This window comes from Lactuca saligna, chromosome 8 (assembly GCF_052625555.1).
Source record: "Lactuca saligna cultivar CGN05327 chromosome 8, ASM5262555v1, whole genome shotgun sequence".
Taxonomy (NCBI): domain Eukaryota; kingdom Viridiplantae; phylum Streptophyta; class Magnoliopsida; order Asterales; family Asteraceae; genus Lactuca; species Lactuca saligna.
The window spans coordinates 72,474,945-72,547,033 of NC_136424.1; the positions used below are offsets into that span (position 1 = coordinate 72,474,945).

The 72,089-nt window shown below is 36.9% G+C and overlaps 1 protein-coding gene, 1 long non-coding RNA gene and 1 other non-coding gene across 3 annotated transcripts; all 3 read left to right on the forward strand.

The window, feature by feature from the left end:
* Nucleotides 1-2,020: 2,020 nt before the first annotated feature.
* LOC145011142 (RmlC-like cupins superfamily protein) lies at nt 2,021-2,672 on the forward strand. Its single transcript, XM_078969781.1, has 2 exons — nt 2,021-2,208; nt 2,329-2,672. The coding sequence occupies exons 1-2, from the start codon at nt 2,114-2,116 to the stop codon at nt 2,549-2,551; spliced, it is 318 nt and encodes a 105-aa protein (XP_078825907.1). The 5' UTR covers nt 2,021-2,113; the 3' UTR covers nt 2,552-2,672.
* Nucleotides 2,673-17,495: 14,823 nt separating this feature from the next.
* Nucleotides 17,496-19,540, forward strand: LOC145011143 (uncharacterized). The gene is made up of 3 exons (XR_013664029.1): nt 17,496-17,867; nt 18,754-18,819; nt 19,296-19,540. It is a non-coding gene; the product is annotated as an uncharacterized LOC145011143 (long non-coding RNA).
* Nucleotides 19,541-20,325: 785 nt separating this feature from the next.
* On the forward strand, nt 20,326-20,432 carry LOC145013498 (small nucleolar RNA R71). The gene has a single exon (XR_013665053.1). It is a non-coding gene; the product is annotated as a small nucleolar RNA R71 (small nucleolar RNA).
* The last annotated feature ends 51,657 nt before the right edge of the window (nt 20,433-72,089 follow it).

The window sequence follows — 72,089 nt, forward strand, 5'->3', positions numbered from 1 at the left end:
CGTTTTATTTAAACTAAATGCTAGAGGCTTTTAGTGTCAAATGATGCTTTTTGTTCAAAATGGAATTTTTTATCAAATGCTAGAAGCTAAAAGCTCTCAAACGCTTCGTACCGAACACGCCCTTAGGCTTAGCGGGTGTTTGACTGAGCTTATGACTTTTCGTGAGCACTTTTCAACTTATAGTTTATAACTTATAAGCTGATAAGTTGGGAAGGACTTACTTATAGATTTTGACTTATTTCCGGTATGACTTCTTGATAAGTTATTCCTATCCAAACACTCTTTTTAGCATATAGTATACTCGTGTGGTGTGGTACCAGTAATAAGGTAAAACTGAGCTTTAATAAGCTTAGTCGAACACCCTCTTGGTTGCCAAGTCTATATTTTTTTAGAAAGATGAAGGGAAATTGATAATAACAAAAAAAAAAGGTGAAAACAAAAACTTGTGTTTCTAATATTTTTTAATAGGAAAAAAAAGAATTTGATGGATAATTTTCTTCCTAACTTTCTTTACGGTTTTAAAAGATTTGAAAAGAAAGGATGTAATTTTTAAAACGAGCATTGAACGTAAATTTCTCTTTTCTTATAGATAATTTTCTTCATAAATTTATTTCTAACTTTACAACAATACAAAAAGGAAGAATTTTATATATGTCCTTCTTAAACTTCGTAATATTATATTTGTTCATCTTAATTTATCAATATCATATTTATCATTCATAAACCTTCAAAATATCATATTTGCCCAAATCCTTAAAAATCAAAATATCATATATACCCAACTTAATTTGTAAATATCATATTTACCCTTCATAAAATTTCAAAATATCATATATGTCATTTTTAAATATCAAAATATTATATATGCCATTCTTAAATATCAAAATATCGTATATGCCTTTCTTAAATATCAAAATATTGTATATACACTTTTTAAACATCAAAATATCAATGTTAATATCTTAAATATCCTCCATCTACAACATAATAATAATCAACAACAACAAAAACTAAAAAAATCAAAATATACATTCCATAGATAGGGTTGAAGATGAATATTTTTCTCCGTTAAGAGACCGAGATTCCAACAATTTAGAAGTTCATATTCCATTATCATAAATGTAAGGATAATATGGATAAATTTCTTAATTATTATAATAATTATAAGGTATAAAAAATGATTATAAAATATTAAAAACATTATAAAAAAGGATTTTGGCAAATATGATATATTGAAAGTTTATGAAGGGTAAATATGATATTGAAAAATTAAGCTGGACAAATATGATATTTTTAAGTTTAAGAATGACATATATGAAATTCTCCCTATAATGTTTTTAATATTTTATAATCAATTTTTATACCTTATAATTATTATAATAATTAAGAAATTTAACTGTATTATCCTTACGTCTATGATAATAGAATGTGAACTTCTAAATTCTTGAAATGCCGACCTTTTGATAAACAAAAGATTCATCTTCAACCCTAGATGGATGATATTTTAGATATTATCATTGATAGTTTTGATGGTTAAAAAGTACATATATAATATTTCGATGTTTAAAAATTATATATGATATTCTAAAATTTTATGAAAGGTAAATATGATATTTAAAATTTTTATGAAGGTTAAATATGATATTTAAAAATTTTATGAAAGCTAAATATGATATTTACAAATTAAATTGGATAAATATGATATTTTAATTTTTAAGAATGACAAAAATCTCTATAAAAAACACTACAATCTTATTTCTATTTCATTTATTTTCATTTTCTTTCTTTTATTAAAGCTCAGGACAAAAAAACAATTAAATAAAAAGGAAATGAGTCTAGAAACTAAAATGAATAAATGGCAAAAGCTTCACCACTGTCTAGAAAATGACATTAACTCCGTATGTTTAATGCTTATACCTCTCTCTTTCTCTCTCTCTCTCTCTCTCTCTCTCTCTATATATATATATATATATATATATATATATATATATATATATATATATATATATATATATATACACACACGTTGTAGTGTGCAAACTCAGATCGATCAAGAAACTGTCTTTTCTGAGTGTGTGTATGTTTTATAGAGAGAGAATCTTAAATTTGTTAAATGGCAGGAGAGTCTTCATCAAATCTAAGCATAATTGTTCACAAAAATCCTTCTGAATCTCATCTTTCTGAACTGGGTATCAAGTCATGGCCCAAGTAATCGCTCTCCCTCTCTTTTCAGCAAGCTGTACCTTGTGCATGTTGATTTGCACTTACCATACAAACAAGAACTAGTAATTAGGGTTTCATATTTATTTATATGATTTATTTTTGAAGGTGGGGATGCTCGCCAGGGAAGTACCAGCTGAAGTTCGACGCACAAGAGACATGCTATCTATTAAGAGGAAAAGTCAAAGTCTACCGGAAAAATTCGTCGGAGATGATATCGGAGTTTGGTGCCGGCGACCTAGTTATCTTACCAGAGGGTCTGAGTTGCACTTGGGATGTCTCCGTTGCCGTCGACAAACACTACAAGTTTGAATCTTCTTCTTCTTCATGATAATAATAGAAATAATTATATGTTTTCTAATTATTTCCGTTTTTAATTATCTTATGTTCATAATAATTTAATCGTTAGATGTAATTATTCCAGATTAAGGCTCTCCCTCTTTCTCTCTAAACTCATGAGTTTATCTCATTTTTTTTTATTAAATTAAACATGGTTAATCTATATTTAAAGGTATTATATCGATATTTTATTTCAATTTTTGTTTTCGGCTTAGAACATCTTATTTGACTTTATTTTAATACCTTATAACTATAATTTATGTATTATATTATACTAATAAAATATAATTCTTATTTTTTTTAACTTAGTGATTATTTTGTATGATTTAGTTTCCATCATTATAAAAAATTCTAATGATCAATATAAATAATCAACATACACATCCTCATAACATATATACTTACTTTGATATATATTTTTATATACGTTGTCATAAAATAATTTCTTACTTATTTAGGAGTTTAGAAACCACCTCTATATTCTAATCTTATGGTATTTTAATAATCATCTTTAAATGTTTTAAAATGGAAAAGTGATTTATGTTTTTAACCTTGTGCAGTAAGTAAGCAGTCAAATAAGTTAGTCAAACAATTTGGTCAATGCACGTCCCATTCAAACTAATCTTCTTTAAAGTGTGCCTTTTTAATGTTCTTTGACTGGTCAACACTCCTTCATGTGTGTATTTTATAGATGTTACATTTTCATCCCTAGAACATTACATAGCGTATGATATGCCCTTGTGTTATGATTAGTTGCATTGAGCCCCTTTGCATTTTATAAGAAATGTGGTTTGCTTGATTTTAAGTAATCACTAATTCACTATTTAATTCGAATTTTGATTTTGAATATTAAATGATGGTGCCCAAGTTATAATCACTCCGAGTATTTTTTAAATGCGGTGATATATATATATATATATATATAAAAGTTCAATTGAGAAAATAGAAAAAATTGAGAATGGGGGAATCATTTCTCAGCGACTCATTTATTTTTGCCGCAAAAACCTCCGTCGTACGAGCGGAAATGGGAAATGAATACATATGTGTTTTCGTACAAAACATATTTCCTTAAATTATTCTAATCATTACCTTGATATATAAAAAACATAATTTTTTTCTTTTTTTTTTTTAATTTTTAAGATGCTATTTTTATCGAAAAATGATTTTAAATATACCAAAATTCATTATTTTTTATTATCTACAAATAGACATCTATATTGATATAGTTTTAAGATAATATATATATATATATATATATATATATATATATATATATATATATATATATATATATATATATATTTTATATTTTCAGCTATCGTTATGCATACGTGAATAAAAATACATCAGATTTTACTACAGTAAATTAGTTATTCATTTATAAATAAAAATATATGATTAATTTTTTAACAGTTTAATTATCATTTATATTACTTATTCATATATGAATAATAACTTAACTGTAAAAAAAATCTGATAAATATTTTATTCATATATAAATATAATATATGACAACTAATACACGTTTTATTCATATGTAAACAGAATATATGACGAAAGATTATGTAAAAAGTCTATTTTAAGTAAGAAAACTTTATTGCGTATCATATTCATATATGAACGATACTTAAACCATAAAAAAAAAGTTAAGCACACGTTTTATTCGTAAGTGAATAACGAATGTACTATAATAAAAATCAAATAGACAAAAATCTGATGGATTTTTATTCATTTATGAATAACAAGAGCTGAAACTCTAAAAATATAAACTTTTTATTTTATCTTAAAATTATATCAATATTGTTGTCTATTTATAGAGAATAAAAAATTATGAATTTTGATATATTTAAAATAAATTTTCGATAAAAATAGTTTTCTAAAAATCAAAAAAACAAAAAAAAAAAAAAGTTTTTGTATATATTAAGGTAATCATTAGCATAGTTTAAGGAAACATGTTTGGTTGGAAACACATGTGTATTCGTTACCAATTTCTACCTGTTTGTAACTGGGATACCGAGGATCACAAAAAAGGTGTGAATAACCATGCAAATTAACTTGGTACTTTTGATGCCAATTATCAACTAATCGATGTTCAGGTTAACACACACACTCCACCAATCTATGATAAAATTAAACTACCCTTTGCCATCATTACTAGTCTAGGTTAATGTGTCGGTTAACTAAACACGCTCCATTAACGACTTGGCAAACTGCAATGTGCAATTTCATGGGTTAGCATCAATTTCATATTTTCCTAAAGTAACTAATATTGTGAATTTAATAAACATTTAGTTACTTTATAATTATCATTATACTTTTAATGAAAATTAGTGTCATATCCTACCCATTCGGCTAACAACCCTCCACCAGTCAAAGAAGCGATGTGTGAGTGTGGACACTCATTAAACCACTATTTTATAGGCAGTAACCTTATACCCCCTTATAGATCGGCTTCGTTAGTGAGGCATACTAACGTTAAGACTGACTTGTCTTATATATATATATATATATATATATATATATATATATATATATATATATATATATATATATATATTAAACTTGTATTATTATAATAGTATAACGGTTGAATTTTAAACTTTTAAAATTCTAGGGTTTGGAATTAAAGTATTCAAAAGTGTGACTTTACAAATTCCAAAACTTGAAGGTAAGTTTTGAAACTATTTAAAACCTTTCATTTCCATAACTTATGAGTTTAATGACTTGTTAAAGAAAAGACTTTTGGTTTTCCATAACTTAAGGACAAGTTATGGTGTCGATTCAAACAAATTTAGATCAACAATTAAACTAATAAGAAGTGTCAAATAATATCTATGATCTAGTTAAACTTATAAGCAAAGATAGTTCACATCAATAATTTTCAAGAAATTAGCTAATCATATAAACTAATACAAATCTTGAAACTTTGACAATTACCTTTAATCCGACAAGCATGATTATTACCTAATGAAAAAACATATTTCATTGTTTAAAAAACAGTTCGGGGTAATGAGCCTAATCCAATTTCTGGCTAAAACTCAAAATTCTATACACTGGAGCACCAACTCGGCAAGTACATGAACTGGACTCGGTGAATCACCAAGTGGACTTAGCATGTTCATTGGTTAGAAGGCAGAAACTCGATTTTTTCAACTTTGAAAACCAATAAACATCAAGTATAACAGAAAATAGTCCTAGGCTCTGATACCACAGATGGGTTGATGTGTGTAAAAACAACTGTAACACCGTGAAATTTCAAACAATTTTTCATTTTAATTTAATAAAAATATTCCAATCACAATTCTCAAAAACATGTATCAATTGTTTTTACATAACATAAGTGTAAATCAAAATCCCTAGAATCTCAAAACATCTCCACCATAAGTGTGTACTGATCATGCCGTCGCCTTCCCATAACACATCATCACTGGTACCTGAAACACATAACACGCAAACTGTAAGCAATAAAGTTTAGTGAGTTTCCCAAACTACCACGTACAACACATACGCCTTTCCATGCCATAGCTCTATGGGATCTTACAATCCAAGTGTCTCAGGGGATTTCCATCCCATAATTTCGTTGATGTTACGGTCCATACTCTGTTAACCTTCCGGTCCATATCATCATACTCATATCAAAACATATTACATATAAAACATACCTCACATTTTCATCATACACATAACACCTTCCGGTCACACATAATCACCCCATCGGGTAAGGCATAGTGAGAAGACTCACCTCAATGAAGTCGGATAAACTCTCGTGCTCAACGTCCCGACCTAGCCTCCTCCTATTATTCAAATAACACTCCCGGTCAATACTCCCCCATGATCTCATCTATACAGACTGGGTAGAAGGCCATTCTACCCTTCTCCTGTATCAGTCTTAACCAGAACCCTAAAGTCAACGAACATCAACGGTCAACTTTGACCTGACTCATCAAGTGCACAAAGGTGACTTGGCAAGTCCACGCAGGTCCCCTGAATCCTTTCAGACTCTCTTGGATCGTCGAGTCTTTCTTCCACTCGACAAGTTACACCTGACACGAATCGAGGGGCAACCCCGGCTCGACTCGTCGAGTCCGCTCATGGACTCGGTGAGTTCGTTCCATACCCACACTCAAATAACCTTCTGAGGTCAGATCTATTCCTCTAATCCATAGATCTAATCTTCCTAAGCTCAATAATCAAGTAAAGGTTCGAACTTGATGCTCATGCAACGTCCAAATGACACTACTTGATGATTTAGCCCCAAATACAACATCCTAAGTCCATTTCTTCCATAACTCCTCATAAAGCAAGATCGAATAGGTTCTCTGGACCACTATGGATCCAGATCTAATGTCTCAACATGATAAGGGACCATATTCCCAAAAAATCAACTCAATAAAGGGTATAGAAAACCCTAGATCCATGGATTCCTTAACAAAACAGAAAAAGGATCGATATGCTACCTCAAGAATGATGTCCTTTGCTTGCAATCCACAAATAAGCAACCTCCTTGGACTCCTCTAAGCTGGAATCAACTTCTTCTTGCAAAAAAAACCCACAAAGGTCCAATAATGGCTTCTTCTCTCTCACAAACGCTCAGGCACTATAAGGGTTTCTCTCAATGGTCTGGTAGCCGCAAATGGTGGTTATAAGGGTGCTTAAATAGGCCCCAAACCCGAGAAATTAGGGTTTCATTAAACAACGTGGACTCGCCAAGTCCACGTATGGACTCGCCGAGTCCTCCATTAAATCAGACCAACACATGCGCGATCCCACTCGGCGAGTCTAAGCGACTACTCGCCGAGTCCCTCTCCAATATTCAATATAAATGCTTAAAATGAGATACCTAGGAATCCAGATGTTACAACAACTAGTTTTAATCCTACTTTTTAAATATAAATTTGACACACAGTGGTAGTGAACCTATCGATTGTGGTGTAGCTAAATAAGTAGGGTATCGAACTCAGGGAACAACAAATTAAATTAATTACTAGAATTATCTAAAAAAACAAATAATAAAAGGAATGGTTTTTCTCTAGCTTTACAAGACTAAAAACTTAAATAAACTAACTAACACACAATTTAACTAACAGCTAAAGCAAGTAAATGCCACTAAATTCAATAGTTAAGAGGACTTCTGTTTAGGTTCGAATCATTTGTTCCCATGGATGATTTTATGGTAAATGTATCAAATTAATGTGATTAGATTCACATTCGCTATAGCTAATTCTTAGAAAACATATTAATTCAAGCAATGATCAGTTGTCTAAATTAATGAATTTCCTAGTTTATTGATTCGGGTTAAGTAAGACTTGTAATTAGCTAATCAAATTGGTGATTCAATTAACCTCTTGTTGATGGTGTATCACACAAGCTCACACATTAACTTACATATCTTTTAGTTAATTCTAGTTTAACATTTGTTATTCCTAGACATATAACTATGTGATCACATAAATCATATGAAATTCATAACTAAGAGATGTTCATACGACTTAATTACTAATTTATTAACAAAGAATAGTTGTTGTTAACATATGAGGTTCTTAAACAAGCTTAACAAAAGAATATCACCAATTAAAATTAACCATAACCATAAAAATCAATCCATGTTTACAAAATCATCTACCCTAAATAGAAGTTATGAGTTTTTAGCTCATGATTACAGTTAAAGCAGATGCAAAAACGAATTCAAATAGTTCCAACATGATTCAATCAAAAGGTTTAATAAGAATAAACTAGAATTTGCCTTAATTCTCTTCGAAATTGAACTTAGGGTTTATTCCTCAGCTTCTCCCGGTCTAGCAGCACCTTCAATCGCAATTTCAGCTTCCTAGGGTCCCACAGAAGTCGTCATCTCAATCTCTAAGTCCCTATTTATAATTTTCTGGAAACAGAGGTGACTCGTCGAGTCAAGGTCCCAACTCGCCGAGTCTTTCATTAAAAATCCGTGTACGACATAGACTTCTAGAGCTTCACGAATCTTCGATCTGACTCGTCGAGTCAGGAGTTGACTCGTTGAGTCCTTCTTGTTTTTGGCATTGTTTCTTCTTTGTTTCAACTCCCAAACTTCCAACTACTTCCCCTGCTTCCTTTTGCTTTTGAGCTTCTCTTTTGGACTGAAAATACAATTCAAACACTATTAAGTACCTTTTGTTCATAATAAGCAAATATTTAGTTAAGAAATAATAAAACTCTACACTAAATATATAGCTAAATATGCACATATCAAAATACCCCACACTTTAACTTTGCTTGCGCCCAAGCAAAACTGGATTTTAGCACACTACTATTACATAAGACAATCACAATCAAACCCAACCATTATGTCAAGATCGCAACGCATTCATTTGTGTCTAAAATTTTCCTAAGGAACACCCTAATACTAAATACTCACATTCCTCAGAAACACTCGCCCACTTCTTTCGAACAATACTCATTTTATGCATCACTCTGAATCCATCTGTAGAAGACTTTCTTAATCTCAAGGTATTTTTGGTCAAGCAACACAAGCATACATAATCTAGAAAATTACAATTTTTTCCGATACCACTATAGTCTATTTGGAATTCTTCACTTCTTTGTTATTTGACTATTCATTTCTTTGAATTCACCAACTTTTTGTTTGACCTTTTGGTATCTTCAACTTTTTGAATCTTCAAAATTTTGATCTTTTAATCTTCATACTATGATTGCTCCAAAATTCTTACATCTTTTTCTTATAATCCTCTTTTTTTTTCACATGTAACTCACTTTTTTTTTCACTCAAAACCTACATGCTTAAGCAAGGGTGCTCAACTTCAACCTTTATTGGTTAAAGATAATTTTCCTGGATACATTTCAAGTACACGATGCTAAACTTATTGCATCCCTCAAACTAAGCGAGGTTGTGTTTTTGTCCCATGATTTCACTAGAACAAAGGGAGTCCACAAATGCATTATAACGTGTATAGTCTCAACTAAACATTTGGGTCTTCACGCAATCATGAAACATAACACTAGCATGATTCCTAATTGCTTTTTACCAAATTTTCTAAATTAAGTACTAGCAATTTTATGAAAAAAATTTAAAATTGAACTAGTGTAACCAACCCCTACCTCACACCTAAATTATGCAATGTCCCCATTGCATATTATGCATGATAAAGAAAAGTAAAGAGGAATTGGAACAAACTCCCCTGGGGTAGTAGTGGCGAGGTCGATATTTTTTCTGAAAAGCTCTATCTTCAATTGACTTTAGGCATGGGAACAGCTCATCCATGCCTTGGATGTGAAAATGTCGTGTGGTTAGCTCAAATATGCAGGAAAATCCCTCGGAAAAGTTCAGGAATTGATCTTTAAAAGTGAAGCCAATTGCCATGCGAAATAATCATCGAATCATAAGCTTGAGAGGTAAAATACGTATCAACTCGTCGAGTGTGGTAGGTGACTCGCCGAGTTGTAGTGCGAAAAGGCAGAATTTTTGAAATTACACTGGGACTCATCCAGTCAGTAAGTGCACTCTGCGAGTCCATCGTTGGGTGATAAAAATATATTCTGCTCCAGAGTTAATTCTGATGTGTTAGGAAACTAATCATTTGAAAATCTCCTATTTTTTCCTTTCAATAATTAGACAGTTTCCAACTCTTCTCTTGACCGGACTCTAAACTCGGACCCCATTCTCTCTCGCCTAGAATCGACACTTCTATCACTCTCGAGATCCTTTGCATGCAAACCTTTTGTCTGGATTCTGAAATGACTAAAACAAACTTGTAATAAAAAGGAAAAACACACCATAAGCAAATCCTAAACTACTTCTCCAAACCAAACAAAATCAAACAAACACAACCAAAATCAAACAATAAAAATTGTTTTAACACAACCAAAATAAAAAGGATAAAACTTCAATCTTCATCTTCTTCCTCCTCATCCTTTTCATCATCATCACGTGCTTCCCTCCCACTTGCTCTGCTTCTTCTTATGTTCATCCTCTCCTCCCAAGTAGGCACAGAGGGAAATTGGCCCCCGTCCACATGTTGGATGTTGAAGTGATCAAACATTTGGATAAAGGACTAGTTAGCAAAATCCAAGCCCCTTCCCAAATCATCTTGATATCCTCTTCCCTCCTCATTTAACCACTCCGGGGGTATATCATCTTTGACCGGGATCACCGGTGGATCGTGATGTGCTTGCTCGCGTCTCGGCCTTACCCTCCTTCCCGGCTCCTCGGGTCCTATCATCGCATTATCATGAGGAATAGTATAGTGCCCCCTCCATAATCTTCAATAATTCTGGCTCTTCTAAAAAGAATGATATTAAAAGGAGGGGTCGGGACCATCATCATCAAGTTCCACGTTCCTCTTTCCATTAACCCATAAGATTTGGCTAGGCGGGTCACAAACATCCCACCATTGATCTTTGAAGTTTTGCGATCCTTGACCGCCCCTCCAGCTAAATAAGATGCAATGCAGTACGGAAGATTGCAGAAAGTGTTTGGAGTAATAATACTCCATAAGTAGAAGAAATCAAGGCTAGGAACCTTGTGATCATCTTTCCGCATGTTTATTGTATTCGCAATAAGACGGTGAATCAATCTATGGGTGGATGATCGAATACTCCTCTCTTGAGCGGACCAAGTAGAACCCACAAACCCCTCCGGGAATTCCTTGTGAGAATGCTCAAGAAAGGTGCCAAAACCCTTAGTGGTGACCAATTGTTGGTCATAAATACTCAACCTACAAGCTAGTTCCACCATACTACATTGGCGGAATTCACCCCCAAGGCAAAAAGTAACAATCCCCGGGTTGTAATAATCGTTCCCTTCATGTAAGTTGATGGTTGAGAAAAACTCCCAACACAACTCCTTAAACACCGGTTCTTGAATGCGGAATACCCGGTTCCATCCATCACAAGTGATGGATACACCACCATTTATAAACACTTTGACAAGATACGGGGCCAACTCCTCTTCATAATGAATTCTTCCTAACCAATCCCAATCTATTGCATTTGGCACATAGATTTCTTTCTTTTTAACGTCCACAAACTTCTTCTTCCATCTTCTCATCGTAGAATCTGAATCAATTCTTGGAAAATTTAACCAAGGATGGTCTTCTTGGTTACCCGTAGAACTTTGTCCACCTCTGAAAAAAATTTCTACAAAATAACAAAACCATACAAACCAGAAAACACATAAACATTAAAACTAAAAAACTAGGATTGTCTTCAGGGATCGACTTGTCGAGTCCACGAATAGACTCGACGAGTCACAAGAACTGTTCGAGATGCATGTCTGAGGTTCATCAATTCATCCAACAAAACCCAAAAGTGGTCCCAGGGGTTTGATTCGGGATGCATACTAAGTATAAATTCACTATCAATTGCATCTATAACAAGAATGTAAAAACCCTAGAACCCTAATCAAGTCAAAGGAAATGGGTTGCAACAAAATAGGACCATTATTCTGCAAAAATTAAAGTTTTAGGAAGATAATAAACAAAAATTGTTACTATGTTAGAAGGAAGTGGAAGAAATTAAAGAAAAATGGAATGGTTGCTTGAGAGAACCTTGGCTTGTCGAGCATAGGTATGTTGGCCGTATGAAGTGAAAATGTTTTACAATTAGGTTAAAAACCCTAATTTTATAGAAATGTAAAAATTATTTTTTTCAGTAAATTAAACTGACTCGTCGATTCAGGATATGGACTCGCCGAGTCTGGTCGCGAAATTAGTTCACATCTGCGTAAGGACTCGTCGAGTTAGTGTATAGACTCACCGAGTCTATTAATGTGTTGGAAACATTTTTCTCTAAAAAATTGTACTTAAAAATAACACCACACCCCACACTTAATCCTTAATTATCCTCAAGAAATCATTTATGGATGAAAATGAAGATTGTAATAGAAAAGAAATCCTAAGTAATTCACACAAAACGCAAACTAAAAACGAAAAAGAAAAGCAAAATCTTTTGATGGTCGCCTCTCGTTAAACGCTTCTTTTTTTGAGGAGTCTTTAGCTGGACTCCATCCCACCTTACGTTTATGTTGCTTCCTTCATTAGGATCTCCTTCTTTAATTTTTGTACTTTATATTTTGTATTATACAAATGGATTTTTCTCTTGTATGCCCTCTTCAATTCTTCCATTCTCTTCCTTGCAGTGATTTCTTCAGCCTTATGCTTGTTTCGTTTACCATGCTTATTCTTTTCCACTACGTCCTTTTCATGCTCCATCGGTTCCCTTCCTTACTTATCTTTCTTGATTGCCTTTTTGGTCGTTACAAAATACGATGTTCTGAAGTTGAAAACTTCAAATGTAATAGAGATACTAGCACGAGGCTTGGTTCTTTTGCTTTTGATTGGCATCTCTTCTTTATCTAGCATATGTGTTTCAATGGAAGAGTTATGATTATCACCATTCAAAGTTTTAGGATCCCCTTTATCTTCTAAAATTCCTATATCCTCCTCTTGGACAGCCACATCATTCTCCACAATTGTTTCAAGAAAAGACAAATGTACATCTTCAAAGTTGATGTGATCTTTAACAACCTTGTTTTCCTTATGAGTATTCTTCGAGTAATCATGCAAAACATGCACATTTGGTTCACAAAAAGTATTAATGACTTCCAGATTAAAATTTCCATCTGATTGGTATTCTTCATATGGACTCGTCGAGTCAGCAGGTACGACTCAACGAGTTAGAGAATTTTCAACACTTTTGAGGCTTTCCTTGCAGTCGGCTTCCTTGATCAACTTTTCTATCTCCTCCAAATCTCCCTTGGCATCAGAATTCTCTTCTAAGGAAAATAAGAATTGGTTTGGATTGATCTCTTGCAAGTAAGCAAGCTCTCTCTCCAACAATTCATCATCCAAAATTATTGATGAAACCTTATCTTCTTTCGACTCTTTGTGCTTCTCCTTTTTCTCAGCTTCAAAAATTACTGAATCATTTCCCACCCGTAATGTTAGTGTAGATTCATGCATATCTACCAAAGCACAAGTGGTATTCAAGAATGGTCGCCTAAGAATGATTGGTACTTTGAAGTCCTCCTCCATGTCTAATATTATGAAATCAACCAGAAATACTAACTTATCAATTTTGATAAGGAGATCTTCACATACTATCACGCCCCAAAATCGGAACGGCGGAAACATTCTGGGGCGGAGGACGTCATGTGATGTATCATAACAATGCAAAGTAGTAAACAAGCAACAACATCATCCATTGCATTAATAGTATAATTTTAATTACAAGTGTGTTCTTTCATAGTATAAGACAACGTAATAAACAATCAAAATAAAAATAGGAGTCTTGATTTCTCCGTCTTCACAAAACCTGGTTGTCGTACATGTCTATTTGTGACATGAGAATACAAGTATTTTGAAAACGAGTATCAGCAATAAAGCTGATGAATTCATAAGTATTAATGTGTCTTAGATTTGTAAAACTGGAAAGTAAAGACTTGTGAATATTTGGAAAATAGTTTGTATAAGTAAGAACTGTTTGAAAGTAGTTTGAAAATGTTTGAATACCCTAGCAAATCCCTATGATTTTTATTAGTATAAAGAGTAGTCTTCTACCAAGACTAGACTGTTTTGAAAGTAACAAAGATGGTTTTTCCCTTGTATGGCTACTATTAACAATATATATAATATACTTCGTCATTTATGTAAATGTATCATAAAATAAAAGTAATAAGAAAAATATAGCCGTGTGAGTGTTATCCTTTTTTTTATTAGGATCAACCCGACATCGCGACTGCCGAAATAGTAATAACCTTGAACGTCCGTAGATGTTCATTTTCCTCTGTAGCTAACAGCAGGGCGTAGGAATGGTTAGTCCCGTAAAGGTACCCTAATATATGTATTAACCGTAGGTATCCGTAGATGTTCATTACCTATGTCGCTAACAGCCGGGTGCCGGAATGGTTAGTCCCGTCTAGTAAGTAAGTAGTCTTCTGACGAGACCCGCTGTAAGTAAGTAATAATGTGATCAGTAGTCCCTATTCTACATTTGGAACTAATGGTGACTTCCGCAACGAATCGCTAGGTCGAAATCCATATTTATTACCAAATCATATATAAGCCCAAACTATACCTATAATAGCTTACTAGGGATATATGAACGTATAACTTTGCTATCCAAAGGTACTGAACTAACTGACTAGAACTATTATGTTTGTATATGTACATATGATATATAACTAAATATTTAAACGACCTTCGAACGTATACCCGATACCCTACCAGACCACATCCCAATGAGGAAAAGGAAATAAAGCAGGTTAGCCTTCCTAAGTTCTTTAAACATTACTTATATAACTATACATATACAGACATGCTTTTAACTAGGTATCTATGTAAAGGTATCCATGTAAGTGTATTCAAGTAAACGTCTCTCTTCATATAGCATTTAGTATAGACTCATGTATGAACTGACTCTGGTGTAATTCCTTGTAATAGGAATAGCAAGTAGTATCTCTTAACTATACCTATAATAGTTGCTAGTAATGTACAAGTATCAACGAAAGTATACCTTTGCTAGACAAAGGTACTGAACTGACTGAGGGCACTTTTATGTCTACATATGTATACATGATATATAACTAATACTTAGACGACATTCAGATGGATAACCGATACCCCATAGCCACATCCCAACGTGGAAAAGGAAATAAAGTGAGTTAGCCTTCATAAGTCCTTTAAACATTACTTATATAAGTATACATATATGGGCATGCATTTAATAATATAAAATCATAAAAGGAGTTTTGTAAAACCTTTGAATAAGATTAATTTCTAAGAAAAGATCGACTTGATGTCAATTTATAAAACGGTTTGAAAGTATTTTGTTTGAATAAACAATTTAAGTATAAAGAAAACCTTTGTTTGAAATACATTTGTAACAGATTTTGAGAAGAAACATACAGTGTATAAAGTAGTTTGATAAAGAGTTTTAAACATATAAAAACATTTAAGGAAGTCATTTGAAGAAATCTATTTGGTAAAACAGTTAACGTATAGTAATTCCATTTGCATGCTAGTTATTAATCACATGCGATTGATATAATAACTAAGCATGATTTAACTTGTATTCCACCCCCCCCCCCCATAAAGCATTTAAAAACATTTAAAACATTGATTAAGGGGTATGAACTCACCTGTAGATGGTGGTTTGGATGAACTGAAAGATGTAGGATTGCTAGGTGACAAGTGAAGACTTGTTCACACCCAATTATCCTAGTTAACATATAATCACACATATATGTATTCAATTAGACTTTAAACCACTAATTGACAAATTTAAGACATCCTAAGGCATGTAAAACACCTTATATAAGTGCTACAAGTCATGAGGATTGCATCTAAGTGCTAAAGGACCTTGACCATTACCCACTGAGTTTATGGTCGTAAAACTCAATAGTTTACGGTTGTAAACTCATCACTCTTTGACCATAAATTGTTTTGAGGTTTTACAAGTCCTTTGAAGCATTTCCACTTGATGGTTTGACCTTTGGAAGAGTTTAGGGCATCATTATACTCCTTTGAGTAGATTACGGCCCCAAGACCATTTCCTTTTGGGTTTACTACCGTAAACCCATATGGAAAGTGGTATTTTCAAGTTTTCAAGTCCTATACACAATAAGGAGTGGATCTAAACTAGTTTTACAAGGAAGTAAGGGACTAAGGCACACTTTTGGCACTTAAAGAAGGGTTTACGGTTCAAGGAGTTCTTGAACCGTAAACACCTTTGATCTTGGTGTTTCCTTGTGTTTCTTTGATTTATAGGAGTATAACAGCCTTACAATACACTAGGGTAGGAATACTTACTAGTTGGAAGCTTGAAAGGTACCAAAAGGCCAAGAACACTAGTGTGTGTTCTTGGTGAAACTTGAAGATTCACCCTTTTGGAAAGATCTAATGGATAGAAGTGTGTTAAATCAATAGATTAATTGATATACTAACTTGAAAGGGTTAGAAACACTTACTAGATGAAAATTTTGATGAAATATTTGGATAATACTTGAGAGAGTTTGAGATTTGATCTTGAAAGTTTGAAAAGTGATAAAAATAACTAAGTGTCACTTTTATACCACTTCCCATTAGGGTTTACGATCGTAAACTCTTGTTTAGGTCGTAAACTCTAAATTTTTTGATGTTTTGAAAGTTTATTGTTGCACAATAAACCCTAAGGCATCCTCTCTCCTGATATATCCTAAAGTGTTAATCTTGAAATACTCAAACTTATTCCAAAAACTCTGAAAATTAACAGTAACTGTTCTAACTTCTATTGACTTGATATGTTGTACAGAATAGAAATTTCGGGTTGTCACACATACTCGCATTGGATGTATTGGCGTTTTTGTCAGCTAGATGAATCTTCATTTAAGTAGGCTTTGGGACCGGAAGATTTAACTTTTGGAAGAAGGAATATGACATAATATTGATACTTGCTCCCGAATCCATCAATGCTCGTGTGGTCACTATGTTCCCAAATTAACAAGGTACAGTGATGCTCCCTGGATCGCTCCTCTTTTCTGGCTGTTCATTCAACACTACTTCAACAACTTCTTCTATATTCCTTCTAGTGGTAAAGAGGCTTTTTAGTAGATGAGCATATTTCGGTGTTTGTAATATCTTTCAACAAACGGAATATTTACTTGGAGTGCTTTTATGTGCTCCATAAACCTCCTATATTCTTGAATATACTCATCAGGTATGGCTCGGATCAGAAATGGCAAAGAGGGCTGGTAAGGATTCAGAAGAGAGCAATTCTCCTTATCAGGTCTTTGACTCGTCAAGTCCATGTTGGCGACTCGGCAAGTCGAGTCGGGTTTACTTGAATTCCAGCTAATTACTTCTTTTGTTCACACTTTTTTAATATTCTTCTGGATAGAGGTCACAGGCGTGTAAATCGGCTCAGAATCTGTTGTTATTTGTAGCACCTGGTTCCTGGTACGTATTTTTAAATTAATTATTTTGCATTTTGTCCTGGGACTCGCCGAGTTGGTGGCCCAACTCATCGAGTAGAAGCAGATTGGACACATGAGTTAAGTGGCTGACTCGGCGAGTTAGAGACCGGACTCGACGAGTCCGTGTTGTTTGGACACAAACCCTAATATGAGGGTTTACACCCTATATAAACACCTTAACTCAGCCTCCCTTGTCCCCAACACTCTCCTAGAGCTACATATCGAAACCCTAGCTGATTGTGTGTGTGTTAAGGCCATTTTGGTGCTTTTGTTGACTTGTGAAGCTTGGAAGGAATAAGAGGAACTTGAGTATTCGACTTGGGGCTTGTGGATCCAAAAATCTCATTCCATCTTCAGCTTAATCAAGGTAAAATGCTCCTGCTTTGGTCTTCCATTTGGTTGCTCATCTTTAGATTGTATATCTTGGGTGCATTTAGGGCTTTGAAGCCATTTTCGGATCTAAGGAGTGTTATGTGGACTCTAGCGTTCAGATATTGGCCTTTAGAGGGGTCTCATGGCATAAAGGTGCCAATTTTAGGGCCATGAGAGCCCCATGCACATTGTAGGACACTTTATATGGATTTTTGAGCTAAAAACCCCATGCATGTGTATCAAGTTTGGTACTTTACATATAATGTGGGCATTAGGAGGCCAGATCTATGGTTTTGGTGTGTTAGACCTCATTTAAATCGACTGTATGGAATTGGTCAAGGTTGGACTCGACGAGTTGTTCTTGGCACTCGACGAGTCGGTGACCATTGTGCACCCAAACCCTTTCGGTGAATGGGTAAGCGTTAGGAAGGAAGTCCCTTGTGGGTTTAGATGCGAAAAGGGACCTGGGAGCCATGGGACTCGGCGAGTGGTATGAGCAGACTCGGCGAGTCCATAGAAATCTCCCAATCTTTGAAGATGGACTCGACGAGTTGTTCATACAACTTGGCGAGTCATAGACTGGACAAGTTCTTAAGTTGGAGATGAACTCGACGAGTTCAAGAAGGAACTCGGTGAGTCGGATAAAGATGGTCCCGATGTTATGATTGAAAGAGAACCCGTCGAGTTTTTGCTAGACTCGACGAGTGGAGCTGGGGTTTTGTGTGGGATTAGAGAAGCATGGACTCGACGAGTTGGTAGGCCAACTCAGCAAGTCAGGTCAAATGAATGTTGAATTTGACCAATGTTGACTTTGATTGAACTTGGGCTAACTCTGTTTAGGGTTGTATGTGATATGTGTTGACCTGAAGGTTGTCGTGTAGGGATCAAGGAGTGGTTGGAAGTCGACTTGTGCGCCGAGGATAGTTCAGACACTGCATGACATTGAGGTGAGTTACCTTCCAGTAGGGGTGGGTCTAAGGTGACAATGCCGGCCCACCAAAAACGGGTATTTAAATGATAATGGTCTTTGTGATAATTATCTTGTTCTGGTTATGTGTTGGTTATGAGGTTTATCTGGATAGTATGTTATGTGTATGGTAGGGAATAGTTTCCCTGATAGTGGTCCTTAGGATCAAGGGTAGGTCAGTACCCGGATATGCCTGACCGAATGCTTATATCTGTTGATTGTATGCTAGTATTAGGGGTGAAATAGTCCCCAGTTAGCGGTTGAAAGATACCAATGTTTATTACCGGTTGAAAGATACCAATGATGGTTACCGGTTGAAAGATAAAGAGGAAGGTTACCGGTTGAAAGATACCGATTAAGGTTACCGGTTGAAAGATACCGACGATATTGTATGGTATGTGGTATGATGTGGGAACTCACTAAGCTTCGTACTTACAGTTTTTGTTTTGGTTTCAGGTACCTCTTCGTCGAAGGGGAAAGTATCGGTGGTGTAGTAGCGCATCATACACACACATGTTTCCGCAAGAAGTTTTTGGGACTGTACTTTGATTTTCAATACTTATGATGTTCTGGTTTGAGATACAACATTATGATTTTGTAATGAATGTTTTATTAACAATGTGTTGGTAAAATGTTTGCTAAATGCGTTAATTCAAAAATGAAATTTTTGGCCTTGAAAATTGGGTCATTACATTATTACATTCACATGCGCCATTCTTGGATTTTCCTCGGTATTGCTAGGAATTTCACCAGGTGCTCTTTAGTTGATTTGTTGTGCAAGCTGACCTAGCTGTTTTTCAATGTTATGAATAGACGCTTGCTGATTCCTAAGCATATTTTGTTGATCCTTCATCATAGCTTGATGTTCTCTAAGCATATTCTGTTGCTCTTTCATTTCAACATCTATATCATTGTGCCTCTTTTCAGATGCATGTACAAATCTAGTGAAAATATCTTCCAAGTTAGCCTTTCTCTCTAGCACCGGTTCCTCTTTTTGATACAACCCCCTTTCTTTTTGCTTATATTTTTCCAACTTTGCCTTTTTGTACTCATCATACGGGAGCCATTCCTTCTTTGGTTTCCGCTAATTTTCAACGTACCTATCACCAGTTGAATAGCATACTTGCACCTTCGGTTCCCATTCTCGTCAATATCACAATCTTTAGTGAGATGAGGTCCTCTACAATTCTCACAACCAACCCTAATGGCATGGATGGATTGGTCCATCTTATTCATTCTTTGATCCAAACTCTCTAGTTTAGCCATCATTACTATCATGATATCATTAACTGAGTTCACCCCCCCCCCCCCCCGACTTAGTTTATTCCTTGGGTTATGATATTCTCTAGAGTGCTTAGAGAATTCTTCAATTAGTTCTTTGATTACTGGGGGTGGCTTCTTTGTGAGAGGCCCTTGCGAATCAATGAGTTGCCTTGTGGTCACATTCACTCCATCATAGAAAATGGAGACTTCTTGTTGGCTATTAAGATCATGATGTGGGCAATTCCTTAGTAAACCTTTGTTTCTTTCCCACGCCTCGTATAAGGATTCTCCAGCTTGTTGTTCAAAGTTGGCTATGACTTTCTTCAACTTGGCTATTTTTGAGGGAGGGCAAAATTAATCAATAAATTCTTCTTTCATTTTAGCCCATGTGGTGATGGATCTAGGAGGGAGTGATTTGAGCCAATATTTTGCAACACCCTTGAATGTGGCTAGAAGCATACAAAGTAGCACAGTTTCTCGAGGCACATTTAGAACATTAAAGTAATCGGCTACATCGTTGACCTCGTCTAAGTGCTTGTAAGCGTCTTCGTGATCTTTCCTATAGAAAGGGATTTCCTTAAGTTGAGCAAGTATGTCTTTTTTTAGTTCGAAAGTGGTAGTAGTGGGAATGATGGATTGCACAAGTCTCAGACTGGTATCATCACGTATCCTCTTCTTCCATTCACCCATGGGAACTTTATCAATGTTCACCGTGGTGTTAGCGGGTTCGCCTTTAAAGTTGCTTCCTTCTCCGAAGTTGGATTCGTAATCGTCCTCAAATTCGGCTTCTTTTGTATTATCTTCAAAACTTTCTAATTTACTTCCTTCGCTCTTTTGACTGCTGGACTCACCTGCCTTCTTGTCCTTTTTCTTCCCGAAGACTGATTTGAGGTCCTTGAACGGTGATTACTATGGCGGGTGATTGTCTTCAAGTACCTTGTCCTTATTTTTCCTTAGTGCGGATTCCAGTTCTTCAAATGGAGGGACCAAAGATGTGTTGGATCCTCGGGTTATGTAAAATCTGCAATCAAAACCAGAAACACGCATAAAAAGAACAAAAATAAAATAAATCATGAAACTGGGGTTCAGCTATGGACTTGCCGAGTAGCTTCGACTGCACTCGACGAGTTCAAGGTAGAAACAGAAAAAAATATTAACGAAAATTTTAAAACAGAGAACTAATTTAACCTATCCTAATAACTAAATTACTTAAGAAATAACTTTGTGCAAGATAAATCTCACACAAATGATTGATAAAACTAGAAATTAGAATTAATTTTCGAACCGCTCCCCGACAACATTACCAAAAACTTGATGTGTGTAAAACAAACTAGTTTTAATCCTACCTTTTAAATATAAATTTGACACACAAAGGCAGTGAACCTATCGATTGTGGTGTAGCTAAATAAGTAGGGTATCGAACTCAGGGAACGACAAATTAAATTAATTACTAGAATTATCTAAAAAAACAAATAATAAAAGGAAGGGCTTTCTCTAGTTTTACAAGACTAGAAACTTAAATAAACTAACACTCAAATTAACTAACTAACCGCTAAAACAAGTAAATACCACTAAATTCAATAGTTAAGAGGACTTCTGTTTAGGTTCAAATCATTTGTTCCCATGGAAGATTTTATGGTAAATGTATCGAATTAATTCTTCATTTTAAAGTGATTAGATTCACATTCGCAATAGCTAATCCTTAGACACAGATTAATTCAAGCAATGACCAGTTGTCTAAATTAGTGAATTTCCTAGTTTATTTATTCGGGTTAAGTAAGACTTGTAATTAGCTAATCAAATTGGTGATTCAATTAACCTCTTGTTGATGGTGTATCACACAAGCTCACACATTAACTTACAAATCTTTTAGTTAATTCTAGTTTAACATTTGTTATTCCTAGACATATAACTATGTGATCACATAAATCATATGAAATTCATAACTAAGAGATGTTCATACGACTTAATTACTAATTTATTAACAAAGAATAGTTGTTGTTAACATATGAGGTTCTTAAACAAGCTTAACAAAAGAATATCACCAATTAAAATTAACCATAACCATAAAAATCAATCCATGTTTACAAAATCATCTACCCTAAACAGAAGTTATGAGTTTTTAGCTCATGATTACAGTTAAAGCAGATGCAAAAACGAATTCAAATAGTTCCAACATGATTCAATCAAAAGGTTTAATAAGAATAAACTAGAATTTGCCTTAATTCTCTTCGAAATTGAACTTAGGGTTTATTCCTCAGCTTCTCCCGGTCTAGCAGCACCTTCAATCGCAATTTCAGCTTCCTAGGGTCCCACAGAAGTCCTCATCTCAATCTCTAAGTCCCTATTTATAATTTTCTGGAAACAGAGGTGACTCGTCGAGTCAAGGTCCCAACTCGCCGAGTCCCTCATTAAAAACCCGTGTACGGCTAGGACTTCTAGAGCTTCACGAATCTTCGATCCGACTCATCGAGTAAGGAGTTGACTCACCGAGTCTTTCTTGTTTTTGGCATTGTTTCTTCTTTGTTTCAACTCCCAAACTTCCAACTGCTTCTCCTTCTCCCTTTTGCTTTCGAGCTTCTCTTTTGGATTGAAAATACAATTTAAACACTATTAAGTACCTTTTGTCCATAATATGCTAATACTTAGTTAATAAATAAGAAAAATCTACACTAAATATATAGCTAAATATGCACATATCATGGGTTTTGAGCAGTCTAACTACCTTAAGGTGCACATACAACCCTAAATACTTTAGATATATGTTTTCTCTAATTATACATGCAATTTGATTTTCCAAAGCATTGTACTAACTAGCATACAAAACTATGGGTACTTGCATAACAAAAACTAGTTGATTGATATACCTTTTCTTGTAACTTGTTAACTTGGACCTTTAAGAGCCTAGCTCCCCAATTGTGATGCCTCAAATGCTTTACAAAACACCACTAACAATGTAGAACTTTTGAGAGAGAGTACTAGCACTCAAAATCGTTTATGGATCTACAATGCACTCTAGTGGCTGATTCCATGAGCTAAAGGGTTTCTTTTATAGTGTGGCTTGGATTAGGGTTACATCAATGTAAACCCTAATGTGCATGACTTTTCATCTTACTTAGGATGCATGGGTTAAACCTCCATGGACTACCATATTGGTTTAGCCCATCCTAAATAGCCATAAGCCCACACTATAAGAATAATTGATATACCAAATCAATCCCTTTATATTTAATTAGTCTCTTTTGATCACTAAATTAATTTCAAATTAATTCTTGATCAATACTAATTAAATAATATGATTTCATATTAACATATTAGAACTTATAATATATTAATAAATCATACTAACCTTTTCTCAAAAGTCCATTCTTACAAATTGTTCCGGTGAAATACAACCCAAATGGACCATGCTACTTTCGGGTCAAGTAGATACCGAATATAGTTATGGACTTAACCGACTTACCCAACAGAAAATACCTAAATGTCCGAGATGTTACAAAAAGAATAAAGAAATATTAAAACAAATTTATGAAATTTTTGTAAGAATCCCCATATCCTTCTTGTAATGAATTCATCTTCTCTCAAAATCTAGATTGTGCTTCATATTTTTCACCAAAATCCAAAAAGCATTTGATTTTCTGTTCGAATCCAAAATGCACTTGACATAATTCATTTTTGCAAGCTCACTTGATTCAATCCATAAAAAGTTTTCACATCACGTAATCTAAACTTTAAAGAGTGCATATATATATATATATATATATATATATATATATATATATATATATATATATATATATATATATATATAGGTTCAAATGTAACTAACATCTATTGTGTAATTGTATAACTTAATCATGACCATTGGATCAATGAAAAATAGAATCATTCTTCAAATAATACTTTGACATTTACTATTTATTTTTATTTTTATTTTGAATCCAAGAACACCTCATGGTAATATGAACATTTTGTGTATCTGTATTATAGGTAACAAAATCCAAATTTTTTGGAATAGGTTTTTAATTATTATTATTATTATTATTATTTTGCAAAAAACACTCGTTGGAGATTTTTTTTTGTAAAAAATAAACATTATTGTTATGATACGTTTAATTCATAGAAGAATGTGAGTTTTATTGAAAGAATTACACCAAAAACCAACACGATGTTGAAATAATTAGATATATATTTGAAATAATTACATCAAAAGCTAACCCACTCATGAAAGAAATACATAAAAACAAACATGTTTTTAAGAGAATGCATTCTTGAAGAATAACAGAGGAAGAAGAGGATGATGTAGTGGGTGGTAGTTTGAAATTAGCATGTCAATCTCTCTTTCCGTTCTTTAAGAATTTAGACGTCAAAAATTTTCTTTCAAGCATTTCCACAAACACCTATCCTACAACATAAATTGACAACAAAGAATCAAAGCTCAAACATAAAAATAGACAATCTTTTTAAATCGATTCAATTTTCATGAACTGGAAATAGAAAAAATGTAACATCCATAAAAGTCATGAAAAATTTAAACTTTTAAAACAACCCATAAATCATCATTGTTTACAAAATATTTTTCAAAACATGTTCAATATAAGAGTTTTCCCAAAATCATAAAGCAAAACACGAGGAGGTGCACGATCATGCCTTCGCCTACCCGCGTTCCTCTGAGGTAAATTGCTCGAAGAATTCCTTGCTTCCTTCTTGGTTGAAATAAATGGATTCATTTATTTCAATGAAGTCTTCCTCGCTAATTCGTCCTAAAACATAACCCAAAACAGTAAGCCCAAAGCCTAGTGAGTTCCCCCAAAATACCAACACATCACAATATCATAATAAAAATAGCAAACAACATGCATATAGAACCTTCATTATGATTAGAACACCCTACCAGCATCCAGTCTACCTGGTATGCTCACAAAATCTTCATTATAAATGGTACGCCATACCCGGCCTTCAGCATATCTGAAATGTTCTCCGGGCCTTTTGTCTGACTGGTACGCCCCACTGGCCTTCAGTCTATCCAATACGATGTAACATCCCGACTCCGAGGTATAAATTCAAATTGTTTTATATTGATTTTGACAGGGTAACTCGACGAGTTGGAGGCCCCAACTCGTCGAGTAGAGATCGAGATGGTCGTATGAATTTTAGAATCAACTCGACGAGTTGGAGCTGAGTGTGAAAACCGTAATTTTCAGGGTTTACACCATATTTAAAGGACCTTAAGTCCTTTGTCCCACCACCCTCATCACCTTATCAGCCTGAGAGAAACCCTAATCGAGCTATCTTCCACTGTGAGAGAGTGTGAGGCTAAGAGTGTGTGTTTTGGTGGATTCCTTGAAGAAACTTGAAGAGTTAAGGGCTTTGAACAAGAATGAGACTTTGGATCCATCATATATTCAGTTGTAGCAGCCAATTGGAGGTAAAAAGCCATTACCTTGATCACTTGTTTGTTAGATCTCTCCATTAGAGAGTTTATGGCCATTTCTCGCTTCTTTTTGGGTCATTTAATTGTTTGAGCATGCTTTGAATATTATACTTTAGATCTGGACACTACTAGGTCCCTTAGGCCTAAAGACTCAAGGTTTATCAAGATTTGGCCAACTTCCATGCCTTAAACCATTTGTTAAGCTTTGTTTTGGCAAACTTAGCCCCTAGATGCCATGCATGGACGTAAAGCTTGCAACTTTATGTGGTATTTTAGTCTTAGAAGGCTACATCTAGAGTTTGGGGCCTTACTCTCTCTTAAAAGCATCTGAATGAGTGATTGGGTTGAAAGAGCTCAACGAGTTGGTTAGCCAATTCGACGAGTTGGTTAGGTTTTTCCTCGATATTCTGGACACTATACAAACTTGACGAGTTTAGTTGAATTTTCTTGATTTTTCTGAGAACAAACGGAACTCGACAAGTCACATAGATGCACTCGACGAGTTGAGTCAACATGGAATGTTGACTTGAGTGTGCCATTGACTTTTAGGGTTTGGTCAAGTTGTGGACTTTGGAGACCATAGAGGGGTTAAATGGTATTTTACCCTTTTTGAGAATTAGTAAAGGAGTTAGCTTATCATCTTTGGATTCGTTATTATAAATTGTTAACTAGAGGTGATTATGATATATGTAGGCGGAGTCTAGACCCAACATTATGTAAGAGACATACTTGCTTTACTTACGAGATGAAATTTCTCACTATACTTACCTGAGTGGTAATACTATGTGACCGGATGTAATTTATGTTGTATATTATTATGTGCCTTATTAAGTTAGGACCAGAGGGTCCAAACTGAGTTGTGAGACTGGAGGGTCTTCACTGAGATATAGGACTGCAGGGTCCGACCCAAGCTGTGAGATCGGAGGGTCTTAACTGAGACACATGACTGGAGGGTCCTTATCGAGTATAGCCATGAGAGGCTAACTATTAATATGTGGTATCTTGGGGAACTCACTAAGCTTTATGCTTACAGTGTTGTGAACTGTGTTTCAGGTATATATCAGGATCGCGGGAAGGCGCCGACATGATTGTACAAACTTGTCACACCCCAAAACCAAGAACGGCGGGAACGTTCCGGGGTGAAGGACGTCATGTACAGTATCACAACAGTGTAAAGTAGTAAACAAGAAACAACATCATCCATTGCATTAAAAGTAAAGTTTTAATACATGTATGTTCTTTCAATGTAATAAGACACAAAAATATACAATCAAAATAAAAGACGAGTCTTGTCTGTGCTCCCTCTTCTCAAAACCTAGTCTACTGGTGACCCGAGAATATAGGTTATTTTGAAAGCGAGTATCAGCCTAAAGCTGGTGAATTCATAAGTATTTAAGTGTCATTGTCTTGTTTTGGAAAACTGTTATGAATGCCCTGTAATTCTTTAAATGAAACAATTGATGTAAGTAATGAAAACCCTAGAAAATCCCTTATTTCCTACTAGTATGAAATGTAGTATTCTACCAAGACCCGAATGTTTTGTAAGTGAAAATGACAGTTTTTCCTTTCTTTTGACTATTACTAAAAGTACTTAGTCTAACTCATCGTTTATGTGAATGTATCACAAAATAAAGTAATAGGAAAATGTACTAATGTAATTGTTATCCTTTTGTATTAGGATTAACACGACATCGCGAATAGCGAAATGTATAACCTTTGAACATCCGTAGATTGTTCAATTGTCCTCTGTAGCTACAGTAGGTGGGAGGAAGGGTTAGTCCCGTAAAAGTATTCCTAATATAAGTATTAACCGTAGGCATCCGTAGATGTTCATCAACCTCTGTAGCAAACAGTAGGCCCAAGGAATGGTTAGTCCCGTAAAGGTACTCCTAGTATAAGTAATAACCGTAGGCATCTGTAGATGTTCATTAACCACTGGTGCTAACAGCTGGGATTCAAAATGGTTTGTCCCGTCTAGACATCCCGTTGAACAGGGATAGGCAGGACAATTTACATAGATGGTACTAATAAATCATCCTCGTGAATCGAGATACAAGTATTCATGTAAGCATATATAAGTAAATGTATCTACATAAAGGTACTCATGTAATGTATTCATGTAAGGTACTCATGTAAGTGTATCCATGTAAGCGTACTCATGTAAGTGTATTCATGTAACCTGTAATGTATAATATAGACTCATGAATGAACTGAATCTGATGTAATTCCTTGTAATAGGAATAATGTTTTGTATCTTCTAACTATCCCTATAATAGTTAAATGGAAGGTAACTGGTTTTCCAAGCAGGTTTATACACCCTTGCTACACAAGAGTGTGGGAACTGAATGAAGGATGAAAACTATAGATCAATACATATATAAGAACATAAGTGCATAGATATAGTTTTGTTCAAGAAGGTAAAAATGGTTTTGTAAGACATCTAAGAGTTTTGAAAACAATTAACAAAGACTTGATGTCATTTTAATAAACATTTCAAAAACTAATACATTTGATAACAAAGTATTTTAAGATAGAAAACCATTTCATGCATCTAATTTTGAAATATGTGAAATCTGTTGAATGAAAACACAGTTATAAAATACATATGAGTGATTTAATAACATACTGTTTTCTACTTGTATTCCCCCCCCCCCCCATTAAAGCATTTAAAATCATTTAAAACATTGATTAAGGGGTATGAACTCACCTGAAGATGGTGGTTTGGATGAACTGAACGGTGTTGGATTGTTAGGTGTCAAGTGAGGACTTGTACACACACTATGATCCTAATGAACATATAATCACACATATATGCACCCAATTAGTCTTAAACTACTAATTGGAAATGTTAAGACATCCTAGAACATAATAAAAACTTTATATAAGTGTTATAAGCCCTATAGATTGTATCTAAGTTGTTGTGGGACAAGGCTAAGCTTAATGCCATTTTGTGTTCTGAAGTGTTACATGATCCCTAGAAGCAATTCTACTTTGTGGTTTAATCCTTGGAAGGGTTTAGGGAACTAATACACTCCTTTGAGGAGTTTATGGCCCCAAGGCCATTTCCTTTTGAGTTTACTGTCATAAACTCATATGGAAAGGGGTGCTTTTATTCTTTCAAGTCCCATGCTCATGTAGGATAGGTTCTAGACATTTATCAAAGGCTAATGAAGGCCTTAGGCACACTTTGGTACCCTTCCTTGATGTTCACGGCCCAAGAACCATAACCATTAGAGATTAGGGCCGTAATCTCTCTTTGGGAGGGGTTTTTGATGATTTAAAGTCCCTAAATTAACTAGAAGTAAATCAAGGCTATTATCCAAGGCTTTAGGAGTGATTAAGGCACCCTTTGGCCTTTGAGTTTGGAGTTCATGGTCCAAGAACTTCTTGGGCCGTGAACACCTAAATCTTGGTGTTCATGGATGATTTCTAGTCTTAAATACACCTACATACAAGTCTAAGGTAGTTTCATAATAAGGGAAAGGGACTAGGCATCATTTAACCCTTATAAAAGAGTTTACTCCCCAAGGTGTTCTTGGGCGGTAAACTCTCGAATCTTGCTATTTTGTTATGAAATATGTGTAATTAAGCAAATTATAAGTCATATAATACAACTAGAGAGGGGTACTCACGATTTGGTATGAAAACCCGAAGATCCGTGAGAGAGAAAATGGCTTTTCTCTAGTTGGAAACGTAACTAATGAATGGATATGGCTCAAAATTCTATATATAGTCCTGAGATTTTTGGCAGAAAATATTTTATTCATGAAATGAACTCTAATATAATAGAGTTTTGGAATAACATAGTTGCATAAAACCCTAGTGCATCCACTCTCCTGATATCTCCTTAAGTGTAAACCCTGAAATACTCAAATTTATACGGAAAAGTCTGAAAATTTACTGCGACTGTTCTAGCTTCTATTGACTTGATAATGTTCGTACATAATGGAAATTTCGGGTTGTCACAACACTGGCGAGTTGATTTGTGTTTTCTGGATTCTGGGATATTGACAAACATTTTTATGTATTGTGTTTGAAAAAATTTATAAATTAGCTTTGAGAAATGTTAAACAATGTTTTGTGTGAGTTTAAAAATAAAAACTTTATTTTAAAAATTAGAGTGTTACGGACGCCATGGCTCTGTTGGCCTTCAACACAAAGTCGGACAGCCTCAACCCAACCACACATACACCATGTCAACAAATATATAAATATAACAGACAAGCATGCAAATAACCAGCTAGTAAACGACAGACAGATCATACATATCAGTAAGCATAACACCATCCTATCTACCATGATAGAGATCTAATTGATCACTATAGCACACAATCATATGATAAACCAGGATAACAATCCGAAGGACCGACCTTGGTGTCGTCGACCCGTAGGTACAGTGAGGAAAACTCAACTTGCAAACTGAACAGAACTGATGCAGGCTGACTCGGAAATCTATGTTCTCTAACCGATACCTGTTCCCACTAAGGGACCAATTCCATCAAGATCCCAAAATACCCTCAAGATCCCAAAATACCCTCAAGATCCAACTTGGTTAATGTCAGCAGTCCATGTTGACCCAACACGTCAAGTTCCCCTTGGCCACACCGTGGTCCGCAAGCATCCAAACAGTTAGGAATACCTCAGCCAACACGCCTTGTTCGCCTAAGTTCTAACACCTTAATACATTCAGCTACCTTTTCGACTTCAAGAGCTCTAAAGCTTAGATCTAGACCAACATGTAATTAGGAGGGTAAATTTTCCAACTTTATACATTGGGACTACCAAAAAGGCCGAAAAACACAAATCACAAGCTTGATAATGCAAAGGCTTAACCAAAACACTCTTAATCCTTAAGATCTGAAGTCCATCCTTTCCAGAAGTTATTCTGACACCTAAACCATTCCAAAGGTTGGTGCTTTTTAGACATGTATGTCCAATGCTTGTCTTGAACCCATATTAGGTTGAAATGGGGATTTATGACCTAATCTCTATGCATGGCATCAAAGCTTTGTTATAGACCAGATCCAAGACACTACTAGGTCACCTTGACCTGAAGATTCATAAAGTTGCAAACTTTATGAGATCCATCCATTGCAACATTCAAGAATTAGGAGATAAAGGGACAAAACCCAAGATCTAACAATTTTGAATGATAAAAATCGGGTCTTGGACACTTACAAAGGTCTAGGGGAGTGCCAAACTGAAGAATGGGGCTTGCTTGCTGGATCTTTGCTTCCTTATTCCACCTTCTTCTTTCTTTTACCTCAAAACACCAAACTCGCTTCACAAATGGGAGAAAAAATGATTAGGGTTTCTTTCAGGGCTTAAGGGGCTGATGGGGGCTAAGGGTAAAAAAAAAACCCTAGCGTCCACATACCTTTAAATAGGGAGAAAAACCAGGAAAATTAGGTTTTCATCCTAGCCGCCAACACGTCGTGTTCCAAGAGGAAACATGCCGTGTTGGTGCCTCCAACATGTTGTGTCCAAACCTCAATTATATCCAGGGGTGTTACCACTTGACTAATTGACATGAAATAGAATTATAGGGATGAATTTAGAAGTACCTAAACATCAGCATGTTACAATTTCCCCCAATTGAACTAGACTCCGCGCTCTATGTCTGCCATAGCAAAAAATCCAGATAATGCTCCTGCATCACAGTGTCTGCCTCTTGATCCATTCGGAGCCCCTCCAATGCTGTCATTGTACCTTTACCAGTAGTACTTCCTGAAGGGTTTTGGTATACTACAACATCCTATGGTGCACATATAACCCTAAATACTTTGTACCTATGTTTTCTCTAATTATACATGCAATATTGTTTCCAAAGAATTAAGCCTACAACTAGCATGAAAACAACATAATCAATATAAAACTGAGTTATGGAGTTACCTCTTTGTTGTAGCTTGTATAACTTCTTGAGTTTCGTCTTTAAGAAATTAGTGCCCCAAGTGTTTCACCTCAAATGCAATTACAACACACCTTTGGACGAATGATAACTTTTGAGACAATATTCTTGCAACCAAAATTGGCACATGGAACTCCAAGGATCACTAGTGTGTCATTTTAGATGCTAAGGGGATTCTTATATAGTGTGGCAAGATTAGGGTTACACCATGTAAACCCTAATGTTTTATACCTTCCATATTCCTTAGGCTCCATGGGTTTAAACCCCCATGGAGCATCCATGGGTTGTCACATTGGTTTAGCCCAACATACAGAATCATGGATCATTGGCCCACACCATAAGAATGAATGATTTACCAATCAATCCCATTACATTTAATTAATCTCTTTTGATCACTAAATTAATTCCTGATCAATACGAATTAAATCATATGATTTCATATTAATATATTAGAACTTATAATATATTAATAAATCATAAATAACCTCTTCTCAAAAGTCCATTCTATCAAATTCTCCTCATGATATGCAACCCAAATGGACCATGCTACTCTCTGGTCAAGTACATACCAATTATAGTTATGAGCTTAGACACCTAATCCAACAGTCTCCCACTTGGATAAGTCTAATAGCTATTATTGCAAGTACGACTCCACAACTCGAATCGCAATCATAGCTCTTAAGAGTTGTTGTCGAACTCTTACCAAGTCAATGAAACATCCATTAGATAAAGGATCATATATTCCTCTATTCTAGATATCATATGGAATGATACATGGATTATAATCATTCTCTCTATCTATCGGTTGTTTCCTGATTTCTAATTTATGACGACCGACTAATTGAATAAATCAAATTAGTCCAGGATTGGCCATGCACTTAGGGGTGTCGTCACTAAATCATCATGGGGCCCACATATATCACTTTTACCCACATGGGGTAAAAGGAACGGATAAACTTCGACCCAAATGCTTGATTGTACTTACTCATCAAATTACACACAACAATATGTTTTATAAGCTCCAAGTTATTGGTGCGTTTACATATGTCAATGTGTAACCGATTCACAACTACAACTCACATGTCTCTGTTTCAAGAATATAAGATATTATCATCTCACAATCACTCGTGATAAAATCCATGAAGTGATCCAGATAAGCGTGGGTTGAATCCAATACTCGAATCTTATTCAAGGAGTACTCATGAACACTGTAGCAAACTTGTTCTATGAATAAAACACCTCTACATACCCACTCATGACAATCTTGTTGTGGATGGTTTAAATAACCTAGTTATTCGGGAAGTCAAAACATGAAAAGTGAAACACAAGAATAATCGAATCCAATATGGACTCAGAAGTTATGAATATAAATAAAACACCTTTTATTTAATGATCATATTGATTACACAATATTCATTGTGTAATGTTTCGATTTATCAACTCAATACTTGAATTAAAATAATATTTGTGTAATGAACGCTATGTTTGTGTATGATCCTGACTTTGTGAAAATGGATCAATTGAAAACATTACAATGATTCTCATTTCACAGTTCCAAATCTTTACTGCAAGTGTAAGAATTCCAAATTCTTTTCACTGCTAAACTATCATGCAATGCAGCGTTTGTGATGTCATGGTACCAAATGTCACAAAGACTTGACCAACAATATTACAAAACTTTCCATCGGAGATTGCTAACAAAACAATTCCAAGGAAGCGAAGTCTCAAATTCAAAGTAAATTCCTTTGAAAATCCTTCTTGCATAAAAGTTTCTAAATTTTTTCATATATTCTTAATCTCCAACTCCCAATATAGAAACATTTCATATCTTGCCATACGACAAATCATTATTAAAAGAATCCTGTCTATTCATATTAATGTCAATATGTTCCATCAATTATTATACTTCCAACTGTCCTTAAGCGACTAATCCTTGGCGAACCTTAGATTGTCCTTAACAATTGTTTAACTACTTTACCCGTACCCGATTATGTTCCTTTTTCCATCTTAATGCCCTAGGCATTTGGAAAATTTAGAACACGAGAATATTATAGCATATGGAATCAACCCTATACCCAAATCATATGGGATGTGATTCATAATGTCTAACATAAAGACATGATACTTGATTAGTATTTTGCTATAATATTTTTACTTGCCATGTTCTCATAATTTTGATTCTGAACAGGGATGATGTAATCATAATCAACTTTGAGAACGCAATTAACATTTCCATCTGTATAATTTCCCTATGTTGAACCATTCCAACATAGCATTCATATATATTTGACTAAATTTGATTAAAAACTCAATCTAAGCTTTTAGATTTGAAATGAAGTATAATTTCCTCTCCCTTAATTATAGCAAAACAATTTTTTATCCCTGCAAATTTGCGATTTGAAACCTTTTGTTTTTCTATAATTAACATTGCTAACTTGCAACACTTACCATAATAATTATGCTCCCACTAGCATCTTAATTATTATCTTACTAGCATAAGACTTATGCTCCCACTAGCATTGACATGTATTCAGAAATCAATTTGACTTCTAGAAATCAATACTTATTGACTTTCTTACCAAAGTTCAGATTTCTGATACGTGATACTTCGATAAGACTTTATCTAGGCTTCTCAAATTCATACACCTTTCCTTATATAACTCACATGTGTGTCTTAACAATCTTAGAACTTACAGCAATAAGTCTTAAATGCTTGGACCTTTTTCCATTTCTCACAATTCGAACTATGAAGAAGGATGTCGTAATCATAATCTAATTTGAGAATGCATATAACACAATTGCTATCTCCTTAAAATCTAATTAGTGAAAATGTTTCCTCACAATCATTTTCATGAATTAGAGAGAAACCTTATCACACTTAGATTTTATGGTGTATGTGTTCCTATCCATGTGAATTTGTCATAACCATAATCACAATACAAGGTTAGTGACATATCAAACCCATATGAATTGAACTTATTTAATCTTAATTTCTTGCCACCTGGCAGCACAAGGGCCTACCATTGCTTTCTAGGTTGTTATGCAAACAAGTGAGAACATATAGAACTCACATGCATAGTTAAATTATCTGGAATGGGCACAGAAACAAGAATATGTCAACACGATAGGTTACAAACCTCAAGTCGCGTGCTAGTGTTTAACAATAGGTTTACTCTTATAAGTTCATGAAACTTTCAAGATCTTTAAGACTCCCACTGAACTCTTGACATATAAGATTCACTTTGTCAAGGAACTTTACTTGACAATCACATATTCAAGAGTTAGTGAGGATTCTAATCAAGATTAACACTTCACACAATTGGTCGTAGTTGGTCTTTGTCCTTACCAAGACATCACAACTTACCAATTTCAAATGTACAAGAGTAAGAAATATTTTACTCTATATTTGATGAGTGTTTTAAACATTTTTAAGATTATGTCACTCAAGGCAGAATCTTGGAGTATGACTCTAAGACTTGATTTTGGAATGAAGTATGATTCATCTATTTGATTTAACTATTTCAACAATTCACGGTTCCTCTTCTTAGCCATAGAAATGCACTAAGATGACCTTAGAGGATCAATTGTGATATGGTTTTTCATTATCATTAAGATGATCATAAAACACGATACTAAAGTACTCTCCATTCTTTTCAAATTGGAGAAAATTTTATCTTTCTGCCGACTTTGATTCTTCTCATTCGTTCTGCCATACATTGAAACTTTTCCAATGTTTTAGAATTATACTTAATCTTGTAAGCACAACCATATTTACTAAACTTTAATAGTCCTATCGTTCTTTGTGGTGAACCTTGACCAGTGCACAAGAATGTGTACTCGATCTCTTAGTCCTTTACTTGACTCATATATACATGTGATCAAGGAATTAGTCTTAATTTGCCAAAGATGAAAATTCTCATTCATCATACAAAGCAAGTTGCATGATTCCAAGTTTCTATCCAACTGAAACTTGGGTGATGATAATCTTTCCATATTTGGCAAATTCTCAACACTACCATAAACAAAAGAATCAAATTCGCATTGCTAACATAGAAACATACAAACATCAATTTTCACAAATACCATTGCAAGGAGATATAATAAAATAAAAACAAAATTTTATTTATTTATAAAATACGGAAAAACTTTTCCTTACAATGAAATTATAAATGAAAGCTATGTTATTACAAATTTCTAAGCAATCTATCATAACTCTTAAGTAGCAGCTCAAAAATCTAATCATCGAACCATGCGATTGAAATCCTTCTTCGCAACCAGATTCAACATACTCTTCCTTTAAGCTTCCTTTCTTTTGCATGATCCTACAAAACATCAAAATGCAACCTTTTCACATAATGTATTAAGAATAAATAATTTGGAACTTAATAGAGTTAGATAGTGGACTTAGCTGAAGCAGAACCATACAATCTGACTAAAGCTCTCAGGTAGTCAGGGCACCTTCGATTCCAATGTCCCTTTTTTTTGGCAATAGAAACAAACAGGCTCATTGGGAATGACAAATGGAACAATCTCAAATTTGGCCTTTCCCTTATGATCAAAACTTCTAATCATGGTCAATTACTTTACTTTAGGAGAAGGAATCAATTATGGGATATCTATGTCATTTCCATTACAGCTTGAGAGGTAGATCTTCCAGTCAAATTTGCTTGACCATTGCACCAAATCATTTCTGATTCAACAGGAATCAACAAATAAGTAAGATCAATAAGGGTCATGTTATGATCTGTCTCATAGTAGTCTTTAACAAACTCACTATATGACTTAGGAAGTGATTAAAGAACCCATTCAATAGCCAACTTCCTTAGGAGCATGACACCCAACATTCTCAGCCTGTCAATGTGTGACTTCGTATCCAAGACATATGGACACACAAACTTTCCATCATTGTGTTTGCTATCCAATAGGGCTTTGAGTGATCTTGAACTTTTCAAGTCTTCGAACTTGTGGGTTAAGGAAAATAATTGGAGGAGGTGGAGGAAGTGAAGTGTGATTTCCATTTCCACTAATGCACGACAAAGGGATTAATCTTTCACCTTGATCGCCACTTGGGATATCATCTTCAAGAGGAAAGCTTGTTCCAAAATATTTGGTAAGACCATACTTGTCTGAATCAGACATCTACAATGGGAGAAATTCAAGTTAGTTGATTTAAGTCCTTAATATAACACCCAAATGAAATATTAAGGGTAGGACCCAACACAATATTTTACAATTCGGAAGAGGGATACCGTAATCCTATTGCAAAATATTTGAAGGTATGTAAATGATGATTTACCAATTTCCACCATGAAAAACAAAACTGATAATTAAGTTTTAAATGGATTGAAATTCCTAGATACTTTGAGATTCATTGAACTTTCAAAGTCATGTTTAAATCTCGATTGTGCCCTTCAAGTTTGTGGCTGGGATGCCGAGGATCAAAAACAAGGTGTGAATAACCATGCAAATTAGCTTGGTACACTCAATGTTACAACCACCTAATTAATGTGCCAGGTAACCACACATGCTCCATTGATCTATGATTAACTTCAAGCTACCCTTTTCCACGCACTGGCAGTCCCAGATTAGTGTTTCGGTTAACCACACATGCTCCACTAACGAATCAACAAGGTGTAAAGTGCAGTTTAATGGGTTAGCACCAAAGTCACATTTTCCTAAGTAAGTAAGATTAGGAATTTATAAGTGTTTAGTTACTTGGTATTTCATTATACTTTTAATGAGAATTTAAATGTCCTTTCAAACCCGTTCAGCTAATGACCCTCCACCATCTAAGGAAGCAGTGGGTGAGAGTGGAGACCCATTAAACTGCCATTTTATAGGTAGTAACCTTCTACCCCCTTACAGACCGGCTTCGTGTGAGGCCTACTAACGGTAAGACTGACTTTACTCTTATACATATATATATATATATATATATATACACACACACACACACACACACATATATATATATATATATATATATATATATATATATATTAAACCTATAATATTATAATAGTATAAGGGTTGAATTATAAACTTTTAAAATTCTAGGGTTTCGAACTAAATTTTTCAAAGTGAGATTTTGCATTTACAAATTCCAAAACATGAGGGAAAGTTTTGAACTATTCAAAAACTTTTGGTTTCCATAACTTATGAGTTTAATATAGGTTTTATGAAAAGACTATTGAATTCCATAACTTGATAAGTTATTGAGTTGATAAAACAGTTATGTAAAAGACTCTTCAAGTTCCATAGCTTGTGGAAGACTTAAAACCATTTAAGATGGCTTTTAAAAATGAGACCTTTCATTATCCATAACTTGAGGACAAATTATGGATTTCACCAAAAACAATTAGGTCAAAAATTCCAACTAACAAAATCAAACAATTTGCTTATGATTTATTTACACTCATAAGTTAGGATAATTCATATCAAAAAAGTTTCAAGAAATTAGTCTAATCATATAAACTAATACAAATCATGAAACTTTGACAATTATCTTTTATTTGGATGAGAATCATCATTACCATCTCAACAAAATCAAATTTTATGAAGTAAAACATTTTGTGGTAATGATTCTAATCCAAAACAGGCAAAAAAAAACTAGATAAACTGCCGTCTGGATAGGCAACTCATCGAGCCCCATACTGGACTCGGCGAGTCCAAGACAAAACTCATCCGACTCGTCGAGTCTAAGCATGGACTCGTTGAGTAGGGCAGTTATACATCATTTCAGCTTTGAAAAATAACAAATTTTGCATCAAATATAATAGAAAACCACCCATGGCTTTGATACCACTGAAGGGTTTTGGTATACTACAACATCCTATGGTGCACGTACAACCCTAAATATTTTGGATCTATGTTTTCTCTAATTATACATGCAATATTGTCTCCAAAGCATTAAACCTACAACTAGCATGAAAATAACATAATTAATATAAAACTGAGTTATGGAGTTACCTCTTTATTGTAGCTTGTAGAACTTCTTGAGTTTGGCCTTTAAGAACTTAGTACCCCAAGTGTTGCACCTCAAATGGAATCAAAACCCACCATTGGACAAATGATTAACTTTTGAGAGAATATTCTTGCAACCAAAATCGGCTCATAGAACTCCAAGGATCACTAGTGTGTCATTTTGGATGCTAAGGGGATTCTTATATAGTGTGGCTAGATTAGGATTACACCATGTAAACCCTAATGTGTATGACCTTCCATATTCCTTAGCCTCCGCGGGTTTAAACCCCCATGGATCATTGGACCAAACCATCATAATGAATGATTTACCTATCAATCCCCTTACATTTAATTAGTCTCTTTTGATCACTAAATTAATTCCAAATTAATTCTTGATCAATACTGTGACAACCCGATATTTCAACTCTATGTAAACGACCTAAAAAGTCAAGTATTGTAACCACACTCGTTATAATGAAATTAACTTCGAAAATAAAATATCCAAAAATCACTAATTAAATTATCTATTATGCTAGATGTTAACAAACCGTGATCGTACGTAAAAAGAACGCCCAAATCTAACTTCGTATAAGAAAGTTATGAATTTTCCAAGTTCGGCTTAGCAACGGACAACAAAAAACTCGAAATAGAGATCGAGCAACTTTTGACCAGAATGACCTAAATGAGAATTAAAGGTCTCGACAATGGTTTTTCAACGGTAAAAAGTCTGGCAAAAACAGACGTCAGATAATGAAGTTATGAATTTTTAAAGAAATTTTCTTACCGCGACCTTTTAATAATAAATAATAAAAATAATTTCAAAATTTGCTGACGGAATCTAAACGAAAGTTGTAGAGTATAGTCTCACCTACGCGTGGATATAAAGAACGTCGAAAATGGAGTTCGTATGAAGAAGATATGAATTTTTGAAATTTATTAAATAATAAATATATAAATTTTAATGAAAACTTCGGTATTATCCGAAGGCTGAGTCACCCAAGTACACCCAGCGTACTCGAGGCCTTGGCCTCGGGTTGTCCACATCGCGCCCTATGCGAGGCTATGCCTCGTCCCATCTGGAGTCCGAAGCAATCGAGGATGCGCTCATGTGTGACGCACGGGTATGTCCAGTGTACGCCCGTACGCCCCGCGTACGAGGGCGGTTCACACCCCCTATAAAAGGGATGCGAGGGTTCTGATGAAAATAGCCCTTCTCTCTCTTTTCTTTTGTGTTTTTGCCTCGTTTTCCGTGCCCGTGCTATCCCGAAGTCCCGATCACATTGCTCAAGTCCCGAGGGTCGTTTGTGCTCCCGAGAATCCCGAGAAAATCCGCTTTCTCGAGTCGAAATTCTGTCTGGTTTTCATCCCGCCTTCTCCGATCTTTCAAGTGAGTTCATACCCCTATAATTCACACTTTTAAATGTTTTATGAGTACTTTTATATGCTTTTAAGGGGGGGAATACAAGTAAAACACTCGATTATTATTGTGTGTTAATAAAGTTTCACTATACGTATTTTATCAACGGAATCATATTTGATTTATAAATATTATAAGGAAAATTTCATATGCAAATTATACCACGACAACGTTTTATCTTTTGAAATGAGAAATGATTTATGTATTTATGTAAATCAGAAACTCTGCTTATACTATATTTATGTGTGTCGGTTTTGGCACTACAAAAACTATACTTTTCATAACAAGTGAGCATTTTCACAAATGAAACACACTTTTAGGAAACTATAATAGGTATAGTTTTACGATAATACTACGAACTTTTACATACATGGAAATACTATTTCAAGAAGCTACTTTCATATACAACAACAAACGAACATTTTCACACGTAAATCTGTTTTATACAAAGTTTTGTGAGACAATAACTTCACGTACGTTCGAGTACACATTTCAAGTCCTGTATTATATACCAGAATCCCTTAGAGGGGGAGCATGGTGTTTGTGTATAGATTTATACGGGATTGACAACCCCGCGCCCTGACTATTAGCTACAGTATACCATTTGGAGTGACAAACATCAGAACATTCCAACGCCTGAAGAATGTTGTGTATAGGCATTCCTTGTCAATAGCATGGTTATAAAACTCACATAGAGTATTAAAAACACATTGATTTACGGAGGTTTTCAGATATAATGGAGGTTTTATACGTACATAAGTTCATTTATTTTATGCATGAAAAACCCAATTGTGATATAAGTTTAGAACTTCTAACCACTACTCATAGATGGGAAAGCTTCAAATTTTGAACATGTATTGTTCTTGATTTAAAACTACGTTTACACCAGTAGGAAATATGGGATTTTCTAGAGTCTAACAAACAAAAACGAACCATTTCATTTTCATACATATACTATCATTAAATGATTATGCAACTCACCAGCTTAAATGCTGATCTACTCTTTCAAAACTACTTGTATGTCCCAGGGACTCAGTAATTATAGGTACTAAACAGCTTTTGAAGAAGGAACGCTGCGGCACCAGTTTAAATTCATATTTTGGCATCATATTGTAATTGGTTTTGAACATGTACTCTTTTAAACAATGTAAATTTTGAATTATATATACGATGGTTGTATTGATTTCTTTACTATGTATTCATTTGTTACGTTACCACATGAAGTCATCCGCCCCCGAACGTTTCCGCCGTTCCGGTTTGGGGGTGTGATAGATTGGTATCAGAGCAATGTTTATAGTGAACTAAGTATATCGAACCTCATAAGATATACAAACTATAAATGCTTAGGGACTCAAAGTCTCTGACAAAAGTTTTCACACCTAAAATCCTTATTTCATTTAAATAGATTATTTTAGGTCATGAAAATACAAAATGCATGTATACAACGACATATTTTCATGATGAGAACTATACAAAAGTATTAAGACGAGTTGGACACTACGATTAGTTCTCGAGATATGTAATCAAATTTGGGACGAATATAGCCTCATCAACTATATTTATCCGAAATTAGACTAACGTATATCGAGAAATGATCGTAGTGAGCAACAAGTCAAAACTTACCAAAATGGACACTAGTATCAAACGTACAATTTAAATACTATAGGAGTATTTGGTGCATACAATAGATTAATTAGTGTTACATGTTTTCAAGTTTTGTTCAAATCTCATAACCCTATTCTCGTATAGTCGAATGGCTGGATTTCACCCACAAGGGGACCCCTACTAGCTGAACCAGGGCTACAGAGGATGGGTAGAGGAGGATCCGGAAAAGGACGAAGAACCCATCGAGTTGGAAGAAGGGGCGACTTTGGTATAGACTCGGAACCATAAGTAGTCAACCCTCCAGCCATTAGGAGGAACTTCCAAGGACCGAATCCCGTTTGGGGAAGTCACCTCACCCATTGGAGCCAACAACAAGGGATACGCTCTCCCTACGGTATGTGTCGAGACTTCTACGACATCAGGGATGGAGGTTCAGCAGACCGAGCACTTCCGGTCATGGTAGGTAAACTGGCCAACCAGTCCTACCAATCGGGGGTCCAAGCAAATCGAATCTGCGAAGTCAACGTGGAAGTACAAGTTCACACGGCCGACATCCGTCGTCTGGATATGTTGCAGAATGACACCCACCTCCGCGCCGATGCATTCCAAACACAAATGAATGCAACCCTCACAGAGTTTAGGGAACAACAGGACGCCTTCGATAGGCGTCTTATGGAGTCAAAGCAATCAGATGCGGAGTCAAACTCTAAGTGCAACACACGTCGCAAGTAGTACTTGCGAAAACCTCAAATTTTGTTATAAGATAGGACCTCGGCTAAAAGTACTTACTTTCTTAAAATTATTGTAATCGGAGAGCCTTTTAAGGGTCAAATTTTCGTGATCTTTGTATCATCTATTATATTAATATAATCCGCACGCTATTATTACTACATTGAGTATCTCGTTCAATCTTTAAAATATTATGGAAAAACCATACGCTTGTTCATATATTTGGATTTACGAATAACCTTCGTTCTTCTATCTTCGAGACTCATACTATCATTTGTTGTTGAACTATAGCAATTTAGTTCATGAGACACATACATTTTCTATATTATGGACTTCTTACCCTTGTCTTTTCAATCTTTAGTTGAAGGATGCCTCCGCGTAGAAACCCAAGACAAAACAACATTGGGGAAGCACCGATACCACCACCACCTCCACATCCTCAATTTGATGCTATCATGTTCCAGACAGCAGTCACCGCAGCTGTAGCAGCTGCCATGTCATAGATCAATACCCCTGTTACTACTGGTTTAGGAATGGGTATACATCCTTCCAACCATGACGATAGTCATGGGCAACCCCGGGAGTGCACCTATAAAGACTTTATGAATGCTAAGCCCCGGATGTTATATGGAACGGGTGGCGTGATGATTTTAAGGCAGTCGATTGAAAGGACGAAATCGGTCTTTGAAATCTGCTCCTGCCCCGAGCACAGCAAAGTCAAGTTTGCAACTTACACACTTACTGATAGGGATTTAACTTGGTGGAATGGCCACGTTAAGGTACTTACCCTAATAGTGGCAAACTCAATAAGCTGGGTGAGCTTCAAAATCATGCTGATGAGGGAGGACTGTCCACGAGGAGAGATTCAAAAACTTGAGCACGAACTCTGGACTCTGGGAATGATTGGTACCGACATAGCAACTTATACCAACATATTCTTCGATCTGGCAATCCTTTGCCCAGATATGATTGCTCCCGAGAGCAAGAAAATAAAGCGATACATTTGGGGACTATCGCCCCAATTTGAGTCAAGCGTGTTAGCTTCAAAACCTGACACTTTTGAAAGTGCCAAGGAGATGGAACAATCGCTTATTGATCACGGAAATCATCAAAACTCAACAACTTCTGCTCCAGAACCACACAAGGGAAACAACAATAACAACAACAACAAGAAGAGAGGGTGGAATAAGGGGAAGGGTGGGTCTTCCCTAGAATCCTTGAAGAAACAACAACTGGTTACAGTAAATGTTGCTACTGTACCTACTATAGATACTACAAATCTCTACCCAACAAAGCCTTATGTAGGCAACCTCCCAAAGTGCACCAAGTGCAATTACCACCACCATGGACCTTATCGGGAAATGCAGTGCTCCAACTGCAACCGAAAGGGACACACTGTCCGTTTCTACAAGGCCCCCGTAAAGCCGATCACTCAAGTTCCCAATGCTGGTGTAGGTCAAGCATGCTACGGTTGTGGCGAGGTAAGTCACTACAAAAGAAACTGCCCAAATCCAGCGAATACTGGCGGAGTGGGACGAGTATTAGCTATTGGTCACGAGGAAGTCGTAGTTAATCCTACAGTAGTTGCTGGTACGTTTCTTCTTGATAATTCATATGCATGCATCCTATTCGATAGTGGAGCAGAGAGAAGCTTCGTAAGCCAAAACTTTATTCACTTACTTAAATATAAACCTAGCATGTTAGAAGAATCATTCATGGTAGAAATGGCAAATGGAAAAACAGAAAACACTAATTGCATATACATGGGTTGTACATTAACTTTAGGCGGTCACTCTTTCCCAATCAACCTCATGCCAGTCCAAATAAAAAGTTTCGATGTCATAGTTGGCATGGATTGGTTAAGTCCTCTTTGCGCCGATATCATGTGCTTTGAAAAAGCCGTTCGTCTAAATCTTCTATAACCATGAAACATTAGTGATTTACGGAGACAAATCAAGTACAAACCTTCGCATCATTTCGTGCATCCAAGCTCGAAAGTGTTTGCGGAAGGGTTATCAAGCATTTCTTGCACACATCTTCGATACGAGTCAGAAAGTAAAGGATATTAACAGCATTCCAGAAGTACGTGACTTTCCCGATATCTTTCCAGAAGAACTACCGGGATTACCACCACAACGCCAAGTCAAGTTCATGATCGATTTAATTCCAGGGGCTACCCCTGTAGCAAAATCGCCTTATCATCTGGCACTAGCAGAAATGCAAGAACTTTCTAGTTAGCTTAATGAACTCCACCAAAACGGATTCATTAGACCAAGTTTCTCGCCTTGGGGAGCACCGGTCTTGTTTGTGAAGAAGAAAGATGGATCGTACCCGATGTGCATCGACTACCGGGAGCTGAACAAACTCACTGTAAAAAATCGTTACCCTCTGCCCCGCATTAACGACCTATTTGATCAACTTCAAGGAGCAAGATACTTCTCAAAGATAGATCTACGATCCGGATATCACCAATTACGAGTGCTAGAGGAAGACGTTCCCAAGACAGCTTTCCGAACCCGTTATGGACACTACGAATTTGTAGTGATGCCGTTCGGATTAACCAACGCACTAGAATTATTCATGGACTTAATGAATAGGGTGTGCCGTCCTTACTTGGATCGGTTTGTCATCGTCTTCATCGATGATATACTTATCTACTACCGAAGTAAGGAAGAACATAGTCAGCACCTACGAAGAGTCTTAGAAATACTACGATCAGAGAAGCTCTATGCGAAGATCTCTAAATGTGAATTTTGGATTCGAAGAGTCGAATTTTTAGGGCCACGTTGTTAGCGAAAAAGGGATACATGTGGACCCCTCCAAAATTTATTAAGGCCATTAAGAACTGGTCGGCACCGAAGACACCTACAGAGATTCGTCAATTTCTAGGTCTAGCTGGCTACTATCGCAGATTCATAAAGAACTTCTCTAGCATCGCGAAACCTATTACTACATTAACCCAGAAAGGCGTGGTCTTTGACATGGAAGAAAAACAAGAGAAGGCGTTCCAAACACTGAAACAAGCCTTATGCACCTCACCGATACTATCCCTCCCCGAAGGGATAGAAGATTTTGTAGTGTATTGCGATGCATCGAATCAAGGGCTTGGTTGTGTTCTTATGCAACGAGGGAAGGTTATTGCTTATGCCTCCCGTCAGCTTAAGACCCATGAAGTAAACTATACCACACATCTTGAGTTAGGAGCAGTGATATTTGCTTTAAAGATCTGGAGACACTACCTGTACGGAACGAAGAGTACTATTTACAACGACCACAAGAGCCTTCAACACATTTTCGATCAGAAGGAGCTCAACATGCGACAACGACGATGGGTCGAGTTACTCACGAATGCGAGATTTGTTATCATCCTGGCAAGGCCAATGTAGTAGCTGACACCCTCAATCGAAAGAATACATTGGTCGGAGAGTCAAATTTCTGAATATGACCATCCATTCCCACTTATCCACACAAATTAAAGAGGCTCAACTGGAAGCTTTACAACCCGAATATGTGACGGGTGAATCCCTGAGAGGAAAGGAAAAGAATCTAGAAATCAAGGGCGGCGGAGCCTATTATCTCATGAACCATATCTGGACACCAAGACATGGTGGTTTCAAAGACGTGGTCATGAACGAAGCACACAACACAAGGTATTCCGTTCACCCAGGTTTAGATAAAATGTATCTGGATCTTAAGAAACTGTACTGGTGGCCTAACATGAAAGTAGAGATTGATACCTTTGTAAGTAAATGTCTTACTTGCACTAAGGTTAAGGTCGAGTACCAGAAACCTTCGGGATTAATACAACAACCAGAGATACCGGAATGGAAATGGGAACGGATTGCTATGGATTTCATAACCAAGTTACCCAAGACAACGGGTGGACTTGATACCATATGGGTCATTGTCGACAGATTGACCAAATCCACGCATTTTCTACCAATCAAGAAGAATGACAAGATGGAAAGGCTTACAAGAACTTACATAAGGGAAATAGTGAGATTGCATGGGGTTCCGATATCCATTATCTCCGATAGAGATAGTAGATTTACATCAAGGTTATGGCAGTCACTACAATGTTCCCTAGGGACTAGACTAGACATGAGTACAGCCTACCGTCCACAAACAGACGGGCAACGTGAGAGAATGATACAAACTTTGGAGGATATGCTGAGAGCCTATGTGATTGACTTTGGAAAGGCATGGGATATCCATTTACCTCTTGTCGAATTTTCATACAACAATAGTTATCATACGAGCATAAAGGCTGCTCCATTTGAAGCCCTCTATGGCCGCAAGTGCAGATCCCCTCTATGCTGGACCGAAGTTGGCGACACACAATTAGCTAAAGGATGAGATACTGAAAACACCCTCACCGGTCCGGAAATCGTACAAGAAATGACAGAGAAGATCGTTCAGATTCGTGAATGGTTGAAAACATCTAGAGACCGACAGAAAAGCTACGCTGACCAACGGAGAAAACCTTTGGAATTCCAAGTAGGAGACCGCGTTCTATTGAAAGTCTCGCCGTGGAAAGGCTTAATACGCTTTGGAAAGCATGGAAAGCTAAACCCAAGGTACATAGGGCCTTTCGACATTCTCGCCAGAATCGGCCATGTAGCTGACAAACTTAATCTACCACGGGAACTTAGTAACATACACCCAACCTTCCATGTATCGAATTTGAAAAAGTGTATGTCTGATGAGACTCTTGCTATCCCACTCGACGAGATCAAGATCAATGAGAGCCTTAACTTCGTGGAAGAACCAATAGAAATCATGGACCGAGAGGTCAAACAAACGAAACAAAGCCGCATACCCATCGTCAAAGTCCGTTGGAACGCCAAGCAAGGACCTGAATTCACATGGGAACGCGAAGATCGGATGAAACAAAAACACCCACAACTTTTTCTCTGATTCACATGTATCTTTCTTACTTTAAATTTTGGAACGAAGTTCCCTCTAAGAGGGGGATGATGTGACAACCCGATATTTCAACTCTATGTAAACGAACTAAAAAGTCAAGTATTGTAACCACGTTCGTTATAATGAAATTAACTTCGAAAATAAAATATCCAAAAAATCACTAATTATATTATCTATTATGTTAGATGTCAACAAACCATGATCGTACGTAAAAAGAACGTCCAAATCTGACTTCGTATAAGAAAGTTATAAATTTTCCAAGTTCGGCTTAGCAACGGACACCTAAAAACTCGAAACAGAGATCGAGCAACTTTTGACCAGAATGACCTAAATGAGAATCGAAGGTCTCGACAACGGTTTTTCAACAGTAAAAATTCTGGCAAAAAACAGACGTCAGATAATGAAGTTATGAATTTTTAAAGAAATTTTCTTACCGCGACCTTTTAATAATATGTAATAAAAATAATTTCAAAATTTGCCGATGGAATCTAAATGAAAGTTGTAGAGTATAGTCTCACCTACGCGTGGATATAAAGAACATCGAAAACGGAGTTCGTATGAAGAAGATATGAATTTTTGAAGTTTATTAAATAATAAATATATAAATTTTAATGAAAACTTCGGTATTATCCGAAGGCTGAGTCACGCGAGTACACCCAGCGTACTCGAGGCCTTGGCCTCGGATCGTCCACATCACGCCCTATGCGAGGCTATGCCCCGTTCCATCCGGAGACCGAAGCAGTCGAGGATGCGCTCATGCGTGACGCACGGGTACGCCCAGCGTACAAGGGCGGTTCACACCCCCTATAAAAAGGATGCGAGGGTTCCGAAGAAAAGGGCCATTCTCTCTCATTTCTCTTGAATTATTGCCTCGTTTTCCGTGCCCGTGCTATCCCAAAATCCCGATCACATTGCTCAAGTCCCGAGGGTCATTTGTGCTCTCGAGATTCCCGAGAATCTCGAGAAATTCCGCTTTCTCGAGTCGAAATTCTATCTGGTTTTCATCCCGCCTTCTCCGATCTTTCAACTGAGTTCATACCCCTATAATTCACACTTTTAGATGTTTTATGAGTACTTTTATATGCTTTTAAGGGGGGAATACAAGTAAAACACTCGATTATTATTGTGTGTTAATAAAGTTTCACTATACGCATTTTATCAACGGAATCATATGTGATTTTTAACTATTATAGGGAAACTTTCATATGCAAATTATACCACGACAACGTTTTATCTTTTGAAATGAGAAATGATTTATGTATTTATGTATATCAGACACTCTGCTTATACTATATGTATGTGTGTCGGTTTTGGCACTACAAAAACTATACTTTTCATAACAAGTGAGCATTTTCACTAAGGGTTTATTATACAAATGAAACACACTTTTAGGAAACTATAATAGGTATAGTTTTACGATAATACTACAAACTTTTACATACATGGAAATACTATTTCAAGAAGCTACTTTCATATACAACAACAAACGAACATTTTCACACGTAAATCTGTTTTATACTAAGTTTTGTGAGATAATAACTTCACGTACGTTCGAGTACACATTTCAAGTCCTGTATTATATAGCAGAATCCCTTAGAGGGGGAGCATGGTGTTTGTGTATAGATCTATACGGGATTGACAACCCCGCGCCATGACTGTTAGCTACAGTACACCATTTGGGGTGACAAATGTCAAAAACATTCCAACACCTGAAGAACGTTGTGTATAGGCATTCCTTGTCAATAGCATGGTTATAAAACTCACATAGAGTATTAAAAACACATTGATTTACGGGGGTTTTTAGATATAATGGAGGTTTTATACGTACATAAGTTCATTTATTTTATGCATGAAAAACCCAATTGTGATATAAGTTTGGAACTTCTAACCACTACTCATAGATGGGAAACCATCAACTTTTGAACATGTATTGTTCTTGATTTAAAACTACGTTTGCACCAGTAGGAAATATGGGATTTTCTAGAGTCTAACAAACAAAAACAAACCATTTCATTTTCATACAAATACTATCATTAAATGCTTATGAAACTCACCAGCTTTAATGCTGATCTACTCTTTCAAAACTACTTGTATGTCCCAAGGACTCAGTAATTACAGGTACTAAATTGCTTTTGAAGAAGGAACGTTGCGGGACTAGTTTAAATTCATATTTGGCATCATATTGTAATTGGTTTTGAACATGTACTCTTTTAAACAATGTAAACGTTTAATTATATATATGATGGCTGTATTGCTTTCTTTACTATGTATTCATTTGTTACGTTATCACATGAAGTCATCCGCCTCGGAACGTTTCCGCCGTTCTGTTTTGGGGGTGTGACAAATACTAATTAAATCATATGATTTCTTATTAATATATTAGAACTTATAATATATTAACAAAACCTTTATCTTGCTTGCTACTTAAAACCTTCATCTTGTTATCCAGGATAGCTAACGACCTCTCAACATAGTTTAGGCGCTCATTGACCTGAATATAATCCAAGGAAACCTCTGCATCCTCATCCATTACGCACTTTCGTAGCTGCAAAACATGGAAAGTGCTTTGAATATCACTGAGCTCCTCAGGAAGATCCAATCTGTAAGCAACCTTGACAATCCTGACAATAACCCGAAAAGGCCAAATATATTGGGTCCCTAACTTTCCTTTCTTCTTGAAGTGTATCACACCTTTCCAAGGTGAGACCTTCAACAATACCATGTCGCCAACCTGAAACTCTAAATCAGATTGGCGTTAGTCGGTATAGCTCTTCTACTGACTCTGAGTGGTCCATAGTGTTTGTCTTATCTGCTAAATCAGCTATGTGGTCTGCAAGACCACTTCGGTCTATCCCACAACCCTATGACCAACCTCTCTCCAAAAAACCTGGGTATGACATCTCTATCCATACAAGAGCTCAAAAGGTGGAGCACTAATGCTGGAGTGATAACTATTGTTGTAGGATCACTAATGGTGGAGTGATAATTGTTGTTGTAGGAGAGCTCCACAAGAGGTAAGTAGGAGTCCCAGCTCCCACCAAAATCAAAGACACATGCTCGCAACATATCCTCGAGAGTATGAATCGTTTGATCACTCTGGCCTTCAGTCTGCGGATGATAAAAGTTGTGTTGAAGTGTAGCCTCGTGGCCAGTTACTCATGGAACTTCTGCAAAAAACAGAAGGTGAATCGAACTTCACGGTTCTAAGCAATGGAGACTGGAACCCCATGGCGAGCAACACTCTTGCAAACATACACATCGGCCAACTTCACAGCCAAAGAACTCTCCCGAATCACTAGAAAGTGGTCACTCTTGGTCAATCGATCCACGATGACCCATATGGCATCAAAGCCCTTTGCCGTCTTCGGTAACTTGGTGATGAAGTCCATTAAAATCTACACCCATTTCCATATGGGAACCTCCATAAGCTACAGCTTGCCATGCGGCCTCTGTTGCTCGATCTTGACCATCCTGCAGGTCGTGCATCTCTCCACATACCAGACTATCTCTCTCTTCATACACAGCCACCAATATCTCAATCTAAATGATTGGTACATCTTGGTGGCCCCCAAATGAATAGAAAATCGAGACTTATGAGCCTATTCCAACACAATCATGTTTGATCCCACTAGACATTGAACCAGAACCCGACCACAGTAGGTTAACAACCCACGACTATCCGTGACAAATATGACATTCACACCCCTGATCCTTTCTTTCTTACAATTCTCTTCCCGAACACCCTCAACTTGATCCTCCCTGGTCAATTGCAAAAGTGTGGAATCCACTAATATCCTCATACATGACACCCCATCTGAAGGTCCAGCCGAGTTGCGGCTCAAAGCGTCCGCCACTACATTCGCTTTACCCAGATGGTAAAGAATCTCACAGTCGTAATCCTTGACTACGTGTAACACCCGGTTCCTGGTGCATATTTTAATTTAAAGTAAACTCATGTTTTGCTCTGGGACTCGATAATTGACCTACTCGACGCGTTAGGAGAACGACTCAACGAGTAGGACTGTCTGAGTGAAACCCTAATATTTGGGGTTTGCACTCTATTTAAACAACTTATAACGCGCCAAACCAACTTCCATTGTTCATCCTAACCCAAAAAAATCCCTAACTCGAACCATAAGCCTCTTTTGAGTGTTCTTGAGCTTTTTGGTGACTTTTGTGTGCATTTGAAGTTGGAAGAGAAGAAGGAAGATGGGGAGTTCAAGTGGAAGCTAGTATATCAAGAGGTTTTGCTTCATTCTCAGTTCATTCAAGGTAAAAAGCTTGAACCTTGACCATCTATCTCTTAGATCTTGTTTTGGGGCTATTTTATACCTTTTTTATGAGTTTGTGAAGTTATAATCGGATCTTGTGAGTGTGTTTGGAGTTACACTTCAAATCTGGAACCATTGAGGGTTCCCATGGCATAAAGGTGCCAACTTTATGGCCATGGGAGACCCATGCTTCTTATATACCTCTTTTATGTCCTTTTGATCCAAAAACCCCCATGCATGGACGTTAAGATTGGAACTTTACGTATAAAATGGACCCTAGGAGGTAAAATTTATGGTTTTGATTCATTAAGTGATGGGTTTTGAGCATTCTAACACTTCCTAAGTGTACATGCAACCCTAATAACCTTGGATCTATGTTTGTCTAATTATCATGCAAAGTTGAATTCCAAGGTTATATTCCTATCTATCATACATGGGGAACATTTTTTAACTTGAATGAAAGATAGAATAACTTACCTTGTTGTTGATTATGATTCTTGAAACCTTGTGAGCCTAGCACCCCAAGTGTGATGCCTCAAATGCTTCACACAACACCAAATGCAAAGGAGTAAACTTTGAGAGAATACACACGGTTAAATAATCGTCCTAGCCCTCACTTGTACTTGTGTAGCTGATTTTGGTGGCAAATGCGTTCCTTATATAGTGTTGACACATCTAGGGTTACACCATGTAAACCCTAATGTGTGATGACTCTTCATTTCCATGACCCATGGGTTTGTAACTCCCATGGAGCATCCGATGGGTTTAACCCAACTTGATAATCCATGGAGCCTCTTAGCCCACTATACAAGTTATGGATGATTTACATAATCAACCGATATATTTAATTAGTTATCTTTTGATCACTCAATTAATTCTTGATCAAACTAATTAAATAATACTATTAATATATTAGAACTTATAATATATAAATAAACCACAAGTGTTATTTCTCTCATTTATCCAATGGCATGGTGCCATGCAACCCAAATGGACCATGCCGGGTTAGGTCAAGTACATTGTCACACCCCAAAACCGATAACGGCGGAATACGTTTCGGGGTGCATGACGTAGTGTACAATATCATCACATTTGTATAATAGTAAAAACAAGAAACATGCAACCATTTCATTTACATAGTAAGTGTATTTACAAGTGTGTTTTGTAATGTTTGACAAACACCAAAAGTAAACAAAAATAAGAGATGGGTCTTGCATACTCCATCTTCTCCAAAAATGTTGCAGCTGTACCTGTCTATCTTTGACCTGAAGATACAAGTTATTTTGAAAAGAATATCAGCATAAAGTTGGTGAGTTCATAAGAGTTTAGTGTGAGTACTTGTATAAAAAGCATTAGAATCATTAGTATGAAAACTGGAGTTTGAAGTCATAAGCAGTGGTAAAACCTAGAAAATCCTATATTTTCCAGAACTGTATAGTAAATAAAAATCTTTAAGAAGTATATTGATTCTATCTTTGAAAGCCATTTATCGTAGAAGTGTAATAGTGACTCACCATTAAGTAAGGCAATATAGTGAGTTATTCTTGGAGTACATAATAGTGTTGCAGCATCCTTTAGTATTAGATACTTATTTACTTCGGGATATTACTTCATCTTTCTTTTAGTATTTTAGTGCGGTTATAGTGTCTTTCTTGTATGTTACCAATAGTGTGAGTAATAGCGGACCACCATGACCTTCCCTGTCATGCATAGTGTAGTAGAGTAAAGGCATCCCTGGACCTGAGCGGCTCAGACTGAAGTTATCAGTCGGGATGTAATAGCGTCTGCCCCGTATAGATCTATACATAAAGTGTCGTCTTCCTATCGGAAAACCCCGGGCGTAGTGTGTAGCGTATAAAGTATCCCGTAGTGGATTAATGAATTATCTCATAATTAGTACATTCTCTTGTATTATAGTGTAGTAGTCTTTTGTATAACTTGTATTGTATTCTCTTATTAGTGTATTGTTTCATAATAGAGAGAATTATAGTAGTGTAGAGTAGTAGTTAAAACAAGGGATATAGTCCCTAACTATACCTATTATAGTTAGATTAGTGTGTATGGTTCTAGTTAGGTTAGTGATTTAGACATCTAATGAAATAAGAAGTACTCGTAACCCGTACTAATATACGAGATATATAACTAAGAAATCAATGACAGTCGGACGGATAACCACTACCCTAAGCCCACAATCAAACAAGAAACAGGAAATAAGGCGAGCTATCGGTCCTAAGTCCTTCAAGTCTTACTTATATAAATATATTAGTATGGTTACATTCTTATAAGGAGTTTTATTAAACAAAAGTGTTGTACGAAAGAAACATTTAAAACTTGTTTGTTTATCCAAGATAGTTTTGAAAACAATTGATTTATTTATAAAGCATAGTGATAAATCACATGTGATTTGAACTACAGGTTATGAATCACATGTGATTAATTCTGTAATCTGAAAAATTGTCTTGTATAACTTTTCATAAACATGTATATTCAACTTGTATCTCCCCCCTAAAACATATAAAACATTTGAAGGGTTCATTAAAGGGGTATGAACTCACCTGAAATCTCGTAAATCGGGTGAATCGGGTAAATCGGGTAAAAGTGTCGGTTGAGCGTTTTGTTCCAAATAATGACTTGTACACCTTTAGGACCCTAATGTCATATGAAAATATGTGTTTTACAATAAATAAATCATTTTATGCTTTCCGTTTAAGTATTGAGGCATTCTAGCATCAATTCGGGGTTTTAGGGCCTTGAAGGGGTTCCCGGGAGCGGTTTAAGACTAAGAAGGATTTACGGGAGGGTCCATGAGCTCACTCCCTTGGAGTTTATGGCCTAAAGGCCACTCCTTGGGAGTTTACGGCCGTAAGCCCCCTAGGCTTGGCCGTAAGCTCATGTGGTCTTCCAAATTGCTTGTTTAAGGCCTTATTTCACTTCCTTACTTTAATGGTATGTGTCTTGGACCAATATGGAGGGATTAAACTCTTGTTTTGTGACATTTTGGGGAGTTTACGGCCAAGGCTTGTTCTTGGGCCGTAAACTCCATTAAATCCTTCAAGATGGATGTTTAAATGGTACAACATGTTCTCATTCACCTTAGATAAATCCTAGAAGGCCTTACAATGAGTTTTGGGACAATTTGGCATGAAATTTGGGGAGTTTATGGCCCAAGAATATCCTTGGCCGTAAACTCTTCATTTGGCCTCAAAATGGGAAGTTTAATGGTACAACACCCCTCTAAAGGCCTTAGCTAAATTCCTTACATGCATTTGAGGGGTTTTGGGACTTGTTTGACACAAAAACATGGGTGTTTACGGCCCAAGCTTAGCCTTGGCCATAAACTCCTCTTTTTGCCATCAAATGATGTTGTTTGATGCATTTAAGCCTTCCTTGTTGTCAAGTCTAATTTACCAAACTCCCTAGATGAGTTTTTGGGACTTTAAACAAGGGTTTTTGGGGTGTTTGAGGTGTTTACGGCCTAAGCACAAGCTTGGGCCATAAACTCCTTTTTAAGCTCCAATTCTTTGTGTTTTAGTGTCCAAAGTCTCCTAGGTTTATACCTCAATTAGTCCATAAGCTTAAAGGAAGGAAAAACAAGGTCTTTGGCATGATTTTGGGGGTTTACGGCCTAAGGGGCTTCTTAGGCTGTAAACTCCATTTTGTTCCTTGTTTTCTATGATTTTGGACTCTAAATGCAGTAAAGTATGTTTAGATTAAGATAAGGAATGAGTCCTTACGTTTGGAAGTCGGAAATTCGCGGATTTGGGGTCGATTTCGGGTCTAGAGAGAGAAAGTAGTGTGAGAGAGAGGTGAAATGTGGTAAAAGAGTTCAATTGTAGTGTTCAATCATTTTTATATGTCTCGGGTATTGCACCCGATACACGGCTACCCGATGCTAAAGTTTAACGGGGTTAAAACTTTTTACCCGAGTGAAATGGTCGAAAAGTAATATAACTCTATTTAGTTAAACGGGGTTAACATTTACAAGTTATAATTACTTATGATAATACCGGAACATGTAATTAACTAGATATTTGTTTATTGACGACCCAGACAATACCGAGAAATAACATATAGTGACGCATTCCGTTAGTGAAAATAGGGTTTGTAACGGCAATATATTTGGGGTTGTCACATTATCCCCCCGTTAGGGGAATTTCGTCCCGAAATTTATAATTCATACAGATAAGAATTACAATACTACTACGCGAAGAGATGGGGGGTATTTGAGTTTCATTTGGTCTTCGTGTTCCCAAGTGTATTCCGGTCCTCGTTTGGCGTTCCACCGAACTTTCACAATTGGGATACGGCTTTGCTTCGTTCGTTTTACTTCTCGATCTATAATTTCCATGGGCTCTTCCATGAAGTTGAGGCTCTCATTAACCTCAATCTCGTCAAGGGGAATTACGAGTGTCTCGTCTGACAGGCATTTCTTCAAGTTAGAGACGTGAAAGGTAGGGTGTATGTTGTTTAGTTCGTGAGGTAGGTTAAGTTTATAAGCTACGGGACTGATTCTGGCGAGAATCTCAAAAGGCCCTATGTACCTTGGGTTCAACTTTCCACGCTTTCCAAAGCGTATCGTGCCCTTCCAGGGTGAGACCTTCAACAGGACTCGATCTCCCACCTGGAATTCCAAAGGTTTTCTTCGTTTGTCGGCGTAGCTTTTCTGTCGATCCCTAGCGGCTTTTAGTCGTTCGCGTATCTGTACAATCTTCTCGGTCATTTCTCGAATGATCTCCGGACCAGTGAGGGAGCTATCAGGAACTCTTCCTTTAGCTAGCTGAGTGTCACCCACCTCAGCCCAACACAGAGGGGATCTACACTTACGGCCGTAGAGGGCTTCGAATGGGGCTGCCTTGATGCTCGTATGATAACTATTATTATAAGAAAATTCCACAAGAGGTAAGTGTGTGTCCCATGACTTACCGAAGTCAATCACACAAGATCGCAACATATCCTCTAAGGTTTGAATCGTCCTCTCACTCTGTCCATCGGTCTGCGGATGGTAGGCTGTACTCATGTCCAGCCTCGTCCCTAGTGCTTCTTGCAACGATTGCCAGAACCTAGAGGTGAATCTTTTATCTCTGTGTGAGATAATAGATATTGGGATGCCATGTAGTCGTACTATTTCTTTAAGGTATATTCTAGTGAGTTTCTCCATCTTGTCCGTTTCCTTAATGGGTAGGAAGTGTGCGGACTTAGTCAACCTGTCAACAATGACCCAAATAGTATCTAATCCACCCGCTGTCTTGGGAAGTTTGGTTATAAAGTCCATTGTGATCCGCTCCCACTTCCATTCTGGTGTCTCAGGTTGTTGAAGGAGTCCTGAAGGCTTTTGATATTCGACCTTGACCTTCGCGCAAGTAAGGCACTTACTCACAAAGGTGGCGATCTCCGCTTTCATGTTTGGCCACCAGTATAGCTTTTTAAGATCCAAATACATCTTATCTGAACCCGGGTGGATGGAATAGCGAGTGTTATGCGCTTCTCTCATAACCAAATCTCTAAAACCTCCATGGCGTGGAGTCCAGATTCGGTCCATGAAGTAGTAGGCTCCGTCACCCTTAACCTCCAGATTTTTATCCATTTCGCGCATAGATTCTCCCAACATGTTCTCGAGCTTTGAGGCTTCCAGCTGAGCCTCTTTGATCTGTGTGGAGAGATGCGAATGGATAGTCATCGTCAACGATTTGGTCCTTCGACCAGTATACTCCTTCCTGCTCAGTGCATCTGCTACTACATTGGCTTTTCCCGGGTGGTATCTAATTTCACAGTCGTAATCGTTAAGTAGCTCGACCCATCGACGCTGCCTCATGTTGAGTTCTTTTTGGTTCATTATGTGTTGAAGGATTTTATGATCAGTGTACACCACACTCTTCGTCCCATATAAGTAGTGTCTCGAGATTTTTAGTGCAAAGATAACCGCTCCTAACTCGAGGTCGTGAGTAGTGTAGTTCGCCTCATGGGTCTTTAGCTGTCTCGAGGCATATGCGATAACCTTACCCCGTTGCATCAAGACACAACCGAGCCCCTGATTGGATGCATCACAGTATACAACAAAATCTTCTGTCCCTTCGGGAAGGGATAATACTGGTGCGGTGCATAGGGCTCGCTTCAGGGTTTGAAATGCCTTCTCCTGTCTTTCTTCCCAGTCGAACGATACCCCTTTCTGTGTCAGCATAGTGAGAGGCTTCGCAATCCGAGAAAAGTTTTGAATGAATCTACGGTAGTAGCCAGCGAGGCCTAGAAATTGACGAATTTCTATAGGCGTCTTCGGCGCTGACCAGTTCTCAATAGCTTTAATCTTGGAGGGATCCACATGAATTCCTTCTTCACTAACCAAATGACCTAAGAATTCAACTCTTCGGATCCAGAACTCGCACTTAGAGAACTTCGCATATAACTTTTCGGATCGCAACGTTTCCAAGACTCGTCGTAAGTGATCCCTGTGTTCTTCCTCGTTCCGAGAGTAAACGAGGATATTGTCAATGAAGACAATGACGAACTGATCCAGGTATGGACGACACACTCTATTCATCAAGTCCATGAATACTGCGGGGGCATTAGTCAGTCCAAAGGGCATCACTACGAACTCAAAATGTCCGTAGCGGGTTCGGAAAGCTGTCTTCGGAACATCTTCTTCAAGTACCCGTAACTGATGATACCCAGATCTAAGGTCAATCTTGGAGAAGTAACTTGCTCCTTGTAGTTGATCAAACAGATCATCGATACGAGGGAGAGGGTAGCGATTTTTAACCGTGAGTTTATTGAGTTCTCTATAATCGATGCACATCCGAAACGATCCGTCTTTCTTCTTCACGAACAAGACCGGAGCTCCCCAAGGTGAGAAACTCGGTCTTATAAAGCCCTTGCTGGGCAGTTCGTTGAGTTGACCAGATAGTTCTTGCATTTCGGCGGGCGCTAGACGGTAGGGCGACTTAGCTACAGGGGTAGCTCCTGGAATTAGGTCGATTCTGAACTCAATCTGACGTTTGGGAGGTAGGCCGGGAAGATCCTCCGGAAAGACATCAGAGAAATCGCATACTACGGGAATGTCTTTTGGATCTTTCGATTTCTGGTTAGTGTCGACGACGTGGGCCAGAAAGGCGCGATATTCCTTGCGTAAGTATTTCTGAGCTTGAACACTGGAGATGATACGAAGGCTCGTACTCGGCTTATCTCCATATATCAAGAGGGTTTCGTGATTCGGAAGGTTCAGACGAATGGCTTTGTCGGAACATAGGATATCGGCGCGATGGAGACTCAACAAATCCATACCAACAATGACATCGAAATTTTTGATTGAGACTGGCATAAGATCGATTGGAAATGAGTGATCGTCTAACATGAGAGTGCAACCTATGTAGATTTCGCTAGAGCTTTCCGTTTTCCCATTAGCCATTTCTACGACGAATGTTTCTTTTAGTGGTTGAGGGGTTTGTTTGAGTAAGTATTTAAAGTTATGATTCACGAAACTTCTTTCTGCACCACTATCAAATAAGACACAGGCATAGGAGTTGTTGAGAAGAAACGTACCCGTGACTACCGTGGGATCTGCTACCGCTTCATTGTGACCGATAGCGAGTAGCCTTCCAGTTCCTCCAGCATTTGTGGTCTTTGGACAGTTTCTTTTAAAATGACCTGCTTCTCCACAGCCATAACAAGTTGGGGTCGCTCCCGTACCAGGAACCTGCGTGATAGGTTTGGGAGGGGCCTTACAAAATCGGACAGTATGGCCCTTTCGACCGCAGTTGGAACACTGCAGTTCACGGCAGGTGCTGTTGTGGTGGAAAGGGCACTTGGGACACTTGGGCACGTTCCCACTGTAAGCTTTCGGCGGGGGTAGAGCAGCTGGAGTAGTCGGGGTGGTGGCAGCATGGACCGCCACAATTTGTTGGTCCTTTGAGGAGGTTTGAGTTTTCTTGCCCTTCTTCTTATCCCATCGCTTCCTCTTTCTGTCAGATGAAACGGGTGGTGCAGTGGTTGTTGTGGTTACTGTTGCTGGAGTGGAGGAGATTTCGTGGTTGATCAGACTCTGGGCCAATTCCTTGGCGCTGTCAAAAGTTGTAGGGCGTGAAGCTAGAACATTCCCTCGATACAGAGGCACTAAACCCCAGATGTACTGTTCAATCTTCTTGCTTTCCGAGGGGATCATATTGGGGCACATAGCTGCCAAGTTGCAAAACCTGGCCGTATAAGCCGTTATATCAGTCCCCTTCATCTTGAGGTTCCAGAGTTCTTCCTCAAGTTTCTGAACTTCGCCCCTAGGGCAGTACTCTCCTCTCATGAGGTCTTTTAGGGTGTCCCAGCCCATAGTATTGGCTGTGACCAAGGAAAGTGAACTAACATGGCCGTTCCACCATGTCAAGGCCCTGTTAGTGAGGGTAGCAGTAGCGAACTTGATTGCTCTCCTCGGGACAAGAGCACATCTCAAACACCGCTTCGATTCTTTCGAACCATTGGGATAACGCCAGGATTCCTCCGGTACCGTCGAAGAAGGTAGGTTTACAGTTCATGAAATCCTTATAAGTGCATCCCTGCACTCTAGGATGGACTTCACCGAACCTGGAGTTACCACCGCTCGCATCCCCAGAATTCATTTGGGCCATGGCTGCTGTCACGGCCGCAGTCACCGCTGTTTGGAATAGCACCGGATCGATCTGTGGAGGGGGAGGTGGTGGAGTAGGGGTTTGAGTTGCAGGCCTTCCTCTGGTGGGGCGCTTTCATGGAGGCATCCTTTACTGGAAGAATTATAGAAATGATAGCAATAGTAAGAGCCTATTGCGAATATAAATAGAGTGTTTCGTGGATTAAATCAACATAATCCAAGATCAAGATGAGAGTTATAACAATAGAGAAATCAACTGCCAATATATTGGTATTAATGACGCAACACAAGTTCATGAAAATTTGACCTAGCAATAGGTCTTACATCATACCATAGAGAAAATGTTGGCAGTTTAGAGGTTTAACTAGAGTGCTTTCAAGCTAGGAATGTTTACAGATAATAGATCTACGGAACATAGAGTGGAAAGGTTAATCCATTAACAAAAGATTGAGGTAACTAGACGTCTTCTACTGGCGACGGTTGCTTGTTGGGCGAATCCTCAGACCTGCTAGCTGGCGCATAACTTCTTGAAGGTGTCGATCATGAATCCTTTGGTGTGCACGGAGTTCTCCAACTTTGGCTCGGGATGCATCCAGTTGGTGCTGTAGAGCCTCATTGGTTCTCCTTGTCCTGTCAATGGCTTCTTCGAGTTGGCGGATGCGAACTGTGTTGAGATTTGGTTTGGCATCCACTTCTACAACTCGACCTATTGCAGCTTGACCTTGCTCGACATTCCTGGCAATTCTTCGGGTCATGATGGGCAGAACCTGATCTGCTGATCCTCCTTCGTTTATGTTGTAGAAACTTCGGTCTCCATTGTATGGCATGGGCTGACCCTGCTCTTCGCTCCATCTGTGCAAGGATATGGCCCACATAGGAGTGGGGCCCTGAAATGTCGGACGGGAGTTGGGGTTTGGAACTCCGGGTGGTAGGTTATTAACTTCTGGCTCGGAGTCGGAGTTATCCGGAAAGCCTTCTGCTCGGTGGTCATCCAAAGGGATTGGGTGATCATCATCCGACTCTTCACTGAGCCATCCCCCATTACCCTGGTTTGGGTAGTACGGGTCGCCAGGAGGGTGGAAGCTAGCCATGGTATCTATGCGAGAAAAAAAAGGGAAGAGGAGATTAATAGGCGTACTAACCTAAATTACTTATAAGATGGTCGTCACGAGTTGGAACAATACTTGCATAATGCATACTAATTACATGTGACTGGGGCAGGATAGTTCGTCGAATAAATGATCCTAACTCTAAATCCACAACCAAACAAGGAACAGGAAGTAAAGCAAAGATCACAGATTCTAAGTCTATAACGCTCTAGTCACATGTAACTCGAAAGTATCCATTTAGCAACTATTGCTCCATCAGTAACGACCCTTTTTAGTTCTCACAGATGTATATTTTTAGAGGTACCGAATACTCCTATAGTATTCTAATGTTAACGTTATTGTGGTAGTGTCGGTAAGTTTTAGACTTGTTGTAATACCACAACCAAGCTTAGGCACATGCTAGTCACTTCCAGGAAAACGTAGTTGATCAGGCTACATCCCCCTAGATGTGACTATATGTCTCTAAGCCCAATTGTGCTATCCAACAATCTTAATATTTTTGTTTTGTTCTAGGATGATACTGACTTCTGTGTTTTATAGTGATGTGTGTATATATATACTTAGTTAAATCTTTTAGATACTTAAGAATATATATTCTTGGTCAGAGTGTTTCAGTCCCGAAGTGTTTATAGTTCGTATATCTTTTATAGGTTGATATACTTGATTCACTATAAACAATTATCTGATACCAATCTGTCACACCCCAAACCGATAACGGCGGAATACGTTTCGGGGTGGATGACGTAGTGTACAGTATCATCACATTTGTATAATAGTAAAAAAAAGAAACATGCAACCATTTCATTTACATAGTAAGTGTCTTTACAAGTGTGTTTTGTAATGTTTGACAAACACCAAAAGTAAACAAAAATAAGAGATGGGTCTTGCATACTCCATCTTCTCCAAAAATGCTGCAGCTGTACCTGTCTATCTTTGACCTGAAGATACAAGTTATTTTGAAAAGAATATCAGCATAAAGCTGGTGAGTTCATAAGAGTTTAGTGTGAGTACTTGTATAAAAATCATTAGAATCATTAGTATGAAAACTGGAGTTTGAAGTCATAAGCAGTGGTAAAACCTAGAAAATCCTATATTTTCCAGAACTGTATAGTAAATAAAAATCTTTAAGAAGTATATTGATTCTATCTTTGAAAGCCATTTATCGTAGAAGTGTAATAGTGACTCACCATTAAGTAAGGCAATATAGTGAGTTATTCTTGGAGTACATAATAGTGTTGCAGCATCCTTTAGTATTAGATACTTATTTACTTCGGGATATTACTTCATCTTTCTTTTAGTATTTTAGTGCGGTTATAGTGTCTTTCTTGTATGTTACCAATAGTGTGAGTAATAGCGGACCACCATGACCTTCCCTGTCATGCATAGTGTAGTAGAGTAAAGGCATCCCTGGACCTGAGCGGCTCAGACTGAAGTTATCAGTCGGGATGTAATAGCGTCTGCCCCGTATAGATCTATACATAAAGTGTCGTCTTCCTATCGGAAAACCCCGGGCGTAGTGTGTAGCGTATAAAGTATCCCGTAGTGGATTAATGAATTATCTCATAATTAGTACATTCTCTTGTATTATAGTGTAGTAGTCTTTTGTATAACTTGTATTGTATTCTCTTATTAGTGTATTGTTTCATAATAGAGAGAATTATAGTAGTGTAGAGTAGTAGTTAAAACAAGGGATATAGTCCCTAACTATACCTATTATAGTTAGATTAGTGTGTATGGTTCTAGTTAGGTTAGTGATTTAGGCATCTAATGAAATAAGAAGTACTCGTAACCCGTACTAATATACGAGATATATAACTAAGAAATCAATGACAGTCGGACGGATAACCACTACCCTAAGCCCACAATCAAACAAGAAACAGGAAATAAGGCGAGCTATCGGTCCTAAGTCCTTCAAGTCTTACTTATATAAATATATTAGTATGGTTACATTCTTATAAGGAGTTTTATTAAACAAAAGTGTTGTACGAAAGAAACATTTAAAACTTGTTTGTTTATCCAAGATAGTTTTGAAAACAATTGATTTATTTATAAAGCATAGTGATAAATCACATGTGATTTGAACTACAGGTTATGAATCACATGTGATTAATTCTGTAATCTGAAAAATTGTCTTGTATAACTTTTCATAAACATGTATATTCAACTTGTATCTCCCCCCTAAAACATATAAAACATTTGAAGGGTTCATTAAAGGGGTATGAACTCACCTGAAATCTCGTAAATCGGGTGAATCGGGTAAATCGGGTAAAAGTGTCGGTTGAGCGTTTTGTTCCAAATAATGACTTGTACACCTTTAGGACCCTAATGTCATATGAAAATATGTGTTTTACAATAAATAAATCATTTTATGCTTTCCGTTTAAGTATTGAGGCATTCTAGCATCAATTCGGGGTTTTAGGGCCTTGAAGGGGTTCCCGGGAGCGGTTTAAGACTAAGAAGGATTTACGGGAGGGTCCATGAGCTCACTCCCTTGGAGTTTATGGCCTAAAGGCCACTCCTTGGGAGTTTACGGCCGTAAGCCCCCTAGGCTTGGCCGTAAGCTCATGTGGTCTTCCAAATTGCTTGTTTAAGGCCTTATTTCACTTCCTTACTTTAATGGTATGTGTCTTGGACCAATATGGAGGGATTAAACTCTTGTTTTGTGACATTTTGGGGAGTTTACGGCCAAGGCTTGTTCTTGGGCCGTAAACTCCATTAAATCCTTCAAGATGGATGTTTAAATGGTACAACATGTTCTTATTCACCTTAGATAAATCCTAGAAGGCCTTACAATGAGTTTTGGGACAATTTGGCATGAAATTTGGGGAGTTTACGGCCCAAGAATATCCTTGGCCGTAAACTCTTCATTTGGCCTCAAAATGGGAAGTTTAATGGTACAACACCCCTCTAAAGGCCTTAGCTAAATTCCTTACATGCATTTGAGGGGTTTTGGGACTTGTTTGACACAAAAACATGGGTGTTTACGGCCCAAGATTAGCCTTGGCCGTAAACTCCTCTTTTTGCCATCAAATGATGTTGTTTGATGCATTTAAGCCTTCCTTGTTGTCAAGCCTAATTTACCAAACTCCCTAGATGAGTTTTTGGGACTTTAAACAAGGGTTTTTGGGGTGTTTGAGGTGTTTATGGCCTAAGCACAAGCTTGGGCCGTAAACTCCTTTTTAAGCACCAATTCTTTGTGTTTTAGTGTCCAAAGTCTCCTAGGTTTATACCTCAATTAGTCCATAAGCTTAAAGGAAGGAAAAACAAGGTCTTTGGCATGATTTTGGGGGTTTACGGCCTAAGGGGCTTCTTAGGCCGTAAACTCCATTTTGTTCCTTGTTTTCTATGATTTTGGACTCTAAATGCAGTAAAGTATGTTTAGATTAAGATAGGGAATGAGTCCTTACATTTGGAAGTCGGAAATTCGCGGATTTGGGGTCGATTTCGGGTCTAGAGAGAGAAAGTAGTGAGAGAGAGAGAGGTGAAATGTGGTAAAAGAGTTCAATTGTAGTGTTCAATCATTTTTATATGTCTCGGGTATTGCACCCGATACACGGCTACCCGATGCTAAAGTTTAACGGGGTTAAAACTTTTTACCCGAGTGAAATGGTCGAAAAGTAATATAACTCTATTTAGTTAAACGGGGTTAACATTTACAAGTTATAATTACTTATGATAATACCGGAACATGTAATTAACTAGATATTTGTTTATTGACGACCCAGACAATACCGAGAAATAACATATAGTGACGCATTCCGTTAGTGAAAATAGGGTTTGTAACGGCAATATATTTGGGGTTGTCACATACATACCAGAAATAGTTATGGACTTAGACATCTTATCCAACAGTCTCCTACTTGGATAAGTCTAATAACTATAACTGCAAGTATGAATTCAGGAACTGATCAGCAATCGTAGCTCTTTCAAGGTTTCTCGGACTGAGAAGATGATGCTATGCCATCTAAGATAAGTGATGATATAATCCTCTATTCTAGATATCAGCCAGACAAATACATGGAACAATGTCTTACTTATTGTCCAGCAGTTGGTTTCCCGATTTCCGATTTGTTTGACAAAGAACTTAATTGAACACATCAACTTAGTTCTGACCGGGCCGGTACATATGTCAAAACAAAATCATCGAGGGGCCCAAATATCAACTTCTAATCCAAGAAGGAACAGATAAACTTCGACTCATATGTTTGTTCTACTACTCATTGAATTATACATAAAAGCATGTTTTATAACATCAAGTTACCAATGCGTTTACGTACAATCAATGCATAACCAAGTCATAAGTAACAAATCACATCTCTAGGTTTGAAAACTTATATGATATTACCTTCTCACGATCACTCGAGATAAATTCCATGAAATGATTCCAGTAAGCGTGGGTTGAGTCCAATGCTCAGAACTTATGAGCGCCCATGATTGTTGTAGCAATATCCAACAACTTAGACATATGCAACCAATGATGACAGTCTTGATTCATACCTACTTCTGACATATGACCGATTGTGGAGGTTCGAATAATATGATATACCAAACATAATTATTCTGTAAGTCAAAACATGCAAAAGAAATATAGTAAACGATAGACAAGAGATAGCAACACTTTAATCATAAATAAAACACCTTTTCTTCATCATCTAATGTCAATTAAACTTTAAAAATTTCGAGGTTATTGTTGGATAAAAAATATGGTCTATACTTTTCTTTTCTAGGAAAATATATTTTTATGTAATGTTTTATGTCTTTGCGGTTTGTGTGTACGGACGTACACGTGTGTACGGCCGCACATCATGTGTACGACCGTACACAGGGTGTGCGGCTGTACACATGTGTATGGCTGGAAGTTCATATAAATATAGGAGTGCATGTGAGTGTACGGTGAGATGGTTAGGAGAAGAGAGCATCTTGTAGAGAGAGAAAGTTAGAGAGAAGAAATGTGTGTGAGAGAGAATCTATTGTAAGGAGCATAATTCATATCATCAATATATCATTAGATTCATCTTAATTCTTCTTCTCCTTCTCTTCTATATTTGATATGAATCATCCAATTGATTGGGATTCTGCACCATCAATTGGATCTGATTGATACACAAGCAATTTTGGGTACTTACAATTGGTATCAGAGCTTGGTTGTGTCAATCAATTTTTTCAGATCTGGAGCTTATTTGATCTTATTTTGAAAAGAGAGTAGCGTTTTTGGATAGATCTCACAAAAATAAGGGGGGTTACTTCTTTGCATTTTTCATAAAAACGAGTTTTTGATCGAGTTTTGGAGCAAAAAAGGGTGAAAAACGTCGTTTTTTTGCGAATCTGTTGAAGGTGTGCGGCCCGGTTGAAGGTGTGTTGCTGGTTGAAAGAGTGCGGCCTCGGTGTGTGCAGCTCAGCAGAGCGTGGCTCGTGTGTGCGGCTCAGACGTGTGCGGTCTCGGAGTGCGGCTCGGACGTGTGCGGCCAGCCTCGCATAGGGTCCGAACTTCGCATGTATTACACTTAAAAAAATTAAAGAACGAGTTGCGGTTGCAGTGGTTCGAACCCAGATCTCTTGGTTCTTCACCAAGAGCCTTACCAGTTGAACTACAAAGAACACGCGAAACGTACTTGCAAGAATCGAACCGGAGTCACTAGCTTCATCACCTTCGCGCCTTACCAACTCCTCTAGGCTACCACTTGGTTCATTATTTCGAAATTTAAATCATATCCAGTCTTTCTCGCATGCTTTTTTTTTCCACAAAATTAACACTTTTAACCCAAAAATCAATTTTCTTTATTTCTAAATTCTATTTTCAACCCAAATTTTTTAGTTATTAATTTTTGATTTTATTTTTATCTTTGACCTTAAAATTTTTGACTATGACTTTTAAAGGTTGACCTTTGACTTTAAATTTTGACTTTCTCGTTTGACTTTTAATTTTTTAAATTTGGCTTTTCGGTTTAACTTTTAAGTTTGACTTTTCAAGTTTGCCTTTTGAGTTTGACTTTTAAATTTTGACTTTTAAGGTTGACTTTCTCGGTTTTTAAGTAAAAGTTCAATTGAAAATATAAAAAATATTAATAATAAAAAATTAAAAAATTAAAAATACTAAAAAAAATATATAAAAAAATGATGAGTTCCACATCAATTCCGGTAAATGAAGTTTCATGTACTCCATCTTGTAAAGCTACGATTAAATTTCTTCGCGAACAAATTGATTTGCTAAAAAGGGAAAATGAGGACCACAAATACGAAGGATATACTCTTAGGAAAGGACAGAAACCATTAAAAGCTCACTTAGAAACCAAAATCAAGGATTTTCGAAAACTCCAAAAGATTATAGCAACAAGTGTGAAAATTATGATCACATTAAGAAAAAACTTGCTGCTGTAACTGAAGAATTTGACACTTTGAAAATAAAGTGTGGAAAAACATATGTTAGTTTCAAAAATTACATTGCGTCAACTAAGACAGTCGAGTCCTTATTTGATAATCAATTGAAATTCAAAGATAATCAAAACAAGGGTCTAGGGTATGATAGTGTTCCTTCCCCTTTCAATCATAACTACACATCCATCCCTATGACACATGAAGAAATAGACAATGAGGAACATCTCCAATATGGGAAACCTGTTGCGGTTGTGCCAAAAAAGGATGAAGTGAACGTTTCTAATGATTCTGTTACATGTGCAGGTAAAGTAGTAGAGGATGAGAACAAGGAGAAAACTATTGAACAAACTAATGACTCCTTAAACTTTGAATCTGTTGCTTCGAACTCAGTTGCTTCTGATCAACTTGCTGTTGAGAAGTACAGGCCACCAAGTCAAGTGAAACAGCCGACTTGCTGCAAGTGTGCTTGTGGGAACAATCAGAAACGAGGCAAGGATACGCCACCAGGGGCAAGAAGAAACAACTCCAAAGTGAATAAAAAGACATGTTTTCACTGTGGAACACCTGGAAACATTGCCCGAAACTATCCAAATCGCGCATACATTCCCTAGTATGCACAAGGTTGGTAAAACGCACCAAGAGGGAGACACTTCAAAAGAAACCCCTCAAGGTCATGTTCAGACAATGGCGACTAGAATGCCATGAAGGGCAAGAGTTCAACTCCAAAGGCCAAGAAATCAAATCCCAAGGTCAAGAAGGGAATGTCGACCAAGAAGCCAAATCCAAGAGATGCTCCCGTGAAGTCAAAATCAAAATCATCTCAACGGCCGGCATCAAGTTCAAAAGCAAGTACTGAGCCATCCATAAGATCGAAAAAGAAATGGGCTAAACCCAACTATAAATGGGTTCTGAAGGCTCACTCTCCCAAATCTTCTAACGACTCTAATATTTCTTCATATTCTGTTTGTGATAAGCAGGACATGTCATGGGTGAGAGTACCATGCAAGGATGACAAAGGTCAACCCAGTTTCAAAATGGACTGGTTCTAAAGACCAACTAATCCCGCTTTGTGTCGGAGCAGCTATGGAGGCATATCATCAAACTTTGGTTTGTTGGTAGTGGCTGTTCCTGGCACTTGATAGGGGACATCTCTCAACTGTACAACACTTAGAACATTGTTTGAGAGTATGTGTCCTTGTGGGAAGGGAATAAAGGAAGTGATCACTCACGGGGTTTGTGCTTAATGACATGAAGAATTTTCATATTTGTTCTGATATTATGCGTGCTGTTCTCAGACCTTTTGGATGCAAATTCAATCGGTGACTTACGGTTTGAGTTTTCTTCTCTATACTCCTGAGTTTTTCTTAAGCTGATTCACTTTAAAGACAAATTTTTGTTTTAGAATAGTTTAAATTTGCGCATTTACTTTCGTTTCTCTCCTATGCATAAATTTAGGGGGAGAAATAAAAACAAAAAAAAAATTAGAAAATTTAAAAAAATAATAAGTCAAAAATCAAAAAAAAAATCAAAAAAATAATAACATGTTGGTTATGGAATGTGCTTGAGGGAGATGTTTTGGGAAGTGATATTATTAAGTGATAACATGCAATCTAAGTCTGTGTAACGTACCTAAAGTTGAAGGGTCTATGCTCTGGTTTGATGCGTCGGTAGGCACGAAGAATTTAACCGACTTGACTAGGTGTAGATGAACTTAAGGAATCTATAGACTTGACAAATATTGACCTAGTTAGATTCGTTCAGCCTGACAATACGATGCTCGGATAGGTTGAGCAGGGAGATATATATGGGAATTTACTCGTCACATTAAATGAACCCGTATCTGGAACCGTGGTTTAACTTTTCCTCGATGTGCGGATTTTGTCCTTAATTCCGGTATTGATGGGGCGACTGGTAAATTCTGATGAATTAGGTCTGTAGAAAATTATTTTCTTTCTTTCTTATTGTTAGTCATATGTTGCCTCCTCTGCATGATTGGAAGAGATCCGACCTGGACTGCAACATATGCAAATCTATTTCTCTGCATATTATATATATATATATATATATATATATATGAAATTCCTCTTATCTGTTAGCCATATGTTGTCTCCTTTGCGTGACTAACAATCCGACCTGGTACACAGCATATGCAACCTTCTACTTCTCAATCCCTCTAAAACTATAAGTGATAATAATCTGAATCTATCTTCTCTCCTAATGATTGTCTGCTCACCCGATGTAAGGAGTACTCTGGAAGTCTTTGATTACTGGGGAATATCAGGAAGCGGGAAACATGTTCCAGTACAATTAAAATTGAACACTCAAAGGTTGTCTATAGATCTTGCTGCTCAATTTAGGTGGACAACAATATCCCTGGTAGTTATTATCTGAATAGTCCTTAAGATATTGTATCTAGAAACTTAGGATCAGATATAATATCTAGGAACTTAGGATCACATTGTCTTGTCACGTATAATATGTCCTAATTTTGTTACAATTTTTCGTGTTTAAGTGGACAACAATACCGGCGATCGACCAGACAAAGACGTGAAGATAGAAGGTACCGAAAAGCGGATAAAGGTTGTCTAAAAACTTTGATCCCAAATCATTATTAAAGTTAGAGATCATTTTATTTTTGTTAAATTTGTTCATAGTTTTCCTCTATGCATAAATTTTAGGGGGAGAATTAAAAATAATTCAAAAATCACACAAAATTCATAAAATTAAAAATCCAAAGTAGTGTTATTTCTTATTCAGAAAAATCAGAAAATCCAAAAAAAAAATATATATTTTTGTTTCTATTTTTATTTTGTGTGTTAATTTTTCTTTTAGTTTTGTTTTGTCTTGAAAAATTATTTCAGGTATAGATAAGACTCATGAAGTTTGAGTTGAAGATTTCTAAGCCAAGGCTTCATCTGTGAGCATTGAAGAATTCACATTCGAAGGAGCAAGAAATGAAGATTATTCTTTCGACATTCAATCTGTCAACCCCAGAAGCATGGTGAAGCTGAAATTGAAGATTATGTGACGGATTGCATTGAAGCCTCCTCAATCAGTCTGCTGCTATCTTTGTACCTGCTAAAGTGATCCAGAAGATTTGTTCTATCTGATGTTCTCTCTTTAGATTCTCAAGCTGAAAGCGTTATCTTTCAAGAATTAGTACATCAAGCCTCCTCACCCGACGTGCGTTCAAACCCAAATTCTGAAGAAAAGCCCAACCGCTCAATATGAAGTCATTCATTGAAGATTCATCAAGTTCATCTTGAAGCTGTGAAGAATTTGAAGATTAAGCTGAAGCCAAAGATCTCATTGAAGATTGACAAGAAAAGCCAACTACTTTTTAGGGGGAGCTTGTTGGGTCATTTAGAAAAGAAAGTTATAAACCAAGGGGGAGATTGTTAGGTCAAAAATACGGTTTATACTTTGCTTTTCTAGGAAAATATATTTTTATGTAATGTTGTATGTGTTTGATGTTTGTGTGTACGGCCGTACACGTGTATACGGCCGCACACCATGTGTACGGCCGTACACAGGGTGTGCGGCTGTACACATGTGTATGGCTGGAGGTTCATATAAATAGAGGAGTGCATGTGAGTGTACAGTGAGATGGTTAGGAGAAGAGAGCATCTTGTAGAGAGAGAAAGTTAGAGAGAAGAAGTGTGTGAGAGAGAGAGAATCTATTGTAAGGAGCATAATTTATATCATCAATACATCATTAGATTCATCTTAATTCTTCTTCTCCTTCTCTTCTATATTGATCAGACATCATCCAATTGATTGGGATTCTGCACCATCAATTGGATCTGATTGATACACAAGCAATTTTGGGGACTTACAGTTATCTAACTACTAAATCTAATATCATCCTTCACGCCTATGCTCCAAGCATGCTGGAGATGCTTAACCCGAGTCAGTCCCTTCGTGAGGGGATCTGCTGGATTCTCATATGATGATACCCTCTTTGCCATGAGGAGTCCTTCTTTTATTCGATGTATGATGAAATGGTATTTTTTTGTCGATGTGTTTGGATCTCCTATGATCCCTTGGTTCCTTGGCTAAGGCAACAACACTTTCACTATCACATAAAATTTCCATCGGCTCCTTAATAGCTGGTAAAACTCTAAGGTCTCCAATGATGTTCTTCAGCCATATTGCCTCCTTTGTTGCCTCGCTCGCTGCTATATACTCTGATTCGCAAGTTGAATCAACCACTATCTCTTGCTTGGAACTCTTCCAAGAAACTGCTCCTCCGTTTAAGGTAAAGTCCTAGTCTAACTGAGAGCAGAAATTATCCCTATCAGTCTGAAATCTAGCATCACTATATGTAACAACCTGAAGTTGTTCATCGCCGAAACCCGTTCTACCCGAAAAATTCTCCGTTATCAAATTCGTTCCGTTTTCACTTTGGATTAAATTATTTAAAATTATATGTTTATTATATTTTTATGAGTGTCCAAACCCCTTTGGAATTCATGAAATTAACCCAAAAGTGTTTATTTCAAAAAGTTAAAAACGTTCCCGTCGGGTTACGGTAACTTAATCGGGTGCGACCAAAAGCCTCGTTTAATGTCGGTATCAGGTAGAATTCCACAGTGTGCAAGTTTTAGGACCTATATAAACGTATTTAAGCACCCATTTGAAGCTT

Bases quoted from the DNA above. Each gene is read 5' to 3' on its own strand.
- LOC145011142 (XM_078969781.1), top strand. From the start codon at position 2,114: ATGGCAGGAGAGTCTTCATCAAATCTAAGCATAATTGTTCACAAAAAT. The intron at 2,209-2,328 runs GTAATCGCTCTC...TTATTTTTGAAG, and splicing joins GGTATCAAGTCATGGCCCAA to GTGGGGATGCTCGCCAGGGA.